The following is a 72089-nucleotide window of genomic DNA, read 5'->3' as shown; positions in this document are numbered from 1 at the left end:
CTGTTTTGTCAAAATACGTATTGTAACTGTTCAGCATTATTACATCAACAAGGTGGAAAAACATCTTCTTGGTTCACTTCACTGTTTTCTGTACACTCTCTACTGCCACTACCATCATATCACATTTATCCACCAAACGCATGTTGATGTTATAGTCCAAAACACAATCAGGCTTATAGATTATTTGTTTTGTTGTTCTGTTCACCTTGCCACTGTCCACCATTGTACCATCGTAAACGATGGTCAACATGTTCACTTCATGCCTGTCTTTCCACTGCACTGAAAGCATTGCACCAGTTTTTCTTTGCTCGCAATCACCAACCTGCATAGCTGTGTGAAACACTGGCATTTTCCTTTGTTTTGCCTTCACTGTGCCACACACATCAGTTCTATTATCAAGCAAGAACCTGGTTAGCAAGGGACTGGTATAATAGTTATCTGTGTGTAATATGTGGCTCTTGTTCAGATATGGTGCAAGCAGTGACTTCACCACACTACCCGAGAAGCCATGATTGTTATTAGCAGGAATGTCTACACTTGTACCCGTATACATTATCATGTGTAACACAGTTCCTGTTTCACAGTCACAGAGTACACAGAATTTAAATCCAAATCCGAGGCGTTTTAAGGGAATATACTGCTTGAAGGCAGACCGTCCTTTGAAAAGCACAGGGGATTCATCAGTCGCCAGCTTCTGAGCTGGTACGTAGAAATCTCTGACTTTCAAACAAGTTCATTCAGGATGTGCCTCTCCTTCCGAAGTCTATCATCTTCAGTCTGGTCTTCATTATTTGCAAAATGAAGACACCTGAGGATTATTGCAAATCGGTCTCGAGACATATATTTCCCAAACAATGGTGTTGAAAGTTTGGTCTTTGCTCCAACAATGGCCGAATACGTGTTTGACACAATGCTTCATAAACATACACATACATTTCACCTAAAGTTGTATCTTTCCATCGCTGTAATCGTGAAAAATCGGATAACTCCTCACTATTGAGATCAGTCGTATATTTGTTCGTTTCCTGAACAATATGCTCCATGAGCGGCTCATCAAAAAATGCAGTAAAATAGTCCATTTCACACATACCTGTATTATATATCACGCCACGAGTCCCAGGAAAGTCAGTGGTAAGGCTCAACATACGAAAACCCATGTAAGGATGCCATAGAGCAGAATCAAGGGTACAGAATGTCTCTTCCTCAACAATTAAGAAAATGTGTGCAGCATGGGAAGAATTGCAAACCTTTGCTGAAACGACTCACCCAAATCAAGCTGCTGTAGGCCGTTGCCTTAACCTATTCAATGACACTGTGATGCATCATTACAGACAAATGTTAAAATGAAGGGAAAAAAATGTCTCTTGACAAATTTGTAGTGAGACAAACAAGCACTGAACCACAACCAGGTCCTAGTGGTATTCAGGGAAAACGTAGGAGAGAGAGTACCCCAGAGAAAATATCACTGCCTGATGTGATAATGGAAGGGAACTCCCCTTCCAAACAGTAACAACTCTCCTCCCAACTCATCACCCTCGTCCATACGCCATCAAGAGCCCTCCATAAAGGTAAGATCAACTTAGGTACTGTATTGTAGTTAGAAAAAAACATTGTATTCAGTATAAAATGTTTTTGTATGTTAATATTTTGGAGGGTGGGGAACGGATTAATTCAAATACCTCTATTTCTTATGGGAAAAATCGCTTCGACTTACAATATTTTGAGTTAGGATCCATCTCTGGGAACGGATTAGCATCGTAAGTCAAGGCCCCATTGTAATGGGTTTGTTCCCATTTCCAGTTATAACATTATTCATGTTGTTAACAATATCACCAATTCCTGCTCCCGAATAGCAAACCCTTAACTTGTTCCCCCTATCCCTGGGACAAAACGTTTTAGCCAAATACCTCACCTGGGAATCTCCCACAACGAAAATTCGCTTAAGTACTCTCATTACTTTGTGAGCATCTTGAGGGACTTGCGCTCCCTTCGTTTTCTTCCCTTTCGAGGGATTAAGACCAACTTAAACTAAGAATACTTGATCTTTCCTCCATTATCACATACGATACATACATTTCCTTCCATTATTCGTAAGAAAGTAAGGACGGGTTTTGTTAGTCTGTACTCTCGGGTACGGCTTACAAGCAGCCCTGCTGCTCCAATATGTTACCTAAAAATATTATCCTATACTCCTGGATATATTTATAAAAATATTGGCCCTTCTGTGGATATGTTAATCTGTCAGTAATATTAACTATACTCTAGAATAGCTAATACAATAAATGTATGTAAATATTATATAATTACTATTAGTAAATAAAGTACCTGTACTGTAATATTACTTTTTTTCGAGGTGACACTGTACTGTAATAATACATATAGCTTAACCAAATATTCTTTCCACAGGATAACAAGCCAGAGGAATGTTCAGTGTGTTATAACGATTATGATGACAATCAGCTACGGCCTCGCACACTGCCGTGCGGCCACACATTCTGCTCCCAGTGTATTGACAATGCTATCGAGAATGGTCAACTGACCTGCCTCAACTGCCGTGCCCAGCACGCTGCCACAGCTGCTACTCAGTTCCCAATTAGCTATGCTGTGGAGGCATTAGTTAGGAAACTGAAAGATATCCAGCTAACACAAAAGAAAACTGTACCAGTAAAAAAGAAGTTACATTCCATGGTGGAGGAGCAGAAGAGCAGCATCAGCAGCCTCATTACTAGCTGTGAAGAGGTACTGTCCCAGCTGGGGGAGTATCGGGGGCAGCTGGGGGACTGGAAGACTCGCCACCTCCAGCTCCAGGACAGACTCTATGCTCTGGTAGAGCAGAACAAGTCAGCAATGAAGCACTTGGAACTGGAGGATACCAGTGTGGTGGATATGACAACACAAGGAGAGAAAAGGAAGATTCAGCTGCAGGCCATGTTGGGGAGCCTCAACACAGTCAACACCCCACAGGAGGTTGACACAACCATAGACACAGCTGATGGGTGCAAGATGAAGGTAGAAGATTGGCTCCATAAGTGCCGGGAACTCTTCCCAAATGTCAGGACTGTCCACACCTCAGTGAAGGTACGCTGCTGAAGGTCACATTGTTCTCACCCAACTGAGTGTAGTATTGCCTCTATATAAACACTTTTGACATGGAGACACATCAAGATGAGTGTTGACTTTATATATAGGAAACTTTATGCTCTAACACCTGAAACATTTTTATTAATAAAGTCAACTGTCATCTTGGTGTTTCTCTACACTGTGGTCAGTGTAGAGAAACAAAAATACTTATGTTGTCAAATTACTTACTCATTCTGATGCTTCATTGTAGTCCAGTTACTTTACTCAGAGCCTGATGCTTCATTATAGTCAGTTACTTTACTCACAGCTGCCTTAGTCCAGTTACTTTACTCAGCGCCTGATGCTTCATTATAATCCTGTTACTTTACTCAGCGCCTGATGCTTCATTATAGTCCAGGTTCCACCATTAATGTTTGTGTTGGTAATGACAGGTGCAGGGGACCATCAGGGAGGCCATGGAGATGATGACCACAGAGACAGGTGCCACAGCTGACCCTGTACACCTGGGAGACTCAGCCTCCACAATTAATGTTTGTGTTGGTAATGACAGGTGCAGGAGACCATCAGGGCGGCCATGGAGATGATGACCACAGACAGGTGCCTCAGCTGACCCCTGTACACCTGGGAGACTCAGCCTCCACCATTAATGTTTGTGTTGGTAATGGCAGGTGCAGGAGACCATCAGGGAGGCCCTGGAGATGTGACCACAGAGACAGGTGCCACAGCTGACCCCGTACACCTGGGAGACTCAGCCTCCACCATTAATGTTTGTGTTGGTAATGGCAGGTGCAGGAGACCATCAGGGAGGCCCTGGAGATGATGACCACAGAGACAGTTGCCACAGCTGACCCCGTACACCTGGGAGACTCAGCCTCCAGCATCATGAATAAAGTTCAGCAAATCACTGGAGAGATCCCCCAGAAGCAATTAACAGTAAGTTTTTTATTTTCTCTCATAGGTCATATCACAAGATATTGAGTTGCGTTTTGAGGAGAGTAAGCCTGTTCCAATGTTTATCGGGGTTCCCCAAGGTCAACTACTGACTTTCCTTAACATACAATACACAATAGTTGCCTAACCTCTGGTAAACATTTACTAGTAGGTGAACAGAGGCAACAGGTGAAAGGAAACATGAACCATTTCTGTCCTACATGGTGATTGAACCTGTGATCCTCTATTAAACCCGGGATCCTTGCCCCCTCACAGAGGCTCAGAGAGCAGGTGACACTCTACCAAGTGGAGTGGTGGAGTGTCACCACCCTCCATCTTACCCGGAAAGCATTCAGGAAGACAGTGAACCAAAACAAACCACTGCTGGGTTCGAAGAGACTGAAGCCTTGAAACTGCCAACAAACTCCCAAACAATGTCAGCTCCAACCCCCTGCCAGTAGAAGGGGGGCTGGAGCTACAGGTCTAGCTCCAACCCCCTGCCAGTAGAGGGGGGCTGGAGCTACAGGTCCAACACCAACCCCCTGCCAGTAGAGTGAGGCTGGAGCTTCAGATCTAGCATCAACCTCCTGCCAGTAGAGGGGGGCTGGAGCTACAGGTCCAGCACCAACCTCTTCCAGGAGAAGGGGGCTGGAGCTACAGGTCCAGCACCAATCCCCCCTGCCAGTAGAGGGGGGGGGGGCTGGAACTACAGGTCCAGCAAAAATCTCCCCTGCCAGTAGAGGAGGGCTGGAGCTACAGGTCCAGCAAAATACCCTTGCCAGTAGTTGGGGCTGGAGCTGCAAGTCCAGCACCATCCCTCTGCCAGTAGAGGGGGGCTGGAGCTACAGGTCTAGCACCAACCCCCTGCCAGTAGAGGGGGGCCTGGAGCTACAGGTCTAGCACCAATCCCCTGCCAGTAGAAGGGAGCTGGAGCTACAGGTCCATCACCAACTCCCTGCCAGTAGAGGGGGGCTGGAGCTATAGGTTCAGCACCAACCCCCCTGCTAGTAGAGGGGGGCTGGAGCTACATGTCAACACCAACTCCCTACCAGTAGAGGGGGGCTGGAGCTACAGGTCCAGCACCAACTCCCTGCCAGTAGAGGGGGGCTGGAGCTACTGGTCCAGCACCAACTCCCTGCTAGTAGAGGGGGGCTGGAGGTACAGGTCCAGAACCAACCCCCAGCCAGTATATAGGGGTCTGGAGCTACAGGTGCAGCATCCATCCCTCATGCCAGTAGGAGGGGGGCATGGAGCTACAGGTTCGGTACCAACCCCATGCAAGTAGAGGAGGGCTAGAGCTACAGGTCCAGCACGAACCCCCTGCCAGTAGAGGGGGTCCTGGAGCTACAGGTTCAGCTACCAAATCCCATGCCAGTAGAGGAGGCTAGAGCTAACAGGTCCAGCACCGAACCCCCTGCCAGTCGAGGGGGGCTGGAGCTATAGGTCCAGCACCAACCCCCTGTCAATAGAGGGGGCTGGAGCTACAGGTCCAGGTACCAACCCCTGCCAGTAGAGGGGGGCTGAGCTACAGGTCTAGCACAAACCCCCTGCCAGTAAAGGGGGGCTGGAGCTATAGGTCCAATACCAACCCCCTGCCAGTAGAGGGGGGGGGGCTGGTGCTACAGGTATAGCACCAACCCCCTGCCAGTAAAGGTGGGCTGGAGCTACAGGTCCAGCACCAACCTCTTCCAGGAGAAGGGGGTTGGAACTACAGGTCCAGCACCAAACCCCTGCAAGTAGGGCGGGGGGCTAGAGCTACAAGTCCAGCACCATCCCGCTGCTAGTAGAGGGGGGCTGGAGCTACAAGTCCAGCACCAACCCCCTGCCAGGAGAAGTGGGCTGGAGCTACAGGTCCAGCACCAACTCCCTGCCAGTAGAGGGCGGGCTGGAGCTACGGGTCCAGCACCAACTCCCTGCAAGTAGGGCGGGGGGCTAGAGCTACAAGTCCAGCACCATCCCGCTGCTAGTAGAGGGGGGCTGGAGCTACAGGTCCAGCACCAACCCCCTGCCAGTAGAGGGGGGCTGGAGCTACAGGTCCAGCACCCCACCCCTTGACAGTAGAGGGGGGCTGGAGCTACAGGTTCAGCACCCACCCCCTGCTATAAAGGAGGGGCTGGAGCTGCAGGTCCAGCACCAACTCCCTACCAGTAGAGGGGGTCTGGAGCTACAGGTCCAGCACCAACCCCCTGCCAGTAGAGGGGGTCTGGAGCTACAGGTCCAGTACCAACCCCCTGCCAGTAGTAGGGGGCTGGGACTACAGGTCCAGCACCAATCCCCTGTCAGAAGAGGGGAGCTGGAGCTACAGGTCCAGCACCAACCCCCTGCCAGTAGACGTGCACTGGAGCTACACGTCCAGCACCAACTCCCTGCCAGTAGAGGAGGGGCTGGAGCTACAGGTCCGGCACCAACCCCCTGCCAGTAGAGGGGGGCTGGAGTTGCAGGTCCAGCACCAACCCCCACCAGTATTGGAGGGATGGAGCTACAGATCCAGCACCAACCCCCTTCCAGTAGAGGGGGGGGGGGCTGGAGCTTCAGGTCCAGCACCAATCCCCTGCCAGTAAAGGGGAGCTGGAGCTACAGGTCCAGCACCAACCCCCTGCCAGTAGAAGTGCACTGGAGCTACAGGTCCAGAACCAACCCCCTTCCAGTAGAGGGGGGGGGGGCTGGAGCTTCAGGTCCAGCACCAACCCCCCTTCCACTAGAGAGGGGGGGGGGGGTTCTGGAGCTACAGGTCAAGGACCATCCCCCCTGCCAGTAGAGAGGGGCTGGAGCTACAGGTCCAGAACCAACCCCCTGCCAGTAGAGGGGGGGGCTGGAGCTACAGGTCCAGCACCCCACCCCTTGCCAGTAGAGGGGGGCTGAAGCTACAAGTCCAACACCAACCCCCTGCCAGTAGAGAAGGGCTGAAGCTACGAGTCCAACACCAACCCCCTGCCAATTGAAGGGGGCTGGAGCTACAGGTCCAGCACCAAACCCCTGCCAGTAGAGGGGGGGGGGGCTGGAGCTACAGGTCCAGACCAACCCCCTGCCAGTAGAGGGAGGCTGGAGCTACAGGTCCAGCACAAACCCCCTGCCAGTAGAGGGGGGGGGGGCTGGAGCTACTGGTCCAGCACCACCCCTCTGCCAGTAGAGGGGGCTAGAGCTACAGGTCCAGCACCAACCCGCTGCCAGTAGAGTGGGGGGGGGGCCTGGAGCTAGGTCCAGCACCAACCCCCTGCCAGTAGAGGGGGGCTGGAGCTAATGGTCCAGCACCAACCCCCTGCCAGTAGAGGGGGGGGGGCTGGAGCTACAGGTCCAGCACCAACCCCCTGCCAGTAGGTGGGGGGGCTGGAGCTTCAGGTCCAGCACCATCCCCATGCCAGTAGAGGGGGGCTGGAGCTACAGGTAAGGCACCAACCCCCTGCCAGTAGTGTGTGGTTGGAGCTACAGGTCCAGCACCAACCCCCTGCCAGTAGTGGGGGGTGGAGCTACAGGTCCAGCACCAACCTCTGCCAATAGAGGGGGCTAGAGCTACAGGTCCAGCATCAATCTCCAACCAGTAGAGGGGGGCTGGAGCTACAGGTCCAGCATCAACCCGCTGCCAGTAGAGTGGGGGGGGGGGCTGGAGCTACAGGTCCAGCTCCAACCCCCTGCCAGTAAATGGGGGGGGGGGCTGGAGCTACAGGTCCAGCACCAACCCCCTACCAGTAGAGGGGGGCTGGAGCTACAGGTCCAGCACCACCCCTCTGCCAGTAGAGGGGGGGGGGCTGCAGCTACAGGTCCAGCACCATCCCTCTGCCAGTAGAGGTGGGCTCGAGCTAAAGGTCCAGCACCAACCCCCTGCCAGTAGAGGGGAGGCTGGAGCTACAAGTCCAGCACCATCCCCCTGCCAGTAGAGGTGGGCTCGAGCTACAGGTCCGGCACCAACCCCCTGCCAGTAGAGGGGGGCTGGAGCTACAGGTCCAGTACCAACCCTCCTGCCAGTAGATGGGGGGGGGGCTGGAGCTACAGGTCCAGCACCAACCCCCTGCCAGTAGACGGGGGCTGGAGCTGCAGGTCTAGCACCAACCCCTGCCAGTAGAGGGGGGCTGGAGCTACAGGTCCAGCACCAACCCCCTGCCAGTAGAGAGGGGTTGGGTGGAGCTACAGGTCCAGTACCAACCCTCCTGCCAGTAGATGGGGGGGGGGGGGCAGGACCTACAGGTCCAGCACCAAACCCCTGCCAGTAGAGGGGCGCTGGAGCTACACGTCCAGCACCAACTCCCTGCCAGTAGAGGGGGGGGCTGGAGTTGCAGGTCCAGCACCAACCCCCACCAGTAGTGGAGGGATGGAGCTACAGGTCCAGCACCAACCCCCTGCCAGTAGAGGGGGGCTGGAGCTACAGGTCCAGCACCCCACCCCTTGCCAGTAGAGGGTGGCTGAAGCTACAAGTCCAACACCAACCCCCTGCCAGTAGAGGAGGGCTGGAGCTACAAGTCCAACACCAACCCCCTGCCAATTGAAGGGGGCTGGAGCTACAGGTCCAGCACCAATCTCCTACCAGTAGAGGGGGGGGGCTGGAGCTACAGGTCCAGCACCAACCCCCTGCCAGTAGAGGGAGGCTGGAGCTACAGGTCCAGCACCAACCCCCTGCCAGTAGAGGGGGGGGAGGCTGGAGCTACTGGTCCAGCATCACCCCTCTGCCAGTAGAGGGGGGCTGGAGTTACAGGTCCAGCACCAACCCCATGCCAGTAGAGGGCGGGGGGCTGGAGCTTCAGGTCCAGCACCAACCCACTGCCAGTATAGGGGAGGGGGGGGGGGCTGGAGCTACAGATCCAGCACCACCCCTCTGCCAGTAGAGGGGGGCTGGAGCTACAGGTCCAGCACCATCCCCATGCCAGTAGAGGGGGGGGCTGGAGCTTACAGGTCCAGCACCAACCCACTGCCAGTAGAGGGCGGGGGGCTGGAGCTTACAGGATCCAGCACCAACTCCCCCTGCCAGTAGAGTGGAGGGAGGCTGGAGCTATAGGTCCAGCAGTCAACCCCTCTGCCAGTAGAGGGGGGGGGAGGCTGGAGCTTATAGGTCCAGCACCATCCCCATGCCAGTAGAGGGGGGCTGGAGCTACAGGTCCGGCACCAACCCCCTGCCAGTAGAGGGGGGCTGGAGCTACAGGTCTAGCACCAACCCCCTGCCAATAGAGCAAGGCTGGAGCTATAAGTCCAACACCATCCCCCTGCCAGTAGAGGAGGGCTGGAGCTACAGGTCCAGCACCCCCCCACCTGCCATTAGAGGGGGCTACAGGTCCGGCATCAACCTCGTACCAGTAGAGGGGGGCTGGAGCTACAGGTCCAGAATCAACCCGCTGCCAGTAGAGTGGGGGGGGGGCCTGGAGCTAGGTCCAGCACCAACCCCCTGCCAGTAGAAGGGGGCTGGAGCTAATGGTCCAGCACCAACCCCCTGCCAGTAGAGGGAGGGGGGGGCTGGAGCTACAGGTCCAGCACCAACCCCCTGCCAGTAGGTGGGGGGGCTGGAGCTTCAGGTCCAGCACCATCCCCATGCCAGTAGAGGGGGGCTGGAGCTACAGGTAAGGCACCAACCCCCTGCCAGTAGTGTGTGGTTGGAGCTACAGGTCCAGCACCAACCCCCTGCCAGTAGTGGGGGGTGGAGCTACAGGTCCAGCACCAACCTCTGCCAATAGAGGGGGCTAGAGCTACAGGTCCAGCATCAACCTCCAACCAGTAGAGGGGGGCTGGAGCTACAGGTCCAGCATCAACCCGTTGCCAGTAGAGTGGGGGGGGGGGGGCTGGAGCTACAGGTCCAGCACCAACCCCCTGCCAGTAAAGGGGGGGGGGCTGGAGCTACAGGTCCAGCACCAACCCCCTACCAGTAGAGGGGGGCTGGAGCTACAGGTCCAGCACCACCCCTCTGCCAGTAGAGGGGGGGGGGGGGGCTGCAGCTACAGGTCCAGCACCATCCCTCTGCCAGTAGAGGTGGGCTCGAGCTAAAGGTCCAGCACCAACCCCCTGCCAGTAGAGGGGAGGCTGGAGCTACAAGTCCAGCACCATCCCCCTGCCAGCAGAGGTGGGCTCGAGCTACAGGTCCGGCACCAACCCCCTGCCAGTAGAGGGGGGCTGGAGCTACAGGTCCAGTACCAACCCTCCTGCCAGTAGATGGGGGGGGGGGGCTGGAGCTACAGGTCCAGCACCAACCCCCTGCCAGTAGACGGGGGCTGGAGCTGCAAGTCTAGCACCAACCCCTGCCAGTAGAGGGGGGCTGGAGCTACAGGTCCAGCACCAACCCCCTGCCAGTAGAGAGGGGTTGGGTGGAGCTACAGGTCCAGTACCAACCCTCCTGCCAGTAGATGGGGGGGGGGGGCTGGACCTACCGGTCAAGCACCAAACCCCTGCCAGTAGAGGGGCGCTGGAGCTACACGTCCAGCACCAACTCCCTGCCAGTAGAGGAGGGGCTGGAGCTACAGGTCCGGCACCATCCCCCTGCCAGTAGAGGGGGGCTGGAGTTGCAGGTCCAGCACCAACCCCCACCAGTAGTGGAGGGATGGAGCTACAGGTCCAGCACCAACCCCCTGCCAGTAGAGGGGGGCTGGAGCTACAGGTCCAGCACCCCACCCCTTGCCAGTAGAGGGTGGCTGAAGCTACAAGTCCAACACCAACCCCCTGCCAGTAGAGGAGGGCTGGAGCTACAAGTCCAACACCAACCCCCTGCCAATTGAAGGGGGCTGGAGCTACAGGTCCAGCACCAATCTCCTACCAGTAGAGGGGGGGGGGGTGGAGCTACAGGTCCAGCACCAACCCCCTGCCAGTAGAGGGAGGCTGGAGCTACAGGTCCAGCTCCAACCCCCTGCCAGTAGAGGGGGGGGGCTGGAGCTACTGGTCCAGCACCACCCCTCTGCCAGTAGAGGGGGGCTGGAGTTACAGGTCCAGCACCAACCCCCTGCCAGTAGAGGGGGGCTGGAGCTACAAGTCCAACACCAACCCCCTGCCAGTAGAGGGGAGGCTGGAGCTACAAGTCCAGCACCATCCCCCTGCCAGTAGAGGTGGGCTCGAGCTACAGGTCCGGCACCAACCCCCTGCCAGTAGAGGGGGCTGGAGCTACAGGTCCAGTACCAACCATCCTGCCAGTAAATGGGGGGGGGCTGGAGCTACAGGTCCAGCACCAACCCCCTGCCAGTAGAGGGGGGCTGGAGCTACAGGTCTAGCACCAACCCCTGCCAGTAGAGGGGGGGGGAGTGGAGCTACAGGTCCAGCATCAACCCCCTGCCAGTAGAGGGGCGCTGGAGCTACGCGTCCAGCACCAACTCCCTGCCAGTAAAGGAGGGGCTGAAGCTACAGGTCCAGCACCAACCCCTGCCAGTAGAAGGGGGCTGGACCTACAGGTCCAGCACCAACCCCTGCCAGTAGAAGGGGGCTGAACCTACAGGTCCAGCACCAAACCCCTGCCAGTAGAGGGGCGCGGGAGCTACAGGTACAGCACCAACTCCCTGCCAGTAGAGGAGGGGCTGGAGCTACAGGTCCGGCACCAACCCCCTGCCAGTAGAGGGGGGCTGGAGCTGCAGGTCCAGCACCAACCCCCCCTCCCTGCCAGTAGAGGGAGGCTGGAGCTACAGGTCCAGCACCAACCCCTTCTGCCTGTAGAGGGGCAATTGGACCTGCCGCTCACACCCCCCCCCCCCCCCGCCAGTAGAAGGGGGCTGGAGCTACAGGTCCAGCACCAACCCCCTGCCAGTAGAGGGGGGCTGGAGCTACAAGTCCAACACCAACCCCCTGCCAGTAGAGGAGGGATGAAGCTACAGGTCCAACACCAACCCCTTGCCAGTAGAGGAGGGATGGAGCTACATGTCCAGCATCTACCCCCTTGCCAGTAGAAGGGGGGGGGCTGGAGCTACAGGTCCAGCACCAACCCCTTGCCATAGAGGAGGGATGAAGCTACAGGTCCAGCACCAATCCCCTTCCAGTAGAGGAGGGCTGGAGCTACAAGTCCAACACCAACCACCTGCCAATTGAAGGGGGCGGGAGCTACAGGTCCAGCACCAATCCCCTACCAGTAGAGGGGGGGGGGGGCTGGAGCTACAGGTCCAGCACCAACCCCCTGCCAGTAGAGGGAGGCTGGAGTTATAGGTCCAGCACCATCCCCCTGCCAGTAGAAGGGGCTGGGACTACAGGTCCAGCCCCAACCTCCTGTCAGTAGAGGGGGGCTGGAGTTACAGGTCCAGCACCAATCCCCTACCAGTAGAGGGGGGCTGGAGCTACAAGTCCAGCACCAACCCCCCCTGCCAGTAGAGTGGGGGGGGGCTGGAGCGACAGGTCCAGCAGTAAACCCCTGCCAGTAGAGGGGGGGGGGAGGCTGGAGTTATAGGTCCAGCACCAACCCCCTGCCAGTAGAAGGGGCTGGGTCTACAGGTCCAGCATCAAACCCCTGCCAGTAGACGGAGGCTGGAGCTACAGGTCCAGCACCAGCCCCTGCCAGTAGAGGGGGGCCTAGAGCTACAGGTCCAGCACAAACCCTCTGCCAGTAGAGAGGGGGGGGGGGCTCGAGCTACAGGTCCAGCACCAACTCCCTTCCAGTAGAGGTGGTCTGGAGCTTCAGGTCTTGCACCAACCCCCTGCCAGTAGAGGGGGGTTGGAGCTACAGGTCCAGCACCAATCCCCTGCCAGTAGAGGGGGGCTGGAGCGACAGGTCCAGCACCAACCCCTTGCCAGTAGAGGGGGGCTGGAGCTACAGGTCCAGCACCAACTCCCTGCCAGTAGAGGGGGGGGCTGGAGCTAGAGGTCCAGCACCAACTCCCTGCCAGTAGAGGGGGGGCTTTAGCTACAGGTCCAGCACCCCACCCCCTGCCAGTAGAGGGGGGCTGGAGCTACAGGTCCAGCACCCCACCCCCTGCCAGTAGAGGGGGGCTCGAGCTACAGGTCCAGCACCAACTCCCTTCCAGTAGAGGGGGTCTGGAGCTTCAGGTCTTGCACCAGCAAACTGCCAGTAGAGTGTGGTTGGAGCTACAGGTCCAGCATCAATCCCCTGCCAGTAGAGGGGGGCTGGAGCTACAGATCCAGCACCAATCCCCTGCCAGTAGAGGGGGGCTGGAGCTACAGGTCCAGCACCCCACCCCCTGCCAGTAGAAGGGGGGCTGGAGCGTCAGGTCCAGCACCAACCCCCTGCCAGTAAAGGGGGGGCTGGAGCTACAGGTCCAGCATCAACCTCCCCTGCCAATAGTGGAGGGATGGAGCTACAGGTCCAGCACCAACCTCTGCCAATAGAGCAAGGCTGGAGCTACAGGTCCAGCCACCCCCCCTGCCAGTAGAGGGGGCTGGAGCTACAGATCCAGCACTAGCCCCCCCCCCTTGCCAGTAGAGGGGGCTAGATCTACAGGTCCAGCACCAACCCGCTGCCAGTAGAGGGGGGCTGGAGCTAATGGTCCAGCACCAACCCCCTGCCAGTAGAGGGGGGCTGGAGCTAATGGTCCAGCACCATCCCCCTGCCAGTAGAGGGGGGCTGGAGCTAATGGTCCAGCACCAACCCCCTGCCAGTAGAGGGGGGGGGGGGGGCTGGAGCTACAGGTCCAGCACCAACCCCCTGCCAGTAGGTGGGGGGGGGCTGGAGCTTCAGGTCCAGCACCAACTCCCTGCCAGTAGAGGGAAGGGGGCTGGAGCTACAGGTCCAGCACCACCCCTCTGCCAGTAGAGGGGGGGGGCTGGAGCTACAGGTCCAGCACCATCCCCATGCCAGTAGAGAGGGGCTGGAGCTACAGGTCCGGCACCAACCCCCTGCCAGTAGAGTGTGGTTGGAGCTACAGGTCCAGCATCAACCTCCCCTGCCAGTAGTGGGGGGTGGAGCTACAGGTCCAGCACCAACCTCTGCCAATAGAGCAAGGCTGGAGATATAAGTCCAACACCATCCCCCTGCCAGTAGAGGAGGGCTGGAGCTACAGGTCCAGCACCCCCCCCCCCTGCCATTAGAGCGGGCTATAGGTCCGGCATCAACCTCCTACCAGTAGAGGGGGGCTGGAGCTACAGGTCCAGAATCAACCCGCTGCCAGTAGAGTGGGGGGGGGGGCTGGAGCTACCGGTCCAGCACCAACCCCCTGCCAGTAGAGGGGGGGGGGGCTGGAGCTACAGGTCCAGCACCAACCCCCTGCCAGTATAGGGGGGGTGGCTGGAGCTACAGGTCTAGCACCAACCCCCTGCCAGTAGAGGGGGGCTGGAGCTACAGGTCCAGCACCACCCCTCTGCCAGAAGAGGGGGGGGGGGCTGCAGCTACAGGTCCAGCACCATCCCCCTGCCAGTAGAGGTGGGCTCGAGCTAAAGGTCCAGCACCAACCCCCTGCCAGTAGAGGGGAGGCTGGAGCTACAAGTCCAGCACCATCCCCCTGCCAGTAGAGGTGGGCTCGAGCTACAGGTCCGGCACCAACCCCCTGCCAGTAGAGGGGGGTTGGAGCTACAGGTCCAGTACCAACCCTCCTGCCAGTAGATGGGGGGGGGGCCGGAGCTACAGGTCCAGCACCAACCCCCTGCCAGTAGAGGGGGGCTGGAGCTACAGGTCTAGCACCAACCCCTGCCAGTAGAGGGGGGGGGGTGGAGCTACAGGTCCAGCATCAACCCCCTGCCAGTAGAGGGGCGCTGGAGCTACACGTCCAGCACCAACTCCCTGCCAGTAGAGGAGGGGCTGGAGCTACAGGTCCAGCACCAACCCCTGCAAGTAGAAGGGGGCTGGACCTACAGGTCCAGCACCAAACCCCTGCCAGTAGAGGGGCGCTGGAGCTACACGTCCAGCACCAACTCCCTGCCAGTAGAGGAGGGGCTGGAGCTACAGGTCCAGCACCAACCCTCCCTGCCAGTAGAGGGGGGATTGGAGCTGCAGGTCCAGCACCAACTCCCTGCCAGTAGAGGAGGGGCTGGAGCTACAGGTCCGGCACCAACCCCCTGCCAGTAGAGGGGGGCTGGAGTTGCAGGTCCAGCACCAACCCCATGCCAGTAGTGGGAGGCTAGAGCTACAGGTCCAGCACCAACCCCCTGCCAGTAGAGGGGGGCTGGAGCTACAGGTCCAGCACCCCACCCCTTGCCAGTAGAGGAGGGCTGGAGCTACAAGTCCAACACCAACCCCCTGCCAATTGAAGGGGGCTGGAGCTACAGGTCCAACACCAACCCCCTGCCAATTGAAGGGGGCTGGAGCTACAAGTCCAGCACCAATCCCCTACCAGTAGAGGGGGGGGGGCTGGAGCTACAGGTCCAGCACCAACCCCATGCCAGTAGAGGGAGGCTGGAGCTACAGGTCCAGCACCAACCCCCTGCCAGTAGAGGGGGGGGGGCTGGAGCTACTGGTCCAGCACCACCCCTCTGCCAGTAGAGGGGGGCTGGAGTTACAGGTCCAGCAGCAACCCCCTACCAGTAGACGGGGGCTGGAGCTACAAGTCCAGCACCAACCCACCCTGCCAGTAGAGTGGGGGGGCTGGTGCGACAGGTCCAGCAGTAAACCCCTGCCAGTAGAGGGGGGGGAGGCTGGAGTTATAGGTCCAGCACCAACCCCCTGCTAGTAGAAGGGGCTGGGTCTACAGGTCCAGCACCAACCCCCTGTCAGTAGAGGGGGGCTGGAGTTACAGGTCCAGCATCAACCCCCTGCCAGTAGAGGGAGGCTGGAGCTACAGGTCCAGCACCAGCCCCCTGCCAGTAGAGGGGGGCCTAAAGCTACAGGTCCAGCACAAACCCCCTGCCAGTAGAGAGGGGGGTGTGGGGCTCGAGCTATAGGTCCAGCACCAACTCCCTTCCAGTAGAGGGGGTCTGGAGCTTCAGGTCTTGCACCAACCCCCTGCCAGTAGAGGGGGGTTGGAGCTACAGGTCCAGCACCAATCCCCTGCCAGTAGAGGGGGGCTGGAGCGACAGGTCCAGCACCAACCCCTTGCCAGTAGAGGGGGGCTGGAGCTACTTGTCCAGCACAAACTCCCTGCCAGTAGAGGGGGGGCTGGAGCTACAGGTCCAGCACCAACTCGCTGCCAGTAGAGGGGGGGCTGGAGCTACAGGTCCAGCACCCCACCCCCTGCCAGTAGAAGGGGGGCTGGAGCTTCAGGTCCAGCACCAACCCCCTGCCAGTAAAGGGGGGGCTGGAGCTACAGGTCCAGCACAAACCCGCTGCCAGTAGAGTGGGGGGGGGGGCCTGGAGCTAGGTCCAGCACCAACCCCCTGCCAGTAGAGGGGGGGGGGGCTGGAGCTACAGGTCCAGCACCAACCCCCTGCCAGTAGGTAGGGGGGCTGGAGCTTCAGGTCCAGCACCAACTCCCTGCCAGTAGAGGGAAGGGGGCTGGAGCTACAGGTCCAACACCACCCCTCTGCCAGTAGAGGGGGGGGGCTGGAGCTACAGGTCCAGCACCATCCCCATGCCAGTTGAGGGGGGCTGGAGCTACAGGTCCGGCACCAACCCCCTGCCAGTAGAGGGGGGCTGGAGCTACAGGTCCAGCACCACCCCTCTGCCAGAAGAGGGGGGGGGGCTGCAGCTACAGGTCTAGCACCATCCCCCTGCCAGTAGAGGTGTTTCGAGCTAAAGGTCCAGCACCAACCCCCTGCCAGTAGAGCGGAGGCTGGAGCTACAAGTCCAGCACCATCTCCCTGCCAGTAGAGGTGGGCTCGAGCTACAAGTCCGGCACCAACCCCCTGCCAGTAGAGGGGGGCTGGAGCTACAGGTCCAGTACCAACCCTCCTGCCAGTAGATGGGGGGGGGGGCTGGAGCTACAGGTCCAGCACCAACCCCCTGAGAGTAGAGGGGGGCTGGAGCTACAGGTCCAGTACCAACCCTCCTGCCAGTAGATGGCAGGAGGGTTGATGGAGTAGAGGGGCAATTCTACCTGCAGCTCCAACCCCCCCCCCCCCACCCGCCAGTAGAAGGGGGCTGGAGCTACAGGTCCAGCACCAACCCCCTGCCAGTAGAGGGGGGCTGGAGCTACAAGTCCAACACCAACCCCCTGCCAGTAGAGGAGGGATGAAGCTACAGGTCCAACACCAACCCCTTGCCAGTAGAGGTGGGATGGAGCTACATATCCAGCACCTACCCCCTTGCCAGTAGAAGGGGGGGGGGGGGCTGGAGCTACAGGTCCAGCACCAACCCCTTGCCATAGAGGAGGGATGAAGCTACAGGTCCAGCACCAATCCCCTTCCAGTAGAGGGGGGCTGGAGCTACAGGTTCAGCACCAACCCGCTGCCAGTAGAAGGGGGGCTGGAGTTACAGGTTCAGCACCAATCCCATGCCAGTAGAGGGGACTGGAGCTACAGGTTCAGCACCAACCCCCTTGCCAGTAGAGGGGGACTGGAGCTATAGGTTCAACACCAATCCCCTGCCAGTAGAGGGGGGCTGGAGCTACAGGTCCAGCATCTACCCCCTGCCAGTAGAGAGGGGCTGGAGCTACAGGTCCAGCACCAATCCCATGCCAGTAGAGGGGGGGGGGCTGGAGCTACAAGTCCAGCACCAACTCCCTGCCAATAGAGATGGGCTGGAGCTACAGGTCCAGCACCAACCCCCCTGCCAGTAGAGAGGGGCTGGAGCTACAGGTCCAGCACCAATCCCATGCCAGTAGAGGGGGGGGGGCTGGAGCTACAGGTTCAACACCAATCCCCTGCCAGTAGAGGGGGGGCTGGAGCTACAGATCCTGCAAGAACCCCCTGCCAGTAGAGAGGGGGCTGGAGCTACAGGTCCAGCACCAACCCCTTGCAAGTATAGGGGGGCTGGAGCTACAGGTCCAGCACCAACCCCTTGCCTGTAGAGGGGGGCTGGAGCTTCAGGTTCAGCACCAATCCCCTGCCAGTAGAGGGGGGCTGGAGCTACGGGTTCAGCACCAATCCCATGCCAGTAGAGGGGGGCTGGAGCTACAGGTTCAGCACCAATCCCATGCCAGTAGAAGGGGGCTGGAGCTTCAGGTCCAGCACCAACCCCCCTGCCAGTAAAGGGGGACTTGAGCTACAGGTTTAACACCAATCCCCTGCCAGTAGAGGGGGGCTGGAGCTACAGGTCCAGCACCTACCCCCTGCCAGTAGAGGGGGGGCTGGCGCTACAGGTCCAGCACCAACCCCCTGCCAGTAGAGGGGGGCTGGAGCTACAGGTCCAGCACCAACCCCCTGCCAGATGAGGGGGGGGCTAGAGCTACAGGTCCAGCACCAACCCCCTGCCAGTAGATGGGGGTTGGAGCTACATATCCAGCCCCAATCCCCTGCCAGTAGAGGGGGGCTGAAGCTACAGGTCCAGCACCAACCCCCTGCCATTCGAGGAGGGCTGAAGCTACAAGCCCAGCACCAACCCCCCTGCCAGTAGAGAGGGGTAGGAGCTACAGTTCGAGCACCAACCCCCTGCTAGTAGAGGGGGGCTGGAGCTACAGGTCCAGCACCAACCCCCTGCCAGATGAGGGGGGGGCTAGAGCTACAGGTCCAGCACCAACCCCCTGCCAGTAGATGGGGGTTGGAGCTACATATCCAGCCCCAATCCCCTGCCAGTAGAGGGGGGCTGAAGCTACAGGTCCAGCACCAACCCCCTGCCATTCGAGGAGGGCTGAAGCTACAAGCCCAGCACCAACCCCCCTGCCAGTAGAGGGGGGTTGGAGCTATAGGTCCAGCACCAACCCCCTGCCAGTAGAGGGGAGCTGGAGGTACAGGTCCAGCATAATGGGGCAGACATTGACCACAGGTGATAATGGGGCTGACACTGACCACAGGTGATAATGGGGCTGACACTGACCACAGGTGATAATGGGGCTGACACTGTCCACAGGTTATAATGGGGCTGACACTGACCACAGGTTATAATGGGGCTGACACTGACCACAGGTTATAATGGGGCTGACACTGACCACAGGTTATAATGGGGCTGACACTGCCCACAGGTGATAATGGGGCTGACACTGCCCACAGGTGATAATGGGGCTGACACTGCCCACAGGTGATAATGGGGCTGACACTGACCACAGGTTATAATGGGGCTGACACTGACCACAGGGTATAATGGGGCTGACACTGACCACAGGTGATAATGGGGCTGACACTGACCACAGGTGATAATGGGGCTGACACTGACCACAGGTTATAATGGGGCTGACACTGTCCACAGGTTATAATGGGGCTGACACTGACCACAGGTTATAATGGGGCTGACACTGACCACAGGTTATAATGGGGCTGACACTGACCACAGGTTATAATGGGGCTGACACTGACCACAGGTTATAATGGGGCTGACACTGCCCACAGGTGATAATGGGGCTGACACTGACCACAGGTTATAATGGGGCTGACACTGCCCACAGGTGATAATGGGGCTGACACTGACCACAGGTTATAATGGGGCTGACACTGACCACAGGTGATAATGGGGCTGACACTGACCACAGGTGATAATGGGGCTGACACTGTCCACAGGTTATAATGGGGCTGACACTGACCACAGGTTATAATGGGGCTGACACTGACCACAGGTTATAATGGGGCTGACACTGCCCACAGGTGATAATGGGGCTGACACTGACCACAGGTTATAATGGGGCTGACACTGACCACAGGTGATAATGGGGCTGACACTGACCACAGGTTATAATGGGGCTGACACTGACCACAGGTGATAATGGGGCTGACACTGTCCACAGGTTATAATGGGGCTGACACTGACCACAGGTTATAATGGGGCTGACACTGACCACAGGTTATAATGGGGCTGACACTGACCACAGGTTATAATGGGGCTGACACTGCCCACAGGTGATAATGGGGCTGACACTGCCCACAGGTGATAATGGGGCTGACACTGCCCACAGGTGATAATGGGGCTGACACTGACCACAGGTTATAATGGGGCTGACACTGACCACAGGTTATAATGGGGCTGACACTGACCACAGGTGATAATGGGGCTGACACTGACCACAGGTGATAATGGGGCTGACACTGACCACAGGTTATAATGGGGCTGACACTGTCCACAGGTTATAATGGGGCTGACACTGACCACAGGTTATAATGGGGCTGACACTGACCACAGGTTATAATGGGGCTGACACTGACCACAGGTTATAATAGGGCTGACACTGACCACAGGTTATAATGGGGCTGACACTGCCCACAGGTGATAATGGGGCTGACACTGACCACAGGTTATAATGGGGCTGACACTGCCCACAGGTGATAATGGGGCTGACACTGACCACAGGTTATAATGGGGCTGACACTGACCACAGGTGATAATGGGGCTGACACTGACCACAGGTGATAATGGGGCTGACACTGTCCACAGGTTATAATGGGGCTGACACTGACCACAGGTTATAATGGGGCTGACACTGACCACAGGTTATAATGGGGCTGACACTGCCCACAGGTGATAATGTGGCTGACACTGCCCACAGGTGATAATGGGGCTGACACTGACCACAGGTTATAATGGGGCTGACACTGACCACAGGTGATAATGGGGCTGACACTGACCACTGGTGATAATGGGGCTGACACTGACCACAGGTGATAATGGGGCTGACACTGTCCACAGGTGCTAATGGGGCTGACACTGACCACAGGTGATAATGGGGCTGACACTGACCACAGGTGATAATGGGTCTGACACTGACCACAGGTGATAATGGGGCTGACACTGTCCACAGGTTGAGGACCTCCACAGGATGAGGGAGCCCGTCTAGAGGCTGGTGGAGGCTGGCCGGGTGTTGGCCGTCCAGGAAGACCAAGATGGCTGCCGCTCCGCCAGGATAACTCTACAAGACGGACAGCTGTACCTCCACTCACTCCTGCGTCAGCCCACGCCCGCCCACGCCCACACCCTCCAGGTTACTTTATTACACCCACTAGTCTTACTGACATTACTGACTTACTGAGTTATGGTAACTAATGTGATAACATTTTGTTATACAGTTGTCAGCATGATTTATTTCATTTCCTACAGGAGAGTGAGGTTATGGGCGTGCTGGAGCCCTCCTGCACCCTGGCGTTCCTTGACCTCGGGTGGGCGGGGTCAACAAGAGGGCGGGTCACCATCCGGCTGACCCCTGACACTCCGCTGGCCAGACAGTTTGTGTTGTTGTGTTCGGGCCAGCGGGGCCACACCTACCGCAACACTAAACTGTTGCAGATGTGGAACAAGGGTCGGCAGTGGGAGAGTGTGGTGGGCGGAGACTACGAGAGTAATGATGGTGAGGGAGGAGCCCCACTGCTGCCTGACCTCCATGGGCAGTACCGGGAGTCACGCCGGGCAGGAGCCGTGTTGTGCTGCGTTGATCCGGGGGGTCCCAGGTGTGCCCAGTTCGTCATCACCACCAGGGACCTCCAGGGACAGTACCGGAGGTCAGGCCGGGTAGGAGCCGTGTTGTGCTGCGATCTTCCGGGGGGTCCCAGGTGTGCCCAGTTCGTCATCACCACCAGGGACCTCCAGGATGGTTACCAGTGGCCACATGTCTTCGGTGATGTGGTGAGCGGCCTGGATGTGGTGAGGGCAGCAGTCAACCACAGTGACATTACGGAGGTGACTGTGGTGGACTGTGGTGTTGTGCTGCCACTCTAGTTCAGTGTACCATTACCATCACTACTGTGGTGTTGTGCTGCCACTCTAGTTCACTGTACCATTACCATCACTACTGTGGTGTTGTGCTGCCACTCTAGTTCACTGTAATATCACCATCACTACTATGGTGTTGTGCTGCCACTCTAGTTCACTGTACCATCACTACTGTGGTGTTGTGCTGCCACTCTAGTTCACTGTACCACCACCATCACTACTGTGGTGTTGTGCTGCCACTCTAGTTCACTGTACCATCACCATCACTACTGTGGTGTTGTGCTGCTACTCTAGTTCACTGTACCATCACTACTGTGGTGGTGTGCTGCCACTCTAGTTCACTGTACCACCATCATCACTACTGTGGTGTTGTGCTGCCACTCTAGTTCACTGTACCATCACTACTGTGATGTTGTGCTGCCACTGTAGTTCACTGTACCACCACTATCACTACTGTGGTGTTGTGCTGCCACTCTAGTTCACTGTACCATCACTACTGTGGTGTTGTGCTGTCACTCTAGTTCACTGTACCATCACCATCACTACTGTAGTGTTGTGCTGCCACTCTAGTTCACTGTACCATCACCATCACTACTGTGGTGTTGTGCTGCCAGTCTAGTTCACTGTACCACCACTATCACTACTGTGGTGTTGTGCTGCCACTCTAGTTCACTGTACCATCACCATCACTCCTGTGGTGTTGTGCTGCCACTCTAGTTCACTGTACCATCACCATCACTACTGTGGTGTTGTGCTGCCAGTCTAGTTCACTGTACCACCACCATCACTACTGTAGTGTTGCCACTCTAGTTCACTGTACCACCACTACTGTGGTGTTGTGATGCCACTCTTGTTCACTGTACTACCACCATCACTACTGTGGTGTTATGCTGCCACTCTAGTTCACTGTACCATCACCATCACTACTGTGGTGTTGTGCTGCCAGTCTAATTCACTGTACCACCACCATCACTACTGTGGTGTTGTGCTGCCACTCTAGTTCACTGTACCATCACTACTGTGGTGTTGTGATGCCACTCTTGTTCACTGTACTACCACCATCACTACTGTGGTGTTATGCTGCCACTCTAGTTCCCTGTACCTCCACCATCACTACTGTGGTGTTGTGCTACCACTCTAGTTCACTGTACCATCACCATCTCTACTGTGGTGTAGTGCTGCCTCTCTAGTTCACTGTACCATCACTATCACTATCACTACTGCATCACCATGGACTGCGTGTTTTGATGACAATGTAATATAAGGACACGCCTTTATCACTATATCATCATGACTTCACTATCTTTGGTATTTAACACTTTGGTATTTATACTTTGGTATCATATACCTGACAATCACGGCTGTATCACCATTAGTGCTTTATCTTCCCAGTACTGTAACCTATCATTGTTGTATCTCTATAGCTTCACTATCACCTCTATATATCACCATCACCTTAGTGCCCGCACTTGGGGTCATATACTGACCATGTTGAGTAACAAATTGTTGGTGTCACTATATGACAGCTGTTGTCACTGTTATATCACTAACAGCTCACTATCACATAACACTATCACTGCTACACCAACATCATTTCACTTTCTCTGCATTATCACCTCAGTGATAGTTTCCTCCTTACATTTACTAATATATCACTATCACTGCTACAGCTTGTAGCACCACTGCTGCACCATCACTGCTATATCACCATCACCTCACCATCACTGTCATATAACCACCTCAGTATCACTATCACACTATCTTTATTAAATTACTATCACTGCTATATCACCATCACCTCACAATCACTCAGGTGTGTTGTGATATTACCATCCTGGCCCATGGTGTGTTGTGGTATTACCATACTGGTCCATGGTGTGTTGTGATATTACCATACTGGTCCATGGTGTGTTGTGATATTACCATACTGGACCATAGTGTGTTGTGATATTACCATACTGGACCATGGTGTGTTGTGGTATTACCATACTGGTCCATGGTGTGTTGTGATATTACCATACTGGTCCATGGTGTGTTGTGGTATTACCATACTGGACCATAGTGTGTTGTGATATTACCATACTGGACCATGGTGTGTTGTGGTATTACCATACTGGTCCATGGTGTGTTGTGATATTACCATACTGGACCATGGTGTGTTGTGGTATTACCATACTGGTCCATGGTGTGTTGTGATATTACCATACTGGACCATGGTTTGTTGTGATATTAAAATACTGGTCCATGGTGTGTTGTGATATTACCATACTGGACCATGGTGTGTTGTGATATTACCATACTGGACCATGGTGTGTTGTGATATTACCATACTAGTCCATGGTGTGTTGTGGTATTACCATATGGGTGTGAGGTGGTGTTATGACCACACATACACCAGTATGATCATACTGTAGCTGGTGTATGATGTGCTCAAACTGTATAGTGATGTCTTGGCTGATTAGCCTAGTATCACGAATATTAATTTATGTAGTTATTCTTTTTTCGACAACACACTAGTATTAAATGTGTATTGCCAATGTATGCCACATATATCTATGTATATTATATATCTGTACCATAAGTCCTTGCCATGTATTTGTGGATATATATTAGAAGTCTAGTGAATAGCAGTAGCCTAATGTCATGTAGCTCGAAAAACATCCGTATATGCTTATATTATGGAATGCTATATAATGCTGTATAGGAAATATTATGTGGACTATGATGGAGAATGTATAAATTTAGGTCTCAGATGTATTACTGTCATGTATACTGTGTAATTTCCCTTTCATTATTGTTCATTACATTGTCCTCTAACATTAAATTAGATTTTGGCACTGTGAGATGTATACCACATAGACATGGCTTTGATACACATGTATATATACTTTATATTGTATTCATGTATGCTTATGTATAATGGCTGGCTGGCAGATGTCTTGAAATCCTCCCTTAACCCCTCCTCCCCTCTCCCGCCAGTGTTACCATGTCTTGCCAATATGAATTCTTTGTTCACATATTTTTATATCATGATATAATCTTTAATGTACTGAATTATTGATATGTATTATTATGTAAGGTTGTGTATTATAGTCTTTATTTTGTTGATATATGAATTAGAAGTTCTTGATGGAGATATGTCTGTATATGAGCTTGAGATATTTGAAAGAGAGGAGTCAGCTGACTCATAGAGGTGGATACAGTGTCGCTCCCGGCCAGCATGGCTCTGGGCGGTCACTCTTTGATTTTCTCAGTCGAGCGCTTGTGTTGCCGCTACGGTCCGGGTTTTGTGACCTTATTTGTGTCATTTGACTGCTAGGATATTTGTCATGTTGCAGTAATGTATACCATGGATCAGTTCTACCATTGTGCATCCTTTATACCAGGTGATAGGTGCTGTTATATATCTTAGTGAGGTGGGTACCTGAGGATCTTAAGTGATGCCATTGTGCTGTATATATTAATTCCTCATACCTCATTTGTTAATGGTTGTGACACTACCCTGTATTGGTATTAGCAGCATAATAGGCGCTAGTGTCCCACTGTGCCACGATAGAGCCTGGCATCAGCTAGTGCTGATTGTATGCAGTTTTGAGACCTGTTGATCATGACCAGCTTTGAGAAGCTGGATAAATCATTGAGTGTGAGTTTATAGATTGTATTCTTTTTTATATGTTATGTTCATTTACGTTAATGCCCAGTAAACTGGTATATTTTTTGTTAGCCTTTCACTCTCCTAGATACTTATTGATATTTGCCCCTCCCCGCTCAGCTCGTTGTCGCCGTGTGGGGGCCTAGTGGGCGGCTGCCGGAGTGTGATGCTCCTTGGGACAGTCCTCTGTCCTTTTCTAGCCTTGTGCTCCTGCTGCCGTCCTCTCCAATTCTGCTGGGCATCTTTTCCTTTTCCTTCTGTTTCGTTTTTCTCCCCCCTCTTCTCCTATCTGCTTGCCGTTTCCTGCCGACCTTTTGCTCGTTCTGGTTCTTCCCTTGGACTTCTTCTATTTTGACGCCCGGGTGCTTGAGGAGGCATACTCTTGCACCCGTAGAACTGCAGTACCCGACGTAGAGAGCGAGGGGAACCTTTTATTGTCAATCCCCACTTCGTCACTGAACCCGATCTCGACGGACTGTCGGTTTCTTAAGGTGGCGTTTGTGGGGCGTATACTCACGACGCACCCCTAGGAGGCCCCGACAAGATCGGCGATAGCTTCTTGTTGGGTGTCCTGCCTCTAATTGTGGCTCCATGGTGGGTGTGGGGGCACATTCGTGAATGAATTCTTCTTTTCGTCAAGATGATAACCCCTGTTTCGGCTTCTTCTGGTTTACCTTCTCAGGCTCGTGGGGTGGGCGACCAAGCCCCCGAGTCGGTCCGTATTGGAAGACCGGGCTCTGTAGCCTCCGCTGCATTGGGCCCCGACCTTGCTCCTCCTTTGGCCTCTCTGACTCCTTCCCCTGGCTCCCCTCCCTCTGTGGTTGGGTCGAGCCCCAAGCCCCCAGTGGTGACTACCTCGTCCCCTGGCGCGGCTCCTTCTCTAGTTGTAACTACTGCGCCTTTTAACCCCTCTCTCTCTGGGGGTTCTCACCACCGTCCTCGTCACGGCCGCCCTCGCTCGATTCCTTCCAGTTCTGCTACCTATCAAGCATTGTTTGGTCCCGCTTCGTGGGCCAAATATTTTGATCTCCTCCCTCTTGATTCTGCGCCTCCTGACGATTTCTCCCTCCATCGACATCTCATTGATTCCGTGGATGCCTCCATTACTTTCAACCCCACTCGTCTCGGTACACGTGTCGTTGCTGCTCCTTCTCAGGATGCTGCTTCCCGCTTGGCTGCCTTATCCTGCCTTGGCGAGACCCCCGTTCGGGTCTCGAAGAACGCTCAGGTGAATGCCAGTGTTGGCACTATTTTGCTCCCGCCCCACGTTGCGACCGGTGTTCGGGACCTGCGCGACTGCCACGACGATATTCGACATATCCTCGCTGCCCAGGGCCATTCTATTCTCCAGGTGGACACGTTTACTCGTCCCCCTCGTGGTAGTCGCCGTCAGCCCCTCTGGGTTGTGAAGATTACCTTTGATGGTAGGACCCTTCCACCCTCTGTCATTCTTGCTGGTGCCAGGTGCTCTGTCCAGGAGTACATTCCTTCTCCTGGGCTCTGCAACAAGTGCTGGAGGTTTGGGCATGGTGCCCTCCGCTGCTCCTGGACTGTCTCTCTCTGTCCTTTGTGTGGTGGCGAAGGTCACTCTAAGTCGAAGTGCGCTTCTCCCCAGGCTCGTTGCCTTAACTGCGGTGAGGCCCATCCTACCTTCTCCCGTGCGTGTGTCCATTACAAGCTTGAGGCAGCCGTCCTCAACCTGAAGCACCGGGAGCGTTTATCTTTTTCTGAGGCGAGGCGCCAGGTTCGCCGGTTCCCGCCTTATGCTAATATCTCTTATGCTCGCGTGTTGCGCTCTTCCTCTCCTCGTCCTTCCCGCCTTCCTCAGACTCACAACCGTTTCCGGGCCTTGGACCCTGATGCGCCCACTGCCCACTCCTCTGTCCCTTTGGGTTCTCTCCCGAAGGATCCTCCTCCTGGTCCTCTGTCTGGGGTTCCCCTTCCTTCTACCCGGTCTGTGTCTTCTGTGTCTTCTTCCTCGTCCCCCTCCGATCCTCCTTCCCATCCTCTTCCTCCATCTATCGGCTCTCCCCACCGCCTGTCGGTGCGGGCGGATGTCCATCGCTCTCCTAACGGCCGTCGTGTGTGCTCTCGTTCGGCTTCTCCTGTTGAGACACTGGAATCCGTTGCCCGGTACGTAGTTGCTGGGACACCGGTCTCTTTAAGTCAGAAGCGTAAGCCTGGCTCCTCTCCTTCCTCTTCCCCGGCGGGTAAGAAGGCTTCGCTTTCTTCCTCAGCTCCTCCTCCTGGCTCTGTTGCTCCTTCCCCTCCCGTTTCAGTGCTTGCGCCCCCTGTTCCTGCTATGGAGGCCCCTGCTTCCCTTTCGGTTGCTGCTCTTGCTGGGGTGCGCTCCCCTCTTTCTACTCCCCCTCTTCCTGCTGCTGTCCTTGACTGCTCCTCTCCGTTGTCTCCTCCTCTTCCTCCTCCTCCTCCTCCTCCTCCGGACCCTGCCCGCCCACCTCTGATCTGTTCTCCCGTTTCCTTCCCTCCGTCTTTGCTCAGTTTACCCATGCCCCCTAACCCTGACTTTGCTGACCCTGATCCCGACCCTGATATTCTTTAACGTGCTCTGTTGCTCTTACGCCGTTGTTTCTTCCTTGTTCTCTGTTTTTGTCCTTTCTCTTCTCGTCGTTGTCCATTCTTCAATGGAACGTTCGAGGTTATTACGCCAATTTCCTCGAACTCCAACTTCTGATTTCGCGGTTTTCGCCCCTTTGTGTCTGTCTCCAGGAGCCAATGCTTGGTGCTCGTCCTGGTCGTTTTCGTGGCTATTCCTTTCTCTCTCCCCCCCCCCCCAGCCATTGCTGGGGCTTCTAATTCTTCTGCTCTCTTGATTCGGGCTGATGTTCCCTTTGTTCCTTTACTTTTTCCTTCGCCTCTCCATTGTTCTGCTGCTCGTATCTTTGTGGGGAAATGGTACACAGTTTGTTCCATTTATCTCCCCCCGAGTGTCCCGCTCTCTCTTCCTGATTTGAAACACCTCCTAGACTCCTTGCCGGAGCCTGTGCTCCTGCTGGGTGACTTCAATTGTCGTCATTCTCTTTGGGGTGACGTTCTGACGAATACCCGGGGTCGCCTCCTTGAGCCGTTTCTCCTCTCTTCTTCCCTGTCTCTTCTGAATTCTGGTGAGCCCACTCATTTGGACTCTCGGACTCGCACCCTTTCTTGTCTTGATCTTTCTCTCTGCTCTTCTTCTCTTTACTTAGATTTCACGTGGCAGGTTCTTGATGACCTCCATGGAAGTGATCATTTCCCCATCCTTGTTTCTTTTTTCTCTTTTTTTGCCCTTCCCTCTCTTTCCCTAGGTGGCAGTTTGCTAAGGCGGACTGGACCCTATTTTCCCTCAGTGCTACTCTCTCTGACCTCTCCCTTCTGCCCCTCTCTCGCGCTCTCCTCCTTTTTCATGACACTGTCTTCAACGCTGCCCTCTGCTCTATTCCTCGCTCTTCCTCTCGGGGTCCACGGAAGTGCGTTCCCTGGTGGAATGCGGACTGTGCTCGGGCTGTCCGCTGTAATCGTGCAGCCTGGAAGAGGCACCGCCGTAGGCAGACGACCGATTCTTTTCTTTTCTTTCGGAAAGCGAGTGCGGTGGCCCGTAGGGCCATCCGTATGACTAAACGTGAATGTTGGGCATCTTATGTCTCAACAATTACGTCCGAAACCCCTCTGGCCCAGATCTGGAAGCGTATCCGCAAGATAGCGGGTAAGTTCGTTCCCGATGTTTCACCGGTCCTTCACCTCCATGATACTCTTGTGGCGGACCCGTTGCAGGTCGCTTCCGAACTGGTTTCCCACTTTTCTTCTGTTAGCTCTGGTCTTCATCTTCCCCAATCTTTCCTTCTTCGTAAACCTGTCCTTGAGTCTCGTCCTTTAGATTTCTGCACTCATCTTCAGCTTCCCTATAATGATCCCTTCTCTCTCTCTGAACTTCGTTCTGCCCTGGCCCTCTGCGGTTCTACGGCGGCGGGCTCCGATGGTATTCATTATGAGATGCTTCGCCATCTCCCTCCGAGCACGTCTCAGTATTTACTGAGTCTGTATAATCGGATCTGGGAGTCGTCGTCAGTCCCTGAGGACTGGCTCGATGCCGTTGTCCTCCCTGTTCGCAAACCGGGGTCTCTGGGTACTTCCCCTAAGGACTTTCGCCCTATTGCTCTCACAAGTTGTGTCTGCAAACTCTTTGAACGTATGGTTAACGTTCGTCTGATGTGGTTCCTGGAACACCATCACCTCCTCTCCCCTTCTCAATTTGGTTTCCGCAAGTGCCGCAGCACGACAGATGTCCTGGTGAACTTGGAGGTCTATATTCGTACTGCTTTTGCTGCGAAGACCTCCGTTGTTGCCGTCCTTTTTGACCTAGAAAAGGCTTATGACACCACTTGGCGTTATCATATCCTATCTCAACTTCATTCTTTTGGCCTTCGTGGTCATCTCCCTCTCTTTCTCCGCAGCTTCCTCTCTCGTCGTTCCTTTCGGGTGCGCCTTGGTACCGCTCTCTCTCCCTCTTTTCAGCAATACGAAGGTGTGCCCCAGGGTAGTGTTCTGAGCACTACTCTTTTTCTGGTTGCCCTCAATGGTCTTCTTTCCTCTCTTCCTTCTGGTGTCTTCTCCGCTCTCTATGTCGATGATCTTACCCTTTGTTGTCAGGGTGATGATTCGCCTCTCCTTCAACGCCGGCTTCAACTTGCAATTGATGCCATGTCGTCTTGGGCCACAGGTCATGGCTTCAAGTTCTCTACTTCTAAGACTTGTGCCATGACTTTCACGCGGAAACGGGTTGTTCTTCGTCCCTCTTTGTCACTTTATGGTCATCCCCTTGAATACAAAGATTCCGCGAAGCTTTTGGGGTTATTCCTTGACACTCGTTTGTCTTGGTCTCCCCATATCTCTTACCTCCGTGTTGAGTGCTCTAAGGCCCTTACCCTCCTTCGGGTCTTGTCCCATACTTCTTGGGGGGCAGATAGGCGCACTCTCCTTGCTTTACATTCCTCTCTCGTCCTGTCTAAGCTCGATTATGGTTGCCCTGCTTACTCGTCTGCTTCTCCTTCTACTCTTCGCCGTCTTGATGCTTTGTACCATACTGGGTTGCGCCTCAGTTCTGGTGCCTTTCGTTTGACTCCCATCCTTAGCTTGTATGTTGACACTGGCTTCCTGTCTCTCCAGGACAGCCGTGATCGCTACTGTCTTCGCTATCTTGCGCGGTCCTTGCAACATCCTTCCTCTCGCCTCTGTCGTGCTTTAACTTTTACCCCTCCTGCGGTTCCTGTTCCTCTTCACCACCTCCCTCTTTCTGTCCGGTTATCTCGCCTACAGGATTCTCTTTCCGTTCGAATTTCTGATGTTTCTCCTCGTGTTGTTCCTTCTTTGCCCCCGTGGAGGGTCCCTCTTCCGCGGTTTTGTACATCCTTTACCCGTATCACTAAAGCTTTTACCCCTCCTACGGTTCTAAAACGCCTTTTCCTCGAGCACTTTTCTTCTCACTCCCGCTCCGTTTCTGTCTTCACCGATGGGTCTAAGTCAGCGGACGGTGTTGGCTACTCTGTTGTTTTTCCTGATCGCACTTATATGTGTCGCTTGCCTCCGGAAACTAGCATCTTTACAGCGGAACTTTATGCTATTCTCTATGCTCTTCGTCTCCTGCTTTCTCGTTGTCAGTCTTCCTTTGTGGTTGTTGTTGACTCTCGTAGTGCCCTCATGGCTCTCGGGTCCTTTAATCCGGTTCATCCAGTAGTTGTCGAGATCCAGCATTGGCTGTTTCTCGTTCACAGTAAATTTAAGTCGGTTGAGTTTTGTTGGGTTCCCAGCCATATTGGTGTGTCTTTAAATGAGCGTGCGGATGCTGCTGCCAAGGAAGCTGTCCGCTCTTGTCCCATCTCTCGCAAAGGCATTCCCTATTCCGACTTTTACCCGGTTATCCATTCCTCAGTCCTTACCCGTTGGCAGGCTTCTTGGTTGTCTGTTACTGGTAACAAGCTACGTACTCTTAAATGTTGTGTTTCCTCGTGGCCGTCCTCCTTCCACCGTAACCGGCGGTGGGAAACAGCTCTGGTGAGGTTGCGTATTGGCCATACTCGCTTAACCCATGGTCACTTGATGGAGCGCCGCCCTGTTCCTTATTGTCCTAGTTGCATTGTCCCTCTTACGGTCGTGCATGTCCTTCTTGAATGTCCTGACTTCCAGGACAAGCGTGTGTCTTGCTTTCCGACCGCCCCTCGCGGTCACCTGTCCCTCGATAGAATTCTTGGTGACTCGGATACTTTTGATATCGTTCGCCTTATGCGTTTTTGTTCTCGTATTGGCATCCTTGGTGATATTTAGCGCCCTCTGATTATTTTGCGTATTTGATGGTGCTACATAGCCTTCCCGGTTTGGTGCCTTCTTTTGATAATTACTTACTTACTTATTGATATTTGGCAAGTCTATGTTTTCCATTGATCTCCACTGAAGCCTGACCAGGATTTTCACACAATTCCCCCATGCACTCTCACTGTCATCTAGGAATGTTCTACCTCTGATGCTCCTCTTTTAATACACAGAGTAATGACACTAACATGTGATTACCCTTCATGCACTTTGTCAGAGTGCGTGGTGGGGGGGGGGGGATTGTGTGAAAATCTTAGTCCGGCTTCAGTAGAAGCCTCAGGAAACCCTCGTGTGTTCTGCAGAACTCCAGATTGCAGTCCTTTCCTATGTCGTGGCCTGATTGTCTGGGGCATGAGCATGAAAATATCCACCACATAGGTTCGAATCCTCATCACGGCTCCTAAGGATTTTCTCACTAATTTAATTATTCCCATCCTAATTAGTAACAATATGTATTCGAGAAATAGTGATGGGCTTTAATTACTCTCGGTTCACTTTCACACCTGCAAAGGTAGGAAATAAACTCCTAAGTCAAAAAATAGAACATTTAATACAAATAAATGAAGATAGCAAATATTGATATTAACTGAGGCTGGACCCACAACCTCTCAGTGTACTCTTCTTGAACTCTCCTCAACACTCCAGTTACACCATGTTACAAACATGTTGTTAATTGTCTTGTATCACCGGTCGTATACGATACGTATCGTATCGTATCGTTTCACCTTGTATCAGGAGCCGGTCGACCGAGCGGACAGCACGCTGGACTTGTGATCCTGTAGTCCTGGGTTCGATCACAGGCGCCGGCGAGAAACAATGGGCAGAGTTTCTTTCACCCTATGCCCCTGTTACCTAGCAGTAAAATAGGTACCTGGGTGTTAGTCAGCTGTCATGGGCTGCTTCCTGGGGGTGGAGGCCTGGTCGAAGACCGGGCCGCGGGGACACTAAAGCCCCGAAATCATCTCAAGATATCTCAAGATATATATCACATGTGACTGTCTCCGCTGTAACTGAGGTGAACCTTTGGTCAAAACTGTACATGTATCTAATGTGCTCATATGTTCAATATCTTCACCACATAACCTTCACTTCCTGGACAAAAATAGTTAGCAATAAATCAACATATGGTCAAACACTCCACATAATGTACAACAATAATGGGTACACAAACTTGCACATATATGTCTAATATTGGTAAGTCCCTTGACGATTGTTCATCAATAACATTCCCTGAGGTAATTAAGATCAGCCATTCTCGACGCCAAGACAAAAGAATATTACATGCATGGAAAGGTATGAGCAGTTGGTCATAGGAGACACTGCTAACGACCCGTTGTTGAGTGCCTTGAACACTCCAATGGGATTTTTTTTTTTTTTTTTTTTTTTTTTTTTTTATTTTATTATTTTTTTTTTTTTTTTTCTACCACAGACGTGGCCACACATTTACAATGCTAACCAGCATATATACATTTTCTTCTGTCCTCCATGGACAGGGTTAGAGAAGTGTTAAACATACAGTTCAAGGGTTTATTGAACACTCAACCACAGGAGGTGATTCGGTGCTTTTAAAATGCTAAGCTAACCTACATACGTAAATACAAAGATACACAGATTTACGTACGCCCTACATAAAGTATTAGATGTGTCTTTTACATAGTGTCATTAATGTACATTCACAAAGGTGAAATGTAATTCTGATCAGCTTCCATATATGCTTTATACCCATACATATACATACACACACACACATACACATACATATATACACACATACATGCATTCACATACATTTGTCTCATTTACCCTGACAGGGTGAGGTAGCTGATAAAGAAACTAGTGTGCAATTAAGCACTTAATCACTGAAGGTGCTTTTACAAGCTCAGGTTATATAGTTACATCACATACATACATTGTATGATTGATACATTACATGGTCAATTTTGGATACAAGTCCAATATATCATCAAGTGTTCCAGTACTCATATAGTAACTACAGAGTTCAGCATACCTTAGCCCAGGAGGGCGAAAGTCAGTCAGTATGGGACATTCTACAATATAATGTTCAAGATAATATGTCAAGATAATGTTCAATATAATGTTTTCAGTTAACACTGAAAAGCATCACTGAAAGTACTCAGAGTATGGGTAACGATGTTTATCAGTGCTATACCGACGGCTCTGTAGAAGAAGGTGGACGATGTACCGGATGTGCATGTAACATATTTGAACAATCTTCTCTCGTACATACAGCAATGAAGCGCGTCAATGACTGGGCAAGTACAACTCAAACCGAACTTGCAGGCATATACCTTGCCACTGAATTTTTAAAAGACAAAGGCAGTGGACTTATATACTGTGACTCGCAGAGTGCACTCCTGGCATTGAACGCACATAGTAGTGACACCCAGAAAATAGTCAGTGATATTCGAATGAATGTTTTAGCTGCCAAAGAAAACAGATTTGAGATTAAATTCCTATGGATACCATCACATGTTGGCATCTCAAGGCATGACACTGTTGATATGCTTGCTAAGTCAGCCTGCAGAAAACCAGTGGTAGAAATTGATATGAGTGTTTCATTAGCAGTGACAAAGAGAATACTTAAACAAATATCTAATGAAAATCTCACCGACCTAACAAATTCTCAAAGACCTGAAAGTTGTAGCATTAAATATTATGATAGATATCGTGAGGAGACATTCACATATGGGACTAATAGAACAAGAACCCGGCAATGTGATGTTATAGTGGCCAGAATACGCCTGGGATATAGACGTATCTGGCAGCTTTCTCAAAACCCAAATGTCGAGTACACAATGTGTCAACTTTGTGAAAGAGAAACTCCAATGGGATGTTGGGGCAATGTTTACACTGATGCATCTGGCAGCGTGGCGCCTCCCTTGCTGGCTGAGACCCAGTAACAGTCTGGGCTTCACACTCTCCTCCAAATATATCAACCCAGCCTCGTGTTTACACACTGCTTTTGTAACTGTGTGCACCTGTGTACTGCTGTGTAACTATGTGCACCTGTGTACTGCTGTGTAACTATGTGCACCTGTGTACTGCTGTGTAACTATGTGCACCTGTGTACTGCTGTGTAACTATGTGCACCTGTGTACTGCTGTGTAACTATGTGCACCTGTGTACTGCTGTGTAACTATGTGCACCTGTGTACTGCTGTGTAACTATGTGCACCTGTGTACTGCTGTGGGACTGGACGGGGTTAGAGGGAAAGACCCAGCTTAAAAAAGGTGAAACGTTTATGAGTCAATATCTTCACTAGTTTATAATCACATCTCCACCATTCTAGTTCTCTTCACACAATGGGACTTTCCACCTGCAGAGTCCATAATGATGTAATTTAAGAAGAAGGTTTTGGTGGTTGACAGTGTCAAAACCCTTACGCAGGTCCACAAATAACCCAACAGGGAACTCATTTTTATCAAGAGCTGCATGTATCAAGTTAATGATACTAATAAGTGTTAATGATACTAATAAGTGTATCATTAGTGCTTTTTTGTGGGGTCTGAAGCCATATTGGCACGAGCTAAGTACTGTATATTGTGTTTGGCTAGATAAGAGTAAAGCTGCTTGTAGATTAGTTTTTCAAATATTTTTGACAAGTTTAGCAGAATTGATATAGACCTGAAGTTGTTGACATCAGTGAGATCACCACATTTATAGACTGGGGTTACTCTCGCTTTTTTTTTTTTAGAATATCTGGAAAGGTTTGGAGTTCAAGTGACTTGTTGTAAAGTAATGCAATGGCAGGAGCTAAAGTTCTGGGGGCTTTTTAGTAAATTAGAGTTGGTATCTCCTCAAGGGCACTAGGCTTGGTTTTAGGGGAAAGGATTATCTCATTAACATAAGTGGAATTAGCAGGCATTAGGTACAGAGACTGTGGATAGTTACCTGTAAGATAGTCCTGAACATTAGTCGTGGAAGATGGAATATCATTAGCAAGGGATGACCCAATGGATGAGAAAAACCTATCGAATTCAATAGCACTATCAGAGGCTGAAAGCAGACCATCGTTATTTGACAGGAGTATTGGTTTGTTATATAAAATCCTTTTTGATCCCAATATTTGTGAAATTGTGCTCCATGTTGTCTTAATGTTGTCCTTTGTGTGGGTAAATTTACCTTCGTAGTATTTAATTTTGGCTCTCCTAATTATTTTAGTTAGCAATGATGAGTAATTCTTTGAAAATTCTTTGGAGATGATTCCTAACCTATACTTCTTCTCAAAGTCATGTTTTTTATTAATAGTTTAAGTATCCCCTTGTAGGCCAAGTATTGTTTAGCCTTTTAGTTGTGACTTGTTTCGTTAGCATAGGACAGTGGGTGTTATAAAGGTTGAGAGTTTTTTGAAGAAATGATTGCACTGCTAGGTTTATGTCCCCTATGTTACCTAATTCGGTCTCCCAGTTGACATTAGCAGCAGCAGTTATAAAATTGCCTATAGAAGTTTCATTGTGCACCCTAAAGCTTATCTCCCTTGTCTCTAGAGGTGGTTTATTAATGTTGGTTAGGAGAAATGTGGGGTAATGGTCTGTAGTGCTAACAATGGTAATCCCTGAAGTAAGCAGAGAGATTATGTTGGTCCAGATGTTTGTATTGGTATTTGTATTGTATTTACTGTACGAGGTTATGTATACTGTACACTGTTCTGTATACTGGTAACTGTTCTGGATACTATACACTGTTCTGTATACTGTAAACTGTTCTGGATACTGTACACTGTTCTGTATACTATACACTGTTCTGTATACTGTACACTGTACACTGTTCTGTATACTGTACACTGTTCTGTATACTGTACACTGTACTGTACACTGTTCTGTATACTGTACACTGTTCTGTATACTGTACACTGTTCTGTATACTGTACACTGTACTGTACACTGTTCTGTGTACTGTGCACTTCTGCATACTCTACAGGGTTATGTATACTGTATGCTGTTCTGTATAGTGTACACTGTTTTTTATACTGTATGCTGTTCTGTATACTGTACACTGTTCTGTATACTGTACAGGGTTCTGGATGCTGTACGCTGTTCAGTATATTGTATGCTGTTCTGTATACTGTACGCTTTCTGTATACTGTACACTGTTCTGTATACTGTACACTGTACGCTTTTCTGTATACTGTACACTGTTCTGTATACTGTACGCTTTTCTGTATACTGTACACTGTTCTGTATACTGTATACTGTTCTGTATACAGTACGCTGTTCTGTATACTGTACACTGTTCTGTATACTGTACACTGTTCTGTATACTGTACACTGTTCTGTATACTGTACACTGTTCTGTATACAGTACGCTGTTCTGTATACTGTACACTGTTCTGTATACTGTACACTGTTCTGTATACAGTACGCTGTTCTGTATACTGCACGCTGTTCTGTATACTATACACTGTTCTGTATACTGTATACTGTTCTGAATACAGTACGGGGGATCTGTATACTGTACTGGGTTCTGTATACTGTACACTGTTCTGTATACTGTACACTGTTCTGTATACAGTACGTCTGGCTTGCTGTGTTAGTCCTGGGGCCCTCAACCGTTCCTGGTATGGGAGCCACCATGCCCCGTCTGGCTTGCTGTGTTAGTCCTGGGGCCCTCAACCGTTCCTGGTATGGGAGCCACCATGCCACGTCTGGCTTGCTGTGTTAGTCCTGGGGCCCTCAACCCTTCCTGGTATGGGAGCCACCATGCCCCGTCTGGCTTGTTGTGTTAGTCCTGGGGCCCTCAACCGTTCCTGGTATGGGAGCCACCATGCCCCGTCTGGCTTGCTGTGTTAGTCCTGGGGCCCTCAACCGTTCCTGGTATGGGAGCCACCATGCCCCGTCTGGCTTGCTGTGTTAGTCCTGGGGCCCTCAACCGTTCCTGGTATGGGAGCCACCATGCCCCGCCTGGCTTGCTGTGTTAGTCCTGGGGCCCTCAACTGTTCCTGGTATGGGAGTCGATTTAGTTCTGAGACGCTTTTTGTCGCTTTGTGTTGTACTTTCTCCACAGCAGATATGTTCTGAAGATGAGGCCTCTATGCTTGATACAGCAGTCCAAATGTGGCCGCACCAGAGATGTTTACAGTTCAATAACTTTATTTTCCTTGAAAATAAAGTTGATTTTCTTACTAGGGTTCCCAATTGTTGTGCAACTTTCAATGACTGGTCCCCGTGCATGCAGTCCCTGTGGCGCAGTGGTGAAACCCTAGCCCCAGCACTTCGCGAACAGTATAGTCTGGGTTCGTATCCAGGCTGGGGGAGGAGTGACTGGGTTCCAATCCTTAACATTACGCCTCTCTTCACCCAGCCTTGAAACGATTTGACAGGTCGTATTCCGGAGTTATTAATTAAGATAAATCTTAATCTTAGGACTTAACCGTATTAGGATAAAAGACCAGCCCGAGACGCAATACGTGCTAGTGGCTTTACAAGAATGTAAAAACTGGTGGACCATCCAAGTAGTAGGCGTCCATCTGTCTCAGGAGACTCTGGAGTTGCGTTCTGGTTGTCGGTCTGGAGTGGCCTCTCCAGGGCGCTAAGCCAGGGTAGGTTGATACGGGGGAGAAGCTGTCACCCATGCAGCAGGTCCCCCCTCTCCACAGCACAGAACGTCTCCATTGGAAAGGTAAACGCCACTAAGACAGGTTCCAGCGCCGTCGCAGGAACTGTCAGAACGAGGTTGAAGGCAACAGGGAACTGCCACCAGGGGGCTCCAGCTCCGGAGTTAACCTCGAAGTTGGTAAAAGAAGGCACAGGGACTCCAACCCCAGAGTCTTTTTTGTTGTTGTTACTCTTTTTTGTGGGGGGAAAGGAGGAAAATTAGGGAAATAAAGGAGGAAACTTAGGAAAAATGGGGGAACCATTGACAAGCTGCCGGCTTCCCGTCTCCGTCGTGACCACTAGATACAAGGTTACTTTAGGCATTAGGACACTATAGGAATTATCATCATCAGGAAAAGATCTCAGATAATTATTACACTTCGATATCTAAGTAATTCCGCCGTATTACAAATTTGTTTAGTACGTTCCTCGAGCCTCCGTGGCACAATTGGTTAGCGCGTTCGGCTGTTAACCGAAAGGTTGGTGGTTCGAGCCCACCCGGGGGCGATTATTTAGGCCAACTCTAGGGGTTGACCTCAGACAAGACTGACATAACACACTTGACAGCGATGTCACACTTGGCCCCGTGATCCAGCCCGTCCTCCTCAAGTCTCCCAACGTCAACAAACTCTCGCGCGTAAGTGACCTTATCCTAACACAACAGAGAACGGCACAGTATGTCAACGTCGCGACCCATCCTCCTGTTTACACAGTAGTTGTTGTATATGCTCCATAGTACAAACGTTGACGTACTAAGTCATTACATAATAGAACTTACTAATCACTTTATAGTCTGAATTCTTAATTATAGTCTTAATTATAGACTCTTTATAGTCGGAAGTGAAGTATATAGCACTAATCACTTTATAGTCTGAAGAAATAAAGCTAAACAAAATATATGTTCCTATTTCTAGTATAGCACACATATATATACGATATTAGGCCTCAGATAGCGTGTATTAGGCCTAGGAAGGTTCAGTTAGTTAAGGTTGTCTTTGCAACATAAATATAAAACCTTTTCCGGTTTGTCTAAATTCAATAGTACAAATTTCTACTTTCTAATAGCGTTATACGTCGATATATTAACTTTGGTCCTCATCGTCACTATAAGCAACCCGTTCTCACACAAGACAGTACATATATGACTTAGTGCTTAAAGTCAATATGTGGAATGTGATTTAGTACATATGTGATATATTCCCAGTTAACTTTTTTACCAAGGCTCAAACTCTTCCTCACGTACCAATTTACGTCTCACAGTACTCGTCCATCAACGTAGATAGCTGAATAGTCGTGATTGGTTCAATTATAACGAAAATTGTAGTTTTCAGGTCCCACATGGGTTGTGAAATTCACCTACTATTGTCCATGCTCTTATAATATTACAGATCAGCTACATCCTATTGAAGGCTCGTAGTTTTGTTTTGAGAAATATTAGTTGTTCTTAGTAAATTATAATAAGCACAATAAATTATTACATAGAATAACAGTGCTTCACCAATCAATATTATATACCATAGTTTGTGCTTTAGAAATCTTTAAAGAATGTTTTGTAGGAACGCTAACAGAAAACGATGTTATGTTGGAATGTATATAGGGTAAACTACTGCAAACAGGATGGTATGGTGTGGATTATAGGATTAGTATAGGGTCCACTACCACCTGTTAGGTGGGTAAGGGGTCCAATAACACCCGCAGGATGAGTATGGGGGTCACATCCACCCACAGGAATGGTATGGGGAACACTTCCACCCACAGGAAGGGTATGGGATCCAATACCATCCACTGGATGTGTATTGCGTCCACTACCACCGACAGGATGGGTATGGGCTCACAACCACCCACAGGATGGGTATGGGGTCCAATACCACCCACAGGATGAGTATGGGGTCCACTATAACCCACAGGATGGGTATGGGGCTCCAACCACCCACAGAATAAGTATGGGGTACAATAACACCCACTGGATATGTATGGCGTCCATTGCCCCCACAGGATGACTATAGGGTACAGTATCGCCCACAGGATTAGTATATAGGGTTCACTGCCGCCCACAGAGTCGGTATGGGGCCCACCGCCACCCACAGGGTCGGTATGGGGTCCACTACCGCCCACAGGGTCGCTATGAAGTCAACTACCGTCCACAGGGTCGGTAGGGGTCCACTACCGCCCACAGGGTCGGCAGGGGGTCCACTGCCACCCACTGGGTCGGTAGGGGGTCCACTGCCGCCCACAGGATCGATAGGGGGTCCACTGCCGCCCACAGGGTCGATAGGGGGGGGGGGGGTCCACTACTGCCCACAGGATCGATAGGGGGTCCACTGCCGCCCACAGGGTCGGTAGGGGGTCCACTGCCGCCCACAGGTTCGGTAGGGGTCCACTGCCGCCCACAGGGTCGGTAGGGGGTCCACTGCCGCCCACAGGATCGATAGGGGGTCCACTGCCGCCCACAGGGTCGATAGGGGGTCCCTTACCGCCCACAGGGTCTCTATGAAGTCAACTACCGCCCATAGTGTTTGTATAGTGTCCACTATCGCCCATAGTGTTATTATGGGGTCCACTACCCCTCATAGGGTCGGTATGGGGGTCCATTACTACCCACAGGGTGTGTCTGGGGTCTATTTTGGCAATACTGCTTTTCCAATCTCATTTGTTGTTCAATGTAAAATATTTGTTGCTCGACTTGCAACAATTTATATATATATATATATATATATATATATATATATATATATATATATATATATATATATATATATATATATATATATATATATATATATATATATAGTATAGTGCCTTTGCAATAATGTACCAATGTGTGTATTTTCATAACTCGTTTTAAATTGTTGAAAAATAAATAACTACATTGTGAATGCAAGTCAATGTTTACATGCTAAATCAGAGTTGCCAGATTCCGCTTAAAATAGCAAATTGTGCTTATTTTCAAAGCTTGAGAATTTAGCTTTAAAGTAGTTAAAGCTACGAATTTCGCAATTTGCTATGTACTTTAGTGTACTATTTTAAAATAAGGTTGGTTTTTAAGCTGCAAGTCATATGAATCTCAAAAAAAGTATATTAATAACAATCTTATCTCCATAGTTCACTAGTTTCTGTACATCAGATCTGGTAACTGTAGGCCAAGTACTGGAAGACTCAAGACACAATGTGTGTGGAAGCTATTAGTCTCTTTGAAGAAGTCATCTCGACAGGATCTTCCAGCTCCAGCTATAAAACTTCACCAAACATGGATCTACCTAGTACATCAAACGGTAAGAAATTACTAAACTGTACAAAGTTCTATGCTAGAACATTTGTTACAGTCCCCTGTTCTATGTGTACTCCATCACATAGTGACGGAGTATGTGGGAATAATTTTGTTGACACTGTCCATTTGACATGGTGGTGGTGTATGATGGCGGTGGTGTATGGTGCTGGTGGTGTATGATGCTGGTGGTGTATGGTGCTGGTGGAGTATGATGCTGATGGTGTATGATGCTGGTGGTGTATGGTGCTGGTGGTGTATGATGCTGGTGGTGTATGATTCTGGTGGAGTATGATGCTGATGGTGTATGATGCTGATGGTGTATGATGCTGGTGGTGTATGGTGCTGGTGGTGTATGATGCTGGTGGTGTATGGTGCTGGTGGTGTATGGTGCTGATGGTGTATGATGCTGGTGGTATATTATGCTGATGGTGTATGATGCTGGTGATGTATGATGCTGATGGTGTATGATGCTGGTGGTGTATGATGCTGGTGGTGTATGATGCTGGTGGTGTATGGTGCTGTTGGTGTATGATGCTGGTGGTGTATGGTGCTGGTGGTGTATGATGGTGGTGGTGAATCTGACACTGTCATATATATATATATTTATATATATATATATATTTATATATATATATATATATATATATATATATATATATATATATATATATATATATATATATATATATATATATATGAGGGGTACCACCTCTGGTGCAAGTGTAGGACCCATAGCCTCGGAGAAGAAAATAAAGAGTACTCAGAGAAGACCTTGTGGATCTTCACTGAACACTTTCATATTTTCTTCTCCTACCACCCCTATTCTTTTGGTATGTGTGTATATTTATCTAACTTTATTTGAAAACGTCATTACACAAAAAAAGTTACAATATTGATTATATATATATATATATATATATATATATATATATATATATATATATATATATATATATATATATATATATATATATATATATATATAATTTGGTCAATCAGGCTGTTGGATGCAACTCCTCTCAGTTTTGTTATACGAGTTACAGCATGGTTAATCACATCCAAAATTAAAGTTATTTCCAGATGCAGTCCTAAAATTTTTAACATTGCTCTCACTAGTGTTAATGTAGATTATTTCATAATTTAAATAATATATTTAATTACTGTAGTACATTTTAACAACAATTTAACTTATAATTTTTGCAGCATAGGTCTTTTGAATATAAGTATTTTATTAGAAATTATTTCCTTCAGGTCTTCAGGGAAAATTCTTGAGGAGATGCACAAACTGCAATCAATGTGTGCATGTCCGAAGCAATGTTTGCAAGTTCTGCCAGTGTGACTTCCGAAACAGTAGAGAATTAATGAAGAAAGAAGAGGAAGCCCGTTTTCTACTTAAAGGCAAGAAGGCTTTAGAACGAAATACAGCAAGCCGGGTTCTACGAAGGATTGAAAATCAGGTATTGAAGTTTGTCTACATCTGTTGTATTCATTTGTATTCTTCTTATGCTGAACTTTCTTGATAAGGTATAGAATCAACATGAATAATACTGTACAGTACTTACATACTATTTGTTTATTTATTTATATACAAGATAGCACACTGGGATTATGAGAGTACATAGCATTGATGTTTTTACATTCTTTTAAAGCCACTAGCACACATAGTGTTTTGGGCAGGTCCTTAATCTAACAGATAATTTTAAATAGGCAATTTAAAGCAAAAATGGAAAAAAATTGGCTGGTACATTGTAAGAAAGTATCACAAAGATTACTATGTACATTAAAGTAAAATTTGAGGGTTATCAACATATAAATTGTAGCATAATTTGAGGAATATTTCAAGGTATAATATAGTAAGATATGCATTCAATATAACAATCATGATATAAGGTGATAGCAATGATTACAATGGAAAAGTTGTATGGTTTAGGCACATATATTCTGGCATTGGATTTCATAAGATACAGTGCGAGTTTAATACACTAGTTAGGAAACTATCAAGAAAAAATTTAGGTACTTTTTGGTTTTATTTTTTAAAATGGCAGAAGTTGGACAGTTTTTAAATTTGTTAGCGAGTGAGTTCCATAGACAAGGTCCCTTTATTTGCATAGAGTATTTACACAGAATAACTTTGACTCTGGGGATATCAAAGATATTTATTTCTGGTATTGTGATTCTATTATGGGTTCTATTGCACATGCCCAGCTATGCTTCAAACATTTATTTTGTTGCATTTTCCCAGATAGTGTCATTGTTTAAATATTATTTGCTTTTCAGCTAACATATCTGCGTGGCTGTGGGTATGAATCAATCGTTATCTATTACAAGAAAGGACCAGCACGGGTGACACATGGTATCCTACCAAAAAACGTAATACAAGAAGAGGACAAGAAGATCTTCACCACTAACTTCTTTTTGTGTAAGTAGTTCACATAATATATAAATATATCACCACCTATTATTTTCTCTCATATATATATATATATACATATGTATATATATATATATATATATATATATATATATATATATATATGTATATATATATATATATATATATATATATATATATATATATATATATATATATATATATATATATATATATATATATGTCGTACCTAGTAGCCAGAACTCACTTCTCAGCCTACTATTCAAGGCCCGATTTGCCTAATAAGCCAAGTTTTTCTGAATTAATATATTTACTATAATTTTTTTCTTATGAAATGATAAAGCAACCCTTTTCTCTATGTATGAGGTCAATTTTTTTTTATTGGAGTTAAAATTAACGTAGATATATGACCGAACCTAACCAACCCTACCTAACCTAACCTAACCTATATTTATAGGTAAGGTTAGGTTAGGTAGCCAAAAAAAGCTAGGTTAGGTTAGGTTAGGTAGGTTAGGTAGACGAAAAAACATTAATTCATGAAAACTTGGCTTATTAGGCAAATCGGCCCTTGAATAGTAGGCTGAGAAGTGCGTTCTGGCTATTAGGTACGACATATATATATATATATATATATATATATATATATATATATATATATATATATATATATATATATATATATATATATATATATATATATATATATAATTTCAATTCAATCATCTCTGTCGTTGATGTATATGGCAAAAAGTGTGTGGCCCAATACAGCACTATGTCTTAACGTAATGGGTCCAAGGGCCCATAAGGTCTCGACAGCATTAAGGGCCCTTTAGCAAACCAGTGTGCTGGGGCCCCTAGGACGTCTTTGTATCATTTCAAGTTTGTACATGTACTTCTTAAGATATGGGCACCATACAACTGCTGCATATTCTAGCTTTTGTCTAAAAAAATCATGAACAATTTATTTATTATTTATCCATGAATGCCAGAACTAAACCCTGTGGTACTCCACTCGTGACATTTCTCCAGTCCAATACATTGCCTCTGATTACTGCCCTCATTTTTCTATCAGTTTGAAATTTTTTAATCCATGTTAGAAGCTTACCTGTCACCCCTCCAATATGTTCCAGTTTCCAGAACAAACTCTTATGTGGAATTCTGTTGAATGCCTTTTTTAGGTCCTGATAGATGCAGTCAACCCAACCATATCTTTCCTGTAAAATTTCTGCAGCTCGATCATAGTAACTGATTAAATTTGTTACACAGGATCTTCCATTTCGAAATTTTTTATTTTTTATTTTTATTTTTTTTCCAGCACGCACAAGGAAGCTTGATGCAGATAAACTTACATTAGGATCAGAAGGTGATAGCGATAATGCCCTGGAAAAAAATCCTGACGAGCTACAAGTGCAGCAGGTGCATAAAGTCCAAAAAGTACCGCAGGTGCAAGAAATTCAACAAGTACAAAAAGTTCCGCAGGTGGAACATTTACAAAAAGTTCCGCAGGTGCAACAAGGGCTACCATTAGCAATCATTCAGAAACAGCAAGAAGTACAAGTAGTAAAATTTGAACCACAGGGAACTACACCAGGAAAACAGTGTAGAAACAACGGAATGGGAATTTTAAAATACCTGAGGAAACAGGTAAAAAAGGACAAACAATAGAAATGGTTCCTTACACCTTATTATTTGGTAGTTTATAGGTATTTTACTTATACTTTATATTATGTCTACAGTTTATAATTTAGTTTAAAGTTAATTTACTTTTCAACTTCCATATCTTACATGAAGGATTTTTACTGTTTTTCATTTTTAAAACCTTATTAGTATCATTTATAGTTTAGTGTCAATTCACTTATAATACAATATATGGAATAATTTACTAAATTCATTTAACTATAATAAATTTAAATAAACATTTTTACCCCAGGATGAGTTTCAGTCACCCTACCCAAAAAATTAATGTTTCTTTATTACTAATCTTGTGAGAGGTAGCTTATTGTGCAGCCCATACTCATTCTGTGAGTGTTAGTTTATTGTGCACCCCATAGTCATCATGTCACCCAAGCCTGCTGCAGCTGCACCTGAGGGGTGGTGTAGGGAACCATTAGTGTACTATTATGATTTGAGAGAGAGAGTGCTCTGTGGACAGAGCATCAATATGGCTTAAGGCATTGAGCTTTGCCTCAAGATGAAGCTTGGGCTGATCTCTGATTTGCTTCTTGGGAGTCTTCATTTACGTGCATCCCATACTCAACCACTTTGTAGTAATTAATTGTGCAACCCATACTCATCCTGTTACCAGTAGTTTGTGCAACCCATACTTATCCTGTGATCCCTATCCCTCTACTTCAAGTCCCTCAAGGGGCGCACGAATTCAGTTTGGCATACTGCATCCTGCCTTCCCATCCCTAGCTACTGACCCATCACAATATTTTATTTTATTTTATTTATATATATACAAGTAGGTACATTGGGGTTGTGAGAATACATTGAATAGTACAGTATTTACAATCTTGTAAAGCCACTAGTATGCGCAGCGTTTCAGGCAGGTCCTTAATCTAACAGATAATTTTAAGTAGGTAATTTCTATCAGAATTGATAAATGATAATAAATACATTGTTTACATACATACATTACAAATACATACATATAAGCTCAAAAGCTTCATTGAAGGTTGTAACAGAACCCATGAGCACCACACCAGAAATAAATACAGTTTTGATATTCCAAGAGTACGACTTAATCAAACTAGAAATGCTCTACAAATCAAGGGACCCAGAATGTGGAATGATCTTCCCAACCATGTTAAAGACTGTACCTCTCTCAACCAGTTTAAGATAAAAACTAAACACTACCTAATAAATTCACTAACCTACCTTACCCCTCTATTGTCAACCCATGTCTGTTATTTTTTTTTTTTTTTTTAATCAACACTGTTTGTCAACCTATTGTATTTGTGCTGCTTTTTCAGTCATGTTCCCTCTTTTTTTTATCTTTATTTGTATTTGTTCTCAACACATTTTATTCTTTATGCTCAATTAGTATTAAGTTCTAGATATTAATGTTTTTCCTGCCCGAAACGCGTTGCGTAATAGTGGCTTTAGGCATTGTATGTACTAGCTCTATCTATATATCGATCCATTAATGTAACATTACTTGTATGTATGTACCTTACCTGAATAAACATATTTATTTATTTATTTATTTATTTATACAAGTTTAACTCTGGGGATATCAAAGAGATATTTATTTCTGGTGTGGTGATAATGGGTCCTATTACATCTGTCCAGGAAGAGTTTCAGAGCAGGATTTGCATTTAAGAACAGGGTTTTGTAAATGTAGTTGACACAAGAGAATTTATGGAGTGAGATTATGTTTAGCATGTTTAGGGAGTTAAACAAGGGGGCTGAGTGTTGTCTGAAAGCAGAATTTGATATTATTCTGATAGCAGATTTTTGCTGGGTGATGATGGACTTGAGGTGGTTTGCAGTGGTTGAACCCCATGCACAGATACCATAGTTGAGATAGGGATAGATTAGTGTATAATATAGAGATGAGAGCAGGGTTAGGTACATAATATCTGATTTTGGAGAGTATACCAACTGTTTTAGAGACTTTCTTAGTTATGTGTTGTATGTGGGTACTGAAGTTGAGTCTCTTGTCTAAGAATAGACCAAGAAACTTTCCATCATTGTTATTGCTAATGTTTACATTGTCATCTGAAGCTGAATTGCATTTGTAGATTTGCTTCCAAATAAGATGTAGTAGGTCTTTTCTATGTTAAGTGTTAGTTTGTTGGTTGACATCCATAAGTGGACTTTTTTTAGTTCATTATTAACAACATTACAGTATTTAGTGTATGTGGGTTGGGGTTGGAGTAGATGAGTGTAGTATCATCAGCAAACAATATAGGTTTCAGAATGTTAAGAACATATACATCCTGCCTTCCCATCCCTAGCTACTGACCCATCACAATATACATCCTGCCTTCCCATCCCTAGCTACTGACCCATCACAATATACATGTAGTAGAGTGTTTTCTGTAGGCAATTTTCTAATTATACAATCATATGTTGCCCTCAGCTCTCCTATTTCATACATACTTTTTTTCTTTTGCAAGGGAGTAATTACTACATCTACATTACAATCCTCCCATGGTGGTGTGAATTTTCTCTTGGGCACAGCAATACACTCTGAAATAACATCATACTTAATAACATTAGAACATAAGGTATTCATATATGCTCTTTTCTTCACCATACATTGTTCAGTACTTCCCACCATTTGAACTGAGAGGACCAATTCATTAGCTCCCCCACCTCTCATTAATCTAATGGCAGAAGCTACATTTATCTCTGCAATTCTATCCCCAATACTCTGCAGATTCAACTCCATCCTGATTTTCTCAATCATAGCATTTCTTGGGCATCCTAAGATAATTCTCATGGCTTCATTTTGTACCTGTGGGAGGTTGGTGCTGGGGTTACTGTGGGAGGTGTACTGTGGGAGGTTGGTGTTGTGTACTGTGGGAGGTTGGTGTTGGGGTTACCTGTGGGAGGTGTACTGTGGGAGGTTGGTGCTGGGGTTACCTGTGGGAGGTGTACTGTGGGAGGTTGGTGCTGGGGTTATCTGTGGGATGTGTACTGTGGGAGGTTGGTGTTGTGTACTGTGGGAGGTTGGTGTTGGGGTTACCTGTGGGAGGTGTACTGTGGGAGGTTGGTGCTGGGGTTACCTGTGGGAGGTGCACTGTGGGAGATTGGTGCTGGGGTTATCTGTGGGATGTGTACTGTGGGAGGTTGGTGTTGTGTACTGTGGGAGGTTGGTGTTGGGGTTACCTGTGGGAGGTGTACTGTGGGAGGTTGGTGTTGTGTACTGTGGGAGGTTGGTGCTGGGGTTACCTGTGGGATGTGTACTGTGGGAGGTTGGTGTTGTGTACTGTGGGAGGTTGGTGTTGGGGTTACTGTGGGATGTGTACTGTAGGAGGTTGGTGTTGGGGTTACCTGTGGGAGGTGTACTGTGGGAGGTTGGTGCTGGGGTTACCTGTGGGAGGTGTACTGTGGGAGGTTGGTGATGGGGTTACCTGTGGGAGGTTGGTGTTGGGGTTACTGTGGGAGGTGTACTGTAGGAGGTTGGTGTTGGGGTATTCACCTAGTATATCTTGTTTCTGGGTGTACTAACCTAGTATATGTTGCGTGTGTGTGTGTATACTCACCTAGTCTCACCTAGAATATCTTGTGTGTAAGTACTCAACTAGTACTCACCTAGTATACCTTGTATGTGTGTATTCACCTAGTATATCTTGTTTCTGGGTGTACTAACTTAGTATATGTTGCGTGTGTGTGTATACTCACCAAGTCTCACCTAGAATATCTTGTGTGTAAGTACTCAACTAGTACTCACCTAGTATACCTTGTATGTGTGTATTCACCTAGTATATCTTGTTTCTGGGTGTACTAACTTAGTATATGTTGTGTGTGTGTGTATACTCACCTAGAATATCTTGTGTGTAAGTACTCAACTAGTACTCACCTAGTATACCTTGTATGTGTGTATTCACCTAGTATATCTTGTTTCTGGGTGTACTAACTTAGTATATGTTGCGTGTGTGTGTATACTCACCTAGTCTCACCTAGAATATCTTGTGTGTAAGTACTCAACTAGTACTCACCTAGTATACCTTGTCAGACCTTGCCTATACCCTATACAGACCTTGTGTGTGTGTACGATCATATGTGGCATTCTTCCAAGAAAAGGAGTTAGAAATGAAACGGTATAATCAGATCCTTTTATACAACACATTGAGAAAGAATAAAGGTTAAGTGTGGTATCAGTAAGATTTACACACTAGTCCACACTTGCGTGGTGTACAATATATGTGTGTACAATGTAAGTGGAGGCAGAGTTGGAGGGAGGGAAATGTAGTTGGTGGACCTGTGGTCAGGGTGGCTCCAGAGGTAGGGTGTCAAATTTCAGTGTTTATGGCAGGGTAAGGGAATGGTCGTCGGTGGTCTTGTGATTCAATATTTTCTTGTTGTCGCTAAGTTACACTTTTTCAGGTCTATATAGTACAATGGCCAGTCCTCATGTACCTAGTAATTATGTACCTTAAATTATGTACGTAAATTATGTAATTATGTTCATGTACCTAGTAGCTAGTAGTTATAGTGTCAGTTGGGGGTTAATGGGCCAGGCCGAGCGTGCCTGTGCCCCACAAATATCACCCTTATTGCTGACTAGTTGGTATAACGGCTTTTCCCAAACCTCTCTCTCGCCAGAATTATACTGACATGTGAATATCTTTGGCAGTTGATGAATCCTAAATATAAATAATAAATAAACAAATGTTTATTTAGGTAAGGTACATCCATACAAGAAATTTTTACAAAGATTGGTGGACTTATAGATAGATTCATACATTGCATAACTGCATGGCATAACTGGCAATCCCCTCCCAGTGTTCAAGTGAGAACTGGATAAGCACCTCCAAAGGATACCCAAGTATGCCAAGTATGCTGCCCTGAGGAACACCAATGTTGATGGGTAGGGTGGGAGAAATTGAATTATTCACAGAAACATACTGGAGCCTGTCAGTGAGGTACGTAGGATTTGAGGTATTGCAGGGGATACAAGACACTGATCACTGGTCTCCCATTTGGTCCTCATTGCTTTATCTTACTATTATTGAATGTCAATAACCGTATTATGCAATTTCAATTTCTTCTATTGCTTTCTTTATTATGCACCCCATACCCATCCCGTGGGCCGTGGTGTAAAGGATTACAGAGGCACATAATCGGTTCAGGACCTGAACCCTCTAGTTCGTTTAGCTAAGCAAATAACAATGTTTGACGCTAGTTACAAAATTATTAATGTTGTATACACATGTACACACACACTCATACATACATATATATATATATATATATATATATATATATATATATATATATATATATATATATATATATATATATATATATATATATGGGCCAGGCCGATATATATATATATATATATATATATATATATATATATATATATATATATAATTATACCAGTATAATCTAATAATATATACTGGTCTAATAAAATAATTAGACCAGTTAATACTCTCACTCGTTGTGTTAGGATATGTTAGCTTGATAAAACTGACTGTTCATTGTTGAGAAATGTGTTAACAAACAATATATCTGACTTATCAAGACTGTAGCTTGCTTAGCAAAAGGAACTTTTTTTAAATTTGGGTTCAGTTTAACTACCGCTCAAGGGATGAGTAATTGGGGCATAATAAAGGAACTAAGCTGATAAAATGAAAGATGGGAAAACAACATTAGAAAGATAAACTCGAGAGACGTTTTCATGTTAACCCGAAAATTATTTGAGGAGCAAGACAGACTGCGGGTCAAGCAATTGGTCTTTATGCTATCGTGATGGGGGATCAGCCATTACACGTGTTAATGACTCTTGTATAGTTGTGTAGTTAAGGACATCAGGGTAAAGGGGTAATGGGCATTGTGGTTGATTGTTCTACCTGGGAATCCTCCACTGTTTTATATCTTATGTATGTATGTATGTACTAACCTAGTTGTGGTTGCAAGGGTTGAACTTTGGCTCTTTGGTCCCGCCACTTGAATACATACACTTGAATACATACACTTTCCATACACTTGAAACTGTGTATGGAATCAGCCTCCACCACATTACTGCCTAAAGCATTCCATTTATTAACTACTCTGACACTGAAAAGTTCTTTCTATAATCTCTCTGTGGCTCATTTGGGTACTCAGCTTCCACCTGTGTCCCCTTGTGCGTGTACCACATGTGTTAAATAAATGTATGTATGTATGTATGTATGTACGTAAGTATGTATGTATGTATGTATGTATGTATGTATGTATGTATGTATGTATGTATGTATGTATGTATGTATGTATGTATGTATGTATGTATGTAAGGAGAGAGAGAGAGGGAGAGAGAGAGAGAGAGAGAGAGAGAGAGAGAGAGAGAGAGAGAGAGAGAGAGAGAGAGAGAGAGAGAGAGAGAGAGAGAGAGAGAGAGAGAGAGAGAGAGAGAGAGAGAGAGAGAGAGAGAGAGAGAGAGAGAGAGAGAGAGAGAGAGAGAGAGAGAGAAAGAGATGAAGATCGAGACAGAGAAATAGATATAGACAGAGTCAGGGAGAGAATGTTAGACACAGAGACGTATAGATAAGGATATGCAAAGTCAGTGAGAGAATGACAGAGATAGAGCGAGGAAAGAGACAGAGAGATAGGCTGACACAGAGAATGTCAGAAACGAGGAGAGGCAGAGACAGAGGGACAGGGACAGACGGACAGGGCCAGAGGAGGGACGGGGGAACAGAGGGGGAGCAGTGGGACAGGGAGGGAGACAGGGACAGAGAGGGGGACATGGACAGAGACAGAGGGACAGAGACAGAGGGACAGGGTCAGAGAGGGGGACCGGGGGACAGAGGGAGGAGAGGGGGGCAGGAGACCAAGAGAGAGGGGACAGAGGAGAGACAGGGACAAGGGGACAGAGATGGATAGGGGGACTGGAGGAAATGGAGGGGGACAGATGATGGACAGCGGACAGAAAGAGTGGGCAGGGGGACAGAGAGGTACAGGGGACAGAGAGATGGACAGGGGGACATAGAGGAACAGGGGGACAGAGAGTGACAGGGGGACAGAGAGAGGAACAGGAGGACAGAGAAGAACAGGGGGACAGAGAGAGACAGGGGGGACAGAGACAGGGACAATGGGATAGAGAGGGACAGGGGGACAGAGAGATGGAAAGGGGGGACAGGGGGACAGAGAGGGGGACAGGGGGACAGAGAGGGGGACAGGGGGACAGAGAGGGGGACAGAGAGGGGGAAAGGGATCTGGGACAGAGGACAGAAAATGTGGGCAAGGGGACAAAGTGAGGGACAGGGGACAAAGATGGACAGGGGGACAAAGATGGACAAGGGGGACAGGGGGGACAGGAGGAAAGGGGGGAGATGTATGAGGGGAAATGTTTGCGGAAGATGGAGAAGGGGTATTTAGAACGGTAAGTTAGAGAGGGGGCAACTAAGGCCCATCATTGAAAAACAAATGAGCATCATTGCAATAGCAGGAGCCACGCACATCTTTAGCCTGCGTTGTTGAGACATTGTCAATTAAGCGGTGTCCAATAGCAGTATCTTCGGTATTTAAGCGTTACCTTAAAAAATACTGGAAATATTGAAAGATATTAATCCAGATATTAATCCCCTTGTGCAACGCACACAAGAGGCAACAGCTTCTAGCTCTACAAGCGGCAATATAAAATAGAGAATAGGCGATTGTTTTCACTCATAGTGTAATAAACCCACGGACCCACCCACCCGCTGAAGCCGTAAATGCCAAGACATTACTTCCGTTTAAAATTAAGCCGGAATAATCCTCAGGTATGTGGAGGATGGGGGAGGCCTTTGATCAACCACCGACTTCCTGCCCCGTCGACGGGGCCATCAGCCCTCAGTGTGCCCTCAGCCAAAATAATGTGAAACATGTATGTGGGTGTATTAAATATTTTAATTTATTATTTCCAAGATTTAGCTGTTAGCTCTTGGACCCCGCCTTTCTAAGCGTCGGTTGTCTAATGTACCGACTCTCGGCCTCTTTTCCTCCATCATATCTAAACAACATATATTTTTATCTAACACACACACACATCCCCAAGATGCAGCCTTTAGCAGCTTCCTGACTTTCAGGTTCCTATTTACTGCAAGGTGAATAGAGGCATTAGTGTGTGTATGTTTGTGTGTGTGTGTGTGTGTACATGTGTGTGTTTGTGTGTATACTCACCTAGTTGTGGTTGCGGGGGGTTGAGCTCTGGCTCTTTGGTCCCACCTCTCAACTGGCAATCAACTGATGTACAGATTCCTGAGCCTACTGGGCTCTATCATATCTGCATTTGAAACTGTGTATGGAGTCAGCCTCCACCACATCACTGCCTAATGCATTCCATCTATTAACTACTCTGACACTGAAAAAGTTCTTTCTAACATCCCAGTGGCTCATTTGGGTACTAAGTTTCCACCTGTGTCCCCTTGTTCGCCTACCACCCGTGTTAAACAGTTTATCTTTATGTACCCTATCAATTGCTCTGAGAATTTTGTAGGTAGTGATCATGTCTCCCTTACTCTTCTGTCTTCCAGTGTCATGAGGTGCATTTCTCGCAGCCTGTCCTCGTAACTCATGCCTCTTAGTCCTGGGACTAGCCTATTGGCATACCACTAAACTTTTTCAAGCTTCGTCTTGTGCTTTTTTTTTTTTTTTTTTTTTTTTTTTTTGAGATATATACAAGAGTTGTTATATTCTTGTACAGCCACTAGTACGCGTAGCGTTTCGGGCAGGTCCCTGGAATACTTTTCAAAAAATGTTGACAAGTTAGGCAGGATTGATATAGGTCTGTAGTTGTTAACATCTGTGAGATCACCACATTTGTGTACAGGGGTAACTCGCTTTTTTTAGGATAACTGGAAAGGTTTGGAGTTCAAGTTCAAGTAGCTTTTCAAAAAATGTTGACAAGTTAGGCAGGATTGATATAGGTCTGTAGTTGTTAACATCTGTGAGATCACCACATTTGTGTACAGGGGTAACTCGCTTTTTTTAGGATAACTGGAAAGGTTTGGAGTTCAAGTTCAAGTAGCTTTTCAAAAAATGTTGACAAGTTAGGCAGGATTGATATAGGTCTGTAGTTGTTAACATCTGTGAGATCACCACATTTGTGTACAGGGGTAACTCGCTTTTTTTAGGATAACTGGAAAGGTTTGGAGTTCAAGTTCAAGTAGCTTTTCAAAAAATGTTGACAAGTTAGGCAGGATTGATATAGGTCTGTAGTTGTTAACATCTGTGAGATCACCACATTTGTGTACAGGGGTAACTCGCTTTTTTTAGGATAACTGGAAAGGTTTGGAGTTCAAGTTCAAGTAGCTTTTCAAAAAATGTTGACAAGTTAGGCAGGATTGATATAGGTCTGTAGTTGTTAACATCTGTGAGATCACCACATTTGTGTACAGGGGTAACTCGCTTTTTTTAGGATAACTGGAAAGGTTTGGAGTTCAAGTTCAAGTAGCTTTTCAAAAAATGTTGACAAGTTAGGCAGGATTGATATAGGTCTGTAGTTGTTAACATCTGTGAGATCACCACATTTGTGTACAGGGGTAACTCGCTTTTTTTAGGATAACTGGAAAGGTTTGGAGTTCAAGTGACCTGTTGAAGAGCATGAGAATTCTTTGGAGACAATTCCTAACCTATACTTCTTCTCAAGGTCATGTTTTTTATTAATGGGTTTAAGTATTCCCTTTGTAAGCAAGGGATTGTTAAGCCTTTTGGTTATGCTTACAAAAAAGTCACAGGACATACATTATCAGCAGCAGTTATAAAATTGTCAATAGCAGTTTCATTGTGCAGCCTAAAACTTAACTCCCTTGACTTTAGAGGTATATATATTAGGTTTAGGTTAGGTTTTTTTAATTAAACCAGCCAGGATGAGTGAAGCCATGAAGGGCGTTTTTATTAATTAAAACACCCAAATGTTGGGTGCTTCAGGTGTTGTTCCTCTTGGATGATCTTGTACCTCTCTGTCTCACACCTGTAAGAATGAGTGATATGGTTAAGGGGGAAACAAAGTGCAGGCAAGGCAATGGAGGCCAGTAGTAATCTTAGGGCTAGGATAATTAGAAATTAGAGAAATTAAGTAAGAGAAATTAGCAAGAGAAATCAGGTAAAATTTATTATACTTAACTTTTGTATCATCAGTTTAGTAGTAAATCTTCATCTTCATCATCATCTTCACTGTCACAAAGCTCCAGGTAGGGCTCGGAAACATCAACATCCTCTTCCTGGTATCCAAATAAACGCTTTGCATCACTCAGCTTGTCAGAACACAACTTTTGCCCTTGCTTCAAAAGAGCCAAGATTCCACTCTTATTTTTGGTTGATAGGTGCTTCTCTTCAATAGTGTACTTGTTAGGATCCTGTAATATATAGACTATTTAATGGGGTTTAAGACATTTACAAATTTCCCTGAAAATACTAAAGAAATTAGAATAAATAAATAAAGTTTTCGGTAAAAGTTCAAATATATGTAAAACACACCAGTACAGTATATGAAAACCATGGAATTGTCTACCTGTCAAAGTTGTAAATAGCAAGACTTTACTCAAGTATAAAATTCTGCTGGATAAATGTTTATGAAGAACTGAATTGCAACACACATTTAGGCTGTTAGCTTACCTTGCTTAGATATGAAGGAAAAATTCCACATAACAACTCTTCAGTATGTTCGGTTAAAATCTCTCTCTTATTCTTGTAATATGCGAGATAATGCAGCATTTCTTGAACAGTGTGTTGTTGCTCTTCTCTGGATCTCTTCTGAAGCTCCACATCTTCTACTGCCTTCTTTTTTTGAGCAAGGGACACTAATAAAAGAGGAAAATTATATTTACTGCAAGTAAACTACAACTCAATTTAATGTAATTACAGTTTAGGTACTTGCATTATACATACTATACATAGTTTATTGTGCAGTATCAACCTGATAAAAATCTACGGATTATGATACTGCACCTATTTTACAAACAGTAGTGATGATATTTTACTTCAAAAATAAGTAAAGCTTATCCATTATGCATGCTAAATGTTAGTTATCTTGATAAGGCCGAATTGTAACCCCTGATAAAATGAGATGTAGTTACATACCATTTTGGCTATGATGAGGCAATAAATTGTGCCATGGCAGGATACCTTCTATTGCATCCTTTTCACTGAGAATTTCAGAGTTTTCACTATTGTAGATTTTTATGAAGCCTTGAAGCTTTTTCCTATCACACTCATTTCTGTGCCGGAGTGAAGAGCGCATTTTACTGGATGCTGCAAATAAAGTTTTTTCGCTGAAAGTTTTAAAGTTGTTAAAAAAATTTCCTCATCATTTACCTACATAGAAATTATAGACAAGAGCTAAATAGAAATTGCTTCAGAGTTAACAAAGAAATAGTAAGCCTACCTGCATCAGTGGCAATCAGATTTTTGCGATGCCTGATAGAGTCTGCAACTGCCTCGATAGAATATTTTATGTTCTTCGAGGTTATTCCAGTGTTTAACTCTAACTCCTTACAAATCATTTGTAGGTCAGATCGCCATTCTTGAATCAATGACTTTTGAACATCAAGTTTGTCGATCTCATTTGAAACTGTTATTTCCGTCTCTCTGGCCTATTTGAAAATATAATAAATTTAATGAACAAATCACATTAACCGTGATGAGTGGTTCGAACCTATGGGCTTGGCATTCCCAGATGCTTGCTGTAGTTGAATGCGCCACAACATGGTCAAAAGAATTGCAACCTAGGGTACTAATGAACCCACAATTCAATTTTTGTTAATTATGCACCCCCATACCCATTCCATGGGCGGTTGTGCATGCAGTTTCCCATGTACTTGGTCTGTGTCCTCCAGTAGTTTTACCTCTGATGGCCCTTTCAATACACATAGAATTCATATTATTGTGATATATCAATACATGGAGAAAGACATTGAAATGGGGGCATCAAAGGCAGAACTACTGAATGACAGAGACCGAGTTCATGGGGGAATTGTGTGAAACCTGGTTTGGCTTCAGTGGAAGCCTTGGGATCCTTGTGGGTGCAGTAGTACTCCAAGTTGCAATTCATCTGACCATGTCGTGGCGTAGTGAACTAGAGCATGCATCTGAGAGCACTCAGTGCATGGGGTTCAAACCCTCATCACAGTTCCCGTGATATATCACGATACTGTGATTTCTCTGTGAACACATTTGATATATCTCGGAATCATACATTTAGGTTAATTAAATACTATATACTTTATACAAATTAACCTTATTGATATATTGAAAAAGTTCAAGCAGTTAATTCAAGGAAATGGTCGCTAATTTATAATGGAAAATATATGTAGTACATGATCTGAACACATAACTAACCTATAAATGCATTATAATACCTTTCACATATAAATGCATTATAATAAGTTTCAAAATAAATACAAATAAATAAAATAAATATATATTATTTTTAGTACCTTTCTGAGTCGAGTAATGCACGAGCCAGTCCATCAATTTTTCGATGGTTCCAAAAGACTGCACCCTCTGTGAGTTCTTCTGTTCTTTCTGAGAAAAATATTTATAGCAATGAACATCTTGAAGAGCATAGATTAATAACAGTTTCATAACATACCTTTACTCACCACGACCAACTCAAGTTTGACCAATATGTTTTCATTCTTTTATTGATTATTTGAGGGAGTTGATACTTATTGAATACTGAATACAAATCGCATTATACTGATTACAGGGCAGGTAAAATAATAAAAAACTTGATCAGATGAACCATATAAACAAATACCAGCTTTCAGCATGTTTTTAGTTATAGAGTTGTATCGTGAGAGGTATGCAAACACTTGCTCTGCCTCTTCCCCTAAAGTCATGCCACTTCCTTCTTGCCACCGCCCTCCATACAATACCTTTAACATAAAAGTATACAGTAAAAAAAAAATCAAATTACTGTACAAAAATTAAAAGCCTCCTACTATATTAAATGATACGTATATCATTAATCTTAAACAATCAGAAATCTTAAATTTTTTTACACAAACTGTACTTATTATATTTAATGTAATGTATACATTACATTAAATTTAATTAGTATACATAAATGTATACATTAGTATACATAAATGTATACATTAGTATACATAAATGTAATGTTATATTTTTATTTACCTGACAATACCAAGCATGTCCTTTTGCATGTAGGACTCCTAAAAATGGCTTTGCTTGACCAATGTGAAAATGTGATTGTTTCTGAGCCACAGTTAAGGCCCATGGCCAATATTTGCAAATTATGTCTTGACAAATAAACTTTATGTATTTGAAATACATAATTTGCAAATAGTGGGCATAACTGTACAGCTCTCCTTGATACATATTCAAGGTGTGGAGGATAATACCATGTCGACAGGAGGCCATGCTGATTCCTGTTTCATCCAAACTTTGGAATGAAAGAGGCTTATTTTGAGCAGCTTTCCATGTAGACACTCCACATGTGTGCTTACTCTGTTAAACAAAAATATTTATAGTAACTAAATAACCAGTTGGTGAGCATGATTATAATTATGTAAGACGGGTAGAAGGTAGAGATTATTTTGCGCGATAGGCATTGTTGTTGCACATAAGAATTTCTATGGGTTATATTTCCTTATTCAATATATATAAACTATAATGAAAAAATACAAAAATGGCCACCATATGTTATAGTCGCCAAACAGTTATTAGGTAAAATTGAAGGTTTCTCAATATATAATAAAACTCACCTTAGTTTTCAAGCTCTGAATAGTGCCAACATGAGCTTGAACATCTTCATCTTTGCTGAAGATACTATCAGAATAATAGGGGTTTCCGATACCTCTGCAATGATAATTCAGAAATAATTATTTATTGTCTGTAACCACTATAATATTAAACAATGGGTAATGGGATATCAAAAAATGTTTTATATGAAGAATTCTGATGCACTGCTAAATTTTACATAAAACAAAATTTACATGGTGTTAGATAAATAAAATGATGATATGGATGCAATTGAAAGGCAAACTATAAAGACATACTCAGTTAAAAAATATGTCATATGACAATGTATATTTATATGTGCATACTTTATTTATAAGAACATTAATTTGAAGACAATATAATTCATTATAATATAGTGTGTGTAGAGAACAAAAGAATACTATACATTAAGTATCTGTAAAGCACATTTTATTACCTCCCAACTTTGTTGTAACGATACAGCTTCTTGTTACCATCAATATGTACTGCTAAAGGGGTTTTATCACAAGCAGGACACTCATTGTCAGCTTCTCCTCTAATTTTTCTCAGCTCATATTGCTGGAATCGCCATTCGAAGAACACTCTCTTCGAAGTTATATAATTAATGGGTCCAATCTAGGAATAGAATTTTTTAGATGGTGACATTTAAAATGCATATTATGACATAAGATAAATAAACAAAAAAAGCATTCCATTTTGTGTTTGAACAAAATTAAAAACTAATTATTAATAAATGAATATACATTACTACAAAATTTTGATAATTTTTGAATTGAAATATAAAACTGAAAATATTAAGAATAACGGTATCAAAACATACACGCCCACGAGAAGCACCAAAGGATTCCAGTGCAGTGACTAATGCCCGAAATGATGTTCCGGGACAATTTCTTTTTATATGGTGCCATGATTCAAGCAGACTGGTGCTGTAGAATGTGCTGCTCTTTCCTAATGATGAATAGAAACCAGACTTGTGCATGGTCTTGCCTAGTTGTTGATGCTCATATCCACAGTGGCATGTATAGATTGGAGTATAGAGGTCATACCTTCCTGTAGTTTAAAATACAGTGCATTGAGTGGTGTGGCGACTTGCTAAAATAGTGATGTAAAAATTAACATTTATAGCAACAAAAATTTCAAAATGTATTGTGATTCAGGAATATCCGGTAATGGAAATAAAAGGGTAAATTTTAAAGTTTATTTACCCATTATAGTGATGAAGAGTCAGAGATTGCTGGAGCTTGAAATTTTAAACTTGCAATCTGTGCAGTTGGGGCAAGAATTTGGTGGTTGGGCTGGTACAACAGGTTCTGGTAACAAAGAAAAGGAAGACAGTTTGACAAAATGAGTTTTATGGAAAAGAATTTCAGACTGAATATTTCATTGTTTCTTGATTGTACAAAATATTGACATTATTCTCCAGATAATGACTGAGAAATTCACAGAAAAGAAACAATCAGACGATTAAATCAATCTATAAAACCAAGTGTCAGGTTTAAACTTTAAGACTTCTCCAAATGTTGTAATGACTGAAATGAAACATTTATTCATTTTATTTTGTTATACCAAGATAATCGTAGCTCTAGACTGGGATTGGGAAGTAGAAGTAATCTCGGAACAAAGTACGGATTTTATACAGGTATCGTATACTTACTCCAGTGAAAGAAATTTCTTTCAGGGCACACAGTTTGTGTCGGGTCTAAAGGCTCATAAAAGCCATTTTTCCAATATAATCTGTGGTGGAAAGGCATGAGAAAATGTTGCATTTGGTCACAAATGTGACACAAAAATGCAAAACAGTCTTCACATTTGATGCTTGCCTCACAATTTGTACATTGTACACAAACTTTACCTGATGAAAAAAGGGGTAATTATTTATACTAATTTTAAATACTGTATACCTAACATTTTAAACAATCTGAAGTCTAAATGTATTAATAGAGTGTCATTAATTTGCATATGATGCTTATTATACAGTATAACCTTAATGAACACAGCAATATTTAATTTACCTTTATCTGGAACACCCAACTCAGACAATGTCCAATCGAACAGCATTGCCCTGCTTTCTCCCCAATTAATCTCTGCATTTTTTCTTCTTTTTTGCCAGTCAGAAACACTTGGCTGAGAATCTTTAATTTGTTCAAGTTCTGCAGCAAGTACTTTGAAATATGGGATTACAAATTAGTAAGAAAAATTTGTAAGTGAAAGGAATGATTAGTATAATATGTTAAACAAAATTTCATAGGCATTAAGCACAATTTTTGGTACATAATATTTATGACGTGTGTCCATTAAATAAACCCTCATTTAAATACCAACAAATGATGTTGGGACATACCAACATCAAATGATTCCAAAGTTTCTTCACCAGCTGCCAAATAACTTTGAGTGTACGTTCTGCCACTAGTAGAATAGCCCGCATTTTGCATGTGTGGTGGTGAAAGTATAGCAGGCAGAATGTCTGGGTGGCACATTTGAAGATTTAAGCATGGTACATAATTGCAAATTGTATACAAGTATTAATATTTTCAGACAAATCTCAAGATATTACTATAACTAACTTTATGCTACCAAGTTGTTCAGTGTTATAGTAATTTAATCTCCATAATTGTCTAGCATACACTTAAAAATAGGCAACAAATATTATTGGAAAGTACACAAATAACAGCTGTAGAAATATTGTTAAAAGAATAATAGAAGATTACCATCAGATTGGGGTGCAGCTGGTCTTTGTTTTGAATTAATGTGTGATACATCCTGTATGTTATCTTTTTTCTGTTTCTTGTTTGTCACCTTTATTGAGTTTGGTTCCTCCACGTTTAAGAGTCTCTTCAAGTACTCATTTCTTTGTATCATTGCAGCACGTGCTTTCTGGTACTCACGTTCAAGATGTTCTCTAGTCATCACTGCTATTCTCCGGTGAAATTCTGAAGAGAAAATAATAGTGTTCGAAGGAAAAGTACAAGAACAAAACAAGAAAATTATGCTTATGCAAAATTATGCTACAATGTACCTATTAATAATCTTAAAATTTGCTACAAATTACCTACTTATAATTATGTGTTAAATTATGGACTTTCCCATAATGATATGCATGTTAGTGGCATTACCTATACTGCCTACCTGGAGCCCCCTAGAGAGATAGTGACACAAGTTAAGGTAATCCCTTTAGTAAGGTGCTGAGTCAACATAAATAAGCTATAACTAATAAGGACACAAATCAATATGTTCATTTAACAGTGGTATTAACATTTATATAAATATAGCTAAGAATAAGTTTTTACAAGTGTAACAAAGTGAAAGAAATGTATGAAAATTTTGATGATATATTAAAATGCTCATTGATTGAACTTGTCTTCCTATATATAAAGTATAAAAATAGTAAACACAGTACCATTATTGTTGTCTGTAGTTATTTTTGGAACATCTGGTATGTACAGCATACTGTCAAAATCCGATGATCTATCTGAAAAATAGATTGGTAGCGTAAATATTTGAATTCATTGCATAGCCTTTTATACAAACAAAAAAGAAAAATTGTACAGAAAAGCTAACACAACATTATAACACCTTTCTGTGGTACTTTCTATGGTACAAAAGAAAACAAACCTTAATTATAAAGGAAAATAAACTGACAGAAGAACTATGAATACTGCTGAAAATACTTTCCACAAAATATCTGAACCAAGGGATAGTACCCCGAGATTTGAAATATGAAAATTTCACCCTTACAGTATTTAAAAAAAAGCAGAAAGAGTTAAGCACAAAACTAATGTCCGATCAGCTAGGTATAACACATCTGCAAGCTCATGGCGAAAATCCTAAGGGAGGGAATCATTTACCATCTTTCAGTGAACAATCTTATTCAATCGACACACCATGGTCTTCTTAAAAACAGATGCTACCTTATAAACCTCCTCACGTTTGGGACATGGTAACATGGTACTCAGATAAAGGGTTTCCGGTGGATGTAGTATACATGGATTATGCTAAAGACTTTAATAAGGTACCACATGGAAGACTAGCAAGGAAATTACAGGTTCATGAAAAAAATTGTAAAGTGCACAAAACAATAGTTAAAACAAAGAGAGCAAAAGGTCATACTAAATGGGAATGAATATGAAGAAATGTGGTAAGTTGAGTACCTCAGGGGTCCATTTTTAAGTCTAAAATATTTTTCATATATTGAACATCTATGATATAGAAAAGAATATAATATAATCAACCACATCCTCATATTTGCAAATGCCTGGCATTTCACGAGCACTTTGTCCGGGGTTTATATTCTAGCCGGGGAGGATTTACTGGGTTAGGCTAACCTAACCTAACCTAACTTAACCAAACCAAACCAAGTATCTCAAGTTACAAATATCTCTGGGAATTCATATTATCTGCTGTTGTAGAATTGACAAAATGGACAGTGTCAACAAAATTATTCCCACATACTCTGTCACTATGTGATGGAGTACACATAGAATAGGGACTGAATTGTCCCTGACAGGGACAATTCTGTAACAAATGTTCTAGCATAAAACTTTGTACAGTTTAGTAATTTCTTACCGTTTGATGTACTAGGTAGATCCATGTTTGGTGAAGTTTTATAGCTGGAGCTGGAAGATCCTGTCGAGATGACTTCTTCAAAGAGACTAATAGCTTCCACACACATTGTGTCTTGAGTCTTCCAGTACTTGGCCTACAGTTACCAGATCTGATTTACAGAAACTAGTGAACTATGGAGATAAGATTGTTAATAATATACTTTTTTTGAGATTCATATGACTTGCAGCTTAAAAACCAACCTTATTTTAAAATAGTACACTAAAGTACATAGCAAATTGCGAAATTCGTAGCTTTAACTACTTTAAAGCTAAATTCTCAAGCTTTGAAAATAAGCACAATTTGCTATTTTAAGCGGAATCTGGCAACTCTGATTTAGCATGTAAACATTGACTTGCATTCACAATGTAGTTATTTATTTTTCAACAATTTAAAACGAGTTATGAAAATACACACATTGGTACATTATTGCAAAGGCACTATACTATATATATATATATATATATATATATATATATGTCGTACCTAGTAGCCAGAACTCACTTTTCAGCCTACTATGCAAGGCCCGATTTGCCTAATAAGCCAAGTTTTCATGAATTAATTTTTTTTCGTCAACCTAACCTACCTAACCTAACCTAACCTAGCTTTTTTTGGCTACCTAACCTAACCTTACCTATAAAGATAGGTTAGGTTAGGTTAGGTAGGGTTGGTTAGGTTCGGTCATATATCTACGTTAATTTTAACTCCAATAAAAAGAAATTGACCTCATACATAGTGAAAAGGGCAGCTTTATCATTTCATAAGAAAAATATTATAGAAAATATATTAATTCATGAAAACTTGGCTTATTAGGCAAATCGGGCCTTGCATACTAGGCTGAGAAGTGAGTTCTGGCTACTAGGTACGACATATATATATATATATATATATATATATATATATATATATATATATATATATATATATATATATATATATATATATGTCGTACCTAGTAGCCAGAACGCACTTCTCGGCCTACTATTCAAGGCCCGATTTGCCTAATAAGCCAAGTTTTCCTGAAATAATATATTTTCTCTAATTTTTTTCTTATGAAATGCTAAACCTACCCATTTCATTATGTATGAGGTCAATTTTTTTTTATTAGAGCTAAAATTAACGTAGATATATGACCGAACCTAACCAACCCTACCTAACCTAACCTAACCTATCTTTATAGGTTAGGTTAGGTTAGGTAGCGGAAAAAGTTAGGTTAGGTTAGGTTAGGTAGGTTAGGTTGCCGAAAAACAATTAATTCATGAAAACTTGGCTTATTAGGCAAATCGAGCCTTGAATAGTAGGCTGAGAATTGCGTTCTGGCTACTAGGTACGACATATATATATATATATATATATATATATATATATATATATATATATATATATATATATATATATATATACATATAAATTGTTGCAAGTCGAGCAACAAATATTTTACATTGAACAACAAATGAGATTGGAAAAGCAGTATTGCCAAAATAGACCCCAGACACACCCTGTGGGTAGTAATGGACCCCCATACCGACCCTATGAGGGGTAGTGGACCCCATAATAACACTATGGGCGATAGTGGACACTATACAAACACTATGGGCGGTAGTTGACTTCATAGAGACCCTGTGGGCGGTAAGGGAACCCAGACCGACACTGTGGGTGGCGGTGGACCCCATACCGACTCTGTGGGCGGCAGTGAACCCTATATACTAATCCTGTGGGCGATACTGTACCCTATAGTCATCCTGTGGGGGCAATGGACGCCATACATATCCAGTGGGTGTTATTGTACCCCATACTTATTCTGTGGGTGGTTGGAGCCCCATACCCATCCTGTGGGTTATAGTGGACCCCATACTCATCCTGTGGGTGGTATTGGACCCCATACCTATCCTGTGGGTGGTTGTGAGCCCATACCCATCCTGTCGGTGGTAGTGGACGCAATACACATCCAGTGGATGGTATTGGATCCCATACCCTTCCTGTGGGTGGAAGTGATCCCCATACCATTCCTGTGGGTGGATGTGACCCCCATACTCATCCTGCGGGTGTTATTGGACCCCTTACCCACCTAACAGGTGGTAGTGGACCCTATACTAATCCTATAGTTTCCAATAATCCACACCATACCATCCTGTTTGCAGTAGTTTACCCTATATACATTCCAACATAACATCGTTTTCTGTTAGCGTTCCTACAAAACATTCTTTAAAGATTTCTAAAGCACAAACTATGGTATATAATATTGATTGGTGAAGCACTGTTATTCTATGTAATAATTTATTGTGCTTATTATAATTTACTAAGAACAACTAATATTTCTCAAAACAAAACTACGAGCCTTCAATAGGATGTAGCTGATCTGTAATATTAAAAGAGCATGGACAATAGTAGGTGAATTTCACAACCCATGTGGGACCTGAAAACTACAATTTTCGTTATAATTGAACCAATCACGACTATTCAGCTATCTACGTTGATGGACGAGTACTGTGAGACGTAAATTGGTACGTGAGGAAGAGTTTGAGCCTTGGTAAAAAAGTTAACTGGGAATATATCACATATGTACTAAATCACATTCCACATATTGACTTTAAGCACTAAGTCATATATGTACTGTCTTGTGTGAGAACGGGTTGCTATAAGTACTACCAACACAAGTGTGGGAACCGACCTGTGAGATTTATATTTATTTAATTTTTATGAATTTATATTTACGTTAATTTATATACTTCGATAGCAATTTGTATAATGATAAGTGGACTGTATTTCTGCAATAATCTCATAATCTCACAAATCGATCCTCTACACATTAGGGAGGTTTATATTAATTGAATATATATATATATATGCAGCCAATCAAACTACAGTATTAACTACATACATTGAAAAGGTTCCTTATCTTATAGTACAGCAGGCCTTAGTCCAAACAGGTATAACTAGGATGTAGAAACCAAATTATCCTCTTTGAGGTAGCTTCCATCACCCAGTAACTGGTGCATAAAGTCTTGCTTCCTCGTCTTGACCTGTCAAAAGGGCGCTAGCTGTAAAGCCAGAATCCTATATATGACAGGTATATCAGAGAAAATACTGTACATGGAACAATGAAGACCTGGCTTAATTACCTTTAGTTTGAGGCTACCACGTGCTCTAACCGGGTCACCCTATATAATGACATTAATGGCCATAAATGAAAATAAACGGGTTTCGGAAAGAACACTTAACTTGAATTTGTTGACAGCGTGTTGATAATGGTACACCTTTGGTTTCCATAACACTACGTCCAAGTAAAATTAACAGGAGCCGTATTTGCTCCTGTGTGCCTCTGGTCTAGTAAAAACAATAACAATGTCTAACACTCCATACTACTGACGCTACTGGCCGACATTGTCCAGATATAATAGGAGCCGAATTTGCTCCATGCGTCTCGGAAGTGACAACAACAATGGCTGCCCCTCCTTCCTCACTCTGATGCCTAGCTTACATTGTCCAGATGTCAATAAGTGATAGAAGGGTCACATTTACTCTACTTTAATATTGATAATTAAGTTAATTTATATGAGATGTTTTTATAATGGTAAAGTTCAAAGACTAATGTATTTAAGAATAATTCCCACCATAATAGGTGGTGAATATAATAGTATGTGGTGATGATATCCCGTTTTCTATAGACGGTAATTCCACTACAAGTTACGTTTTCTATGGGTAACTTGTTTATACAATACATTAAATATTAAATGATATATTAAATGGTGTCGGATTTTCCGACAACAAGAGGATGGGCTGCAGTTTCACGAGCCGCTACCATTTTCTAGTACGACAATTGTTGGTCTTGGGAAGAGTATTCGTCAAAAGGCGCCGTTCTATTATGAGGACGGGTTGAACATCTACATACCGAGTTTTGGCGGCATAACACAACAATTTAGAAAATAATATATAATTATAAACAGCCTCCCAGTCTTTCGGAGCTCATCAACTGTTTAATATGTGTAAAGTCGCCAAAGATTGAGATAACATGTTCGTAAGTACTTGCGTAACTGACTGATGAATCTCGGTCCAGACACTAAATATAATTCTTATGGTTGGAATGTTTACATGCAAGAAGAGTTGCTATAGACCTCAACAAACACGACAGATCAGCCTCCAGGGCTGAGTGGATCCCATACTTATCCTGTAGACCCCATGTATACCTATCCTGTGAGCGTTAGTGCCTCCAATACATGTCCTGTTCATGAGTGGTAGTGAACCCATACCCATCGTGTGCAGCAGTGATCACATACCCATGCTATGATGTATGACATACGCAACTGGCTGTGCACAGTAACCATGATGTGCGCAAGATCAGTGCGTACTGGTGCGTTACTGCGCAGAAACACTGATACTTTTATTTATGAAGAAAATATTACCAATTATAATATTATAAAAGATCTATAAAATGTATCATTCAAATAATATGAGCAGCAGAGTGGCGCAGTGGAAGCGTGCTGGGCCCATAACCCAGAGGTCCGTAGATCGAAACTACGCTCTGCTACGAAATTGTTTTAATGTATTAATAATGTTTTTTCATTACAAATGTAGGTACATAGCAGTGTCTTGCTACCTCCTTCAATATAAGTAATTACAAATTACAGGTTGAGCTAGCTATATGTTAAAAAATAAAGGCACAATAACGAATGTGGGAGATTTGTACCTGAATTTACCTGTCCCTAGTGTCCTCGACGGATAGTGGAAGCCATCGGCTTGTCAAAGATCCCCCCCCCCATGGTTCATGAGGATTGTTTCTGTTTGGATTTTGAACTGAGGTAATATCTTGGTATTTAACGACTTCGCTAGTTAGACAATTCCATGGGATAACCCTAGATTATAGTTTAGTTCATTCAATATGCACCCCATACCCGCCCTGTGGGCGGTAGTGGAAAGAGTTACAGAGGCACATAATGGGCTCAGGGACTGAACCCTACAATTCATTTACCTGAGCAAGTTAATCCTGCTGAGAGAGTTACAAAATTCAATGCACTTCATCACATCAACAATGGGCTCGAGACCGCCCACAAGTACAGTTTCTAAATTAAGCAACTGACATGTGGAGAGCCTTACAGCGAGAAACATTTGTACGCTAACCAACTGTGTTACGGAGGCTACGCTTTCTAAAACCTTACAAATATTTCCTCCTGCTTCTTACCGCTCGCTCCCGCCATCGAAAGCCCTAAAATCATTTTCCTTCTGCTTCCTCCCGTTCGATCCCGCTCTCTAAAGCCTTACAAATTATTTATCCTGCTTCCTGCAACTCGCTCCCGCTCTCTGAAGCCCTAAAAACAATTCCTTCCGCTCTCCGAATCCATAAAAATACTTCCTCCTGTTTCATCCCGCTCTCTGTAGCCTTAAAAACACTTCCTCCTGCTTCCTCCCCCTTTCTGAAGCCCTAGAATCACTCTCTCCTGCTTTTTTCCGCTCGCTCCCGCACTCTGAAGCCTTAAAAGTACTTCCTATTTCTTCCTCCCACTCTCTGAAGCCCTTATAACACTTCCTCCTGCTTCCTATAACCAATGTTCCAGAGATGTGTAAATATTTTATTCAAGATCAAAATGATCTGCTACCAGAATTTTTTGCCAAATATCCCCAGTTTGCTAACTGTAGGTATAGTACCTAAGTGATTGTAACCTATCCACCGCTGCCCACTGGATGGGGGGCGGTGTGCAGGACAAACATATCAATTGTGACACTAGCTCTCCACATATGTCAGTTGCTTAATTTAGAAACTGTACTTGTGGTCAATCGCAAACATATTTATGATGTGACGACTTATACTGAATTTTTTAACTAGCTTATCAAGATTGACGCTTGCTTAGCTAAGTGAATTGTGGGGTTCAGTCCCTGAGCCCATTATGTGCCTCTGTAACCACTTCCACTACCGCCCACAAGATGGGTATGGGGTGCATAATAAGTGAACTAAACTAAACTAAACCTCTCATGTTATCGTGACGTCACACACCCCGAACACACATAAAACAGGATTTTCTCTCTATTTTCGTTATTAAACATTTTATAATTTATATAATTCCTTAATGTGTTTTGATCATATTATATCGCTGAAGAAAAACTATGTGCATCTTCGGTAGCAATTAACCGGATTTGGTCCATATAATAACAGGTCACTATACTTCAGGTTTCCGTAGTGTAGTGGTTATCACGTGCGCCTCACACGCGCAAGGTCCCCGGTTCGATCCCGGGTGGAAACATTTGACTTTTTAATGTTTGTTTTCATAACCCATTGAAATAAACTCCAAGTGTCCAACCACTTGGGTCGAACGGTAGAGCGACGGTCTCGCTTCTTGCAGGTCGGCGTTCAATCCCGACCGTCCAAGTGGTTGGGCACCATTCCTTCCCCCCGTCCCATCCCAAATCCTTATCCTGACCCCTTCCCAGTGCTATATAGTCGTAATGGCTTGGCGCTTTCCCCCTGATAGTTCCCTTCCCTTCCCTTCAAAGAGCTAAAATTAATAACAAAGAATATTGACAATATTTATTAAATCATAAAACTTATACCATTTTGTAATATGTTAATACTTCATTATACTAATTATTAATATTGAGAGTCATATAACTATGTATTGTGGAGCAGAGTGGCGCAGTGGAAGCGTGCTGGACCCATAATCCCACTAGAGGTCCGTAGATCGAAACTACGCTCTGCTACAGTCTAATTTTTTCCTACCATAACAAACCAAAAGAAATGTTTTTATCTTTAATAAATGTAATCCATCCTCCTGTACATTTTGTAACTATGTAGAGCATCGTACATATAAATTAAATATTGACGTAATGGACAATAACATAGTAGAACTTGATACTATTCACCCCTATAGTCCGGAAAAAATATAGCTAAAATCAAACAGATATATTCCTAGGCCTAGTATAGCATATATATGTACTATATTTGGCCTCAGCATGTATTAGACCTTGGATGGTAAGTTACGTTAGGTTTTATGAGAAACAAATACAAAGGCTTTATGTACTAGTGGCTTTACAGTACTAGTTACAGTACAGTACTAGTACAGTACAGTACAGTACAGTACTAGTTACAGTACTAGTACTGTACTTTTACTAGTGGCTTTACGTACTAGTGGCTTTACAAGAATGTAAATACTGTACTACCCAATGTATTCTCACAAACCCAATGTACCTTCTTGTATATATATAAATAAATAGATAAATAAATAAATAAAAAGGTTCGGGCCAACCTTGCCCAAAACGCTTGGTGTAATAGTGGCTTTAGACATTGTATGTACAAGCTCTATCTATAAATCCAACAACATGTTTGTATCTGACCTTGTATGTATATATGTACTTTACCTGAATAAACATTTGATTTGATTTGACAAAACCTTTGTCGGTTTATCCAAATTCACTAATACCAAATTCTACTATCCAATTGTCCATTACATCAATATATGTACGATGGAGGATGGATGTGTTGCTTATAAGCACTGCTATTAATATATCATAAGCTCCTACATAGATTACACACAGAAATCACAATAGTGTGATGCATCAAATGAACAAATCCACAAGGGCCGTGACGAGGGTTCAAACCTACGTCCGAGAGGATCCCAGACGCTGCCTTAATCGACTGAGCTACGACATGGTAAAAGAATTGTAACCACAAGTTCAACTGACCTTACTTGGATCCTGCAGCCTCTCCGAGACACAAACCAGGATTTTACACAATTCCCCCCATGCACCCGAGCTCTGTCAATAAGCCGTTCTACCTCTTCGCCCTTACTTCATTTTGTAATGAAGTCAGGGCTTGGAAAGCTGGGCGAGGCTAGTCCCACCAAGTGTCTGGTCACCAACCTCGGATAAACATTATATTTATAGATATAGGTTATATAAATATATAGAGGGGGGGGGTACTATCTCTGGTTGAGATTGTAGGGATCCTCGACCTCAAAGAAGACGACATGCAGCATCCGGGGAAGCCTTGTGGGGCACCCGCATACACTTACATATTGTCTTTTCATATCACTCCTATATTTTTTTTATTTTGTAATTTTATTTTATTTAAAATTTCATTACACAAAAAGTTACAACATTGGTTACATTCAAAGTACAAGACTTCTTATTACAGGTTGTAGAGTTCCTCCAATATATAGTTTTGTGTTAACTAATACTATTACATATATATTATTACCTATATCTTCTAGTCGTAGTAGTAGCAGACATTCATCAGTCTCAGGAGACTAATAATAATAATAATAATAATAATAATAATAATAATTTTTATTTAGGTAAAGGTACATACATAAAGAGATTTT

General features: G+C 45.6%; 1 protein-coding gene, 1 long non-coding RNA gene and 2 other non-coding genes across 4 annotated transcripts; 3 read left to right on the top strand and 1 right to left on the bottom strand.

The window, feature by feature from the left end:
* The first annotated feature begins 38567 nt into the window (after window positions 1–38567).
* On the top strand, window positions 38568–38641 carry TRNAN-GUU (transfer RNA asparagine (anticodon GUU)). Its single transcript has one exon. It is a non-coding gene; the product is annotated as a tRNA-Asn (tRNA).
* Window positions 38642–41264: 2623 nt separating this feature from the next.
* On the top strand, window positions 41265–43829 carry LOC138372348 (uncharacterized). Its single transcript, XM_069337629.1, has 3 exons — window positions 41265–41406; window positions 42654–42859; window positions 43680–43829. The coding sequence occupies exons 1-3, from the start codon at window positions 41301–41303 to the stop codon at window positions 43827–43829; spliced, it is 462 nt and encodes a 153-aa protein (XP_069193730.1). The 5' UTR covers window positions 41265–41300.
* Window positions 43830–59624: 15795 nt separating this feature from the next.
* On the bottom strand, window positions 59625–60491 carry LOC123749882 (uncharacterized). Its single transcript, XR_011230781.1, has 3 exons — window positions 60387–60491; window positions 60002–60231; window positions 59625–59796 (listed from the first exon to the last, which is right to left on the bottom strand). It is a non-coding gene; the product is annotated as an uncharacterized lncRNA (long non-coding RNA).
* Window positions 60492–68236: 7745 nt separating this feature from the next.
* Window positions 68237–68308, top strand: TRNAM-CAU (transfer RNA methionine (anticodon CAU)). Its single transcript has one exon. It is a non-coding gene; the product is annotated as a tRNA-Met (tRNA).
* Window positions 68309–72089: the final 3781 nt, after the last annotated feature.

Source organism: Procambarus clarkii, chromosome 38, assembly GCF_040958095.1.
Source record: "Procambarus clarkii isolate CNS0578487 chromosome 38, FALCON_Pclarkii_2.0, whole genome shotgun sequence".
Classification (NCBI taxonomy): domain Eukaryota; kingdom Metazoa; phylum Arthropoda; class Malacostraca; order Decapoda; family Cambaridae; genus Procambarus; species Procambarus clarkii.
Note: the sequence above shows the minus strand (reverse complement) of the source record. Positions and strands in the feature narration are given on the sequence as shown.

Bases quoted from the DNA above. Each gene is read 5' to 3' on its own strand.
- LOC138372348 (XM_069337629.1), top strand. From the start codon at position 41,301: ATGTGTGTGGAAGCTATTAGTCTCTTTGAAGAAGTCATCTCGACAGGA. The intron at 41,407-42,653 runs GTAAGAAATTAC...TATTTCCTTCAG, and splicing joins TCTACCTAGTACATCAAACG to GTCTTCAGGGAAAATTCTTG. The intron at 42,860-43,679 runs GTATTGAAGTTT...TTTGCTTTTCAG, and splicing joins TACGAAGGATTGAAAATCAG to CTAACATATCTGCGTGGCTG.